General features: G+C 35.4%; 1 protein-coding gene across 1 annotated transcript; it reads right to left on the bottom strand.

The window, feature by feature from the left end:
- Window positions 1-26,040: 26,040 nt before the first annotated feature.
- Window positions 26,041-55,127, bottom strand: LOC145677416 (circadian clock-controlled protein daywake-like; the record flags this gene model as incomplete). The annotated part of the gene is made up of 4 exons (XM_081747913.1): window positions 26,041-26,195; window positions 32,414-32,563; window positions 49,668-49,801; window positions 54,980-55,127. Coding segments are annotated over 4 exons (587 nt in total), but the record flags the coding sequence as incomplete, so codon positions are not given.
- Between the last annotated feature and the right edge of the window lie 13,611 nt (window positions 55,128-68,738).

Below are 68,738 nucleotides of genomic sequence, written 5' to 3' on the forward strand. Positions count from 1 at the left end.
CTGCTCTTACCAAACTATCTCCATCAAATTGCAATAGCGCTTCGAGTCAACCTCCAGCAGAGTAATTCTGCTTTGTTTGGAAAAAGAGAACAAGTACATAAAAGCAATTATCATACAAGGATGTAAGAAGATTTGTATACATTTAGTTAGTGACTTATGCTTACAGTAGAATGCTGTACTTTATTATTCACATATTTCAGATATTAATGGACAACATTCTATTGTCAGTACAAACCAATAACAAAATGGGTAAATTCTTTAAATTTATATTTAAAAATTAAGTTGTTGGACCTTTACACTTATCAAAAATAAATTACTTTCGTGAACAATTCACTCGATGGAGTCTATACACCACTTACTCCTTATTTGGATTGGAGGACTCTATTTCATCAGTACCTGGAATCAATCCAGTCAAAATATACATTTCCTACAAAAAGGAATAGAGGAAAAAGATTGGTTTTGATAAAACCAATATATCTTGTTATACAGACTAAATTGTATTCAATTTCGGAAATTATGTTCTTAAATATATTAAAATGCTGTAATTAAAGTTTGCAATGGAGAATTATATTCCTCCGTAAGCATCGTTAGTCCAACTGGCGACCCTTAAAACTCACCTGTGGGCACTCCTGCTTTCGACACTGGCCAACAAAATATTAACGGTAGACTTTGTTTTACAAAGATATTTATATATACACACTTTTCCAGCGGCAATTAAAGATGTCTAGCAATGTCTCGCCCGTATACAAACTTATCTATTCATGAGGATATTCAAAGTCTGATCCTCTGCATGCTTTGTTGTTTCGCGCTAATTTTTGACGTCTGTGATGTAGCAATAGATACTTGGACTTTTTGATTGGTTCACACAGTTTTAGCACCTTTCCCATGCAAATACAAATGTAATCGTTTCGCATTTACTGCTTAAGTTTTCTCCCATATCTGGAGTTGTTACTTTTGTTTTTTGTTGTTATGTTTTACGCTCAGCCTATAAGCAGCAAACCACTTACTTAAAGGATGGTTGTAAAGAATATTTGATAATGAAAATGTAAACAAAAAACCAATAAAACTAGTAGTACTAACGGTAATAGAACTACTAATATTTTAAACACTATTTTCCTCTTATTATTAATATTAATGCTAATTTTTTCTAATATTAATAATAATAATAGAAATAATAACAATAGAAATATTCTGAATTCGGCAAAGGAATACGTCCTACCGAACGAGCTGCAAGCAAAATATGATGTGAAATTAATTTGTATAGAAAAGTTATATGACATACATTCATTATAGGAAAGCATTTCCTTTATAAAAATTATTAATAAGTTGAATTTGCTTTCCTCGGCAGGATAAACCGTAATAACAAATTACATTTTTATTATTATAATACTTTATTTTTCAACCAATATTCGTAATCTGAAACTTGTCACGAGAAACCCTAAGTTCCTTTGAGTAATAGAAGATAACAACAACGATTGTCATTATATACAAGGAAAATATTTCATTCAATTATTGTCATTCTTTTCCGAAACTTTATAAATAATTCATGGTGTTGCTTAATACTCGTAACAATAGCTAACAATCCACAATAGTGTGAATAGAGAACAAAGGAAATACACTTCTCAGAATGGCCAAGCCTATTCTAGTACATGTAACTCTGTTGAATAAGTAATCTACATACTAATCTACATCTTACTTTTTCTCTTTGTAATTATATGTACTGAAATTTAATGTATTAATTTTTCTGATTTTTTCTCTAGAAAACTATTTAAATGTATTTTTACTCTGAAATTTAAATTTCAAACTAGCAAATTAAAGTCTTGAAGAGCCAATGAATTTGTATAATTAAAATTCCAGATTAATTGAAAGAAAACAGCACAAGAATTTAAGGAATGATAAAAAAATGGATCAAAAGTTTCCAATCTTGGCCAATAAATAATTTGTAAATCAGGGGCCACCAAAGTTTTGAACGGTCCCTAAATCGGGTTTTCGCATTTTCTACGGAATAAGCACATCATACTGAGCTAACTGATAGTTTGGGTTTGTCCATAGTATGTGTAGGTATCCAGATATAAGGCCTACAAGAAAATTTCTGATTGATATATCTCGGAAGGTTTGACCCAAAAGTCAATGAGCAGTGTCACGTGTATACCAGGCAAAATATTTGGTTAGTACGCTGATATTTTTCTAATTAGTACTCAAACCTGAAAAGGAGACTGGACATAAAAATGTATTCTTGAAATACATACTTGATTCAAGAAAACACTTTCAAGGCTATTTCTTCTTATTTTCTTTTTGTTCTTCTAGGAAAATACTGATACCAAAAGTTATAGGGGACATCTACCTTTTTCTCTGTTATTCGAATGAAAATGAGATGTATTCTTCAGATATTTAGTTTAGAGCATGAAACTGCTTCTCGCTATCTATTACCGTTTGTCTCTATACTGGTTAACGCTGATAGCAAAGATGTATTTTTCGTCATTTCCGGTGCGTATATCAACCTCACGAAAACCTAAACTCCTAATTTTTAAACTTATACATCCAGCCTAAATTCATGGTGAGTCAGCAAGTAATTGTTGAGAATTTTTATCACCTGGAGAGACATACCTACGAAAAAGTAGGGTAAATATGTAAAGAAGTTTTGATATACCAAACACCTTATTAATCCCTAATGTAAAACAACGTACTAAAAGTCAAAGATTTCGTAAGTGTATAAAGCATTTAAGCTTCGTGCGAAGAACAGAAAATGTAACGGGGATTTAAATTTAGAAAATACAGAACGCTGTACACCACGTTCCTATATTAAAACAAAGCACGAAGAAATATATGTTTTAATGCAATTCTGAATCAACATACAGGGGATAGACAAAGAGCTCTAAAAACACTTCATACAGGACAAGTAAGCTTGACCTTCCACTGTACAACACGTGTTGCGGTTGCCGATCTTTTTTGTTTTGAATGTGTCATCTGGACCTTCCTCTTCAGTCAGCAGTAACCAGTTCAACTGTGAGTATCGTGGTGTGAAAGTGGTGTGGTGAAATGGGCGATCTGACAGACTTCCAAAGAGGCATGATCGTTGGTGCCCCTCTGGTTGGAGCTTCAGTGGCAACAGTGGCGAACATTGTGGGGGTATCGAAAGATACTTTGTCCAATGTCACGAGGGCATACACAATTCATGGACACACGACGTCTGAAAAGCACAACAGTGATCGAAAGACATCCTGCCAGATACATACCGGAGGGCATTAAAACGGATTGTAGCAGCTAAAAAGAAGACCACTGACGCTATCGCCAAGCCCCTGGACACAGCAGTAAATGCGAAGAGGAGTATCCAGTGGTGCAAGGAGCACAAGGCGTGGATGCATGAGCAGTGGAAACACGTAATGTGGACCGATTAATCGACCTTCACCTCGTTTCCAATAACCGGTCGTGTTTACGTATGGAGAACACCGTCGCGGGCCTAAGATACAGACTGTCTGCTCCCAACTGCAAAATATGGGGTCTGTTACAGTATGGGCAGTGATATCATGGTTTTCTGCAGGTCCCATCATAGCCCTGCATAGAATCATGAATGCTAAGTCGTATGAGGCCATTTTGGCGACCAGGTTCTACCCATGGCCCAAATATTGTTCCCTGATGGTGATGTCATCTACCAAGATGATTTGACACCCTGTCACGCTGCAAAAGCGGTGAAATCATGGTTTGAGGAGCATGACCAGGAGATATCAGAGACCAGGAGCTTCCACAATCACCAGATCTGAACATCATTGAGCCATTGTGGTCTGAGTTAGAAAGGCGTATTTGGTCTTATTACCTTCCACCAGCATCCCTTAAGGAACTGGAGCATGTTTTGGAGGAACAATGGTACAAAATTCAACACACCACAATTTAGGAGCTGTATACCTCCATTCCACGTCGGATGCAAGCTGGTTTGGAAGCAAAAAAGGCCCCTCACCATACTAGATATGATTTTCACACTTTTGCAAACGTTTTAGATTTTTTGTCTTACCCCTGTATATTATTCCATTGCGATTCACCAATCTAGCATACGTGTATGATAAATGAGTTTAAGTAGAAGTAAAACTCCCCATTTTTATAACTTATTATGTTTTGTGTTATGTTTTTATAACTTAAATTTGAACGACATTCATTTCCAAAAAAATCTACGCCAGAGGCTCAAAATTCAGATAGTTACTACTTATCAAGTTCTCCATGAAACCAACTTGTGTCAAATAGTTATTACTTTGTATATATTTGCTATTTACAACTCCTCATGACAAGAAATCCAGAAAAGCGGAAATCTACTTGTATGCAGCCGTGAATGAGTTTCGACTTCCGTCACATGTGTGAGTCTTTGTAATTTTTTTTTTTTTTAAATATAAAACAGGATAAATTCTTACCTTCCTTTACATCAGCGCTCCGGGATTCGACGACACAGCGACACGACGCAAAATTGTCAAGTAACAATTTATATATATAAATGTGTGCGCATGCAAGTTCTTCGATGTAAATATACTATAATGTTATAGGGCTTTTGCCCTTGAGAAACCAGGCTTTGTACTCTAAGAATAGGTATTCTGTGGTCGGTTGAGGCAGAGAGCGGACGAGCAGCACAAGAAAATAAAGAGAAAGAAAATATCAGGGCTGTAATGTCTTTTTTTATTAGAACAGCTAGGTTAAATTCTGCTTCCAACCCTGTGTTGCCACACTTGGTACAATTGTACCAGATTAAGCCCTTTTCGTCATTCATCGGCCCGTTGGTACCACGCTGGTATTTTCAGCCCCTTTTGTGAAGAAGTTGGTACAATTCTACCCAATTCAGCACTATTTAACAAATATTGTCACATTTTCAAAAAATCACGTTACCCATACTGTATTGGACTCTTAAGAAATACTGGTGAACATTCATTCTGTGAAGTTGGACCGCATAACGTTACAAACTTCATGTGGAAAATTCGAACTATACCGGGAAACAAATGACGCTAGATGGGCGCATCCGCGCCTCGCAGGAAGGAGACGAGAAAGAAGCAGTGTGGTGGACGTTTTACCTTGAAATCCATTCTTTCTTTCTTTTTTTTTTAAGTACACACACGTTCAATCAAGTGTTGCATATTCTGATGAAGATAAGCTGGTGCTGAAGTAAGTCTATAATTTATGTGTCGTTGAAAAGATTCTACATCAAAACAATAATAGCACCAGTGCCGTGCCATGGAAAATCAGCGCCTGGACGAAAATATATGACGGCGTCCCCGTACATATGACTGAGGTCGATAGACCAGCCACTATGATTGGCGCGAAGCGTAATAAAATTTTTAAAAGTAAATCCAGGTTTTCCTTGATTTTGAGCACTTTTTCTTACTTTTTCCTTCAATTTTACATATATTGTAATGCACCAACCCTATAATTGGGCTTTGCCTGTTGTGCTGTTGTTCACACACACACACACACACACATATATATATATATATATATATATATATATATATATATATATATATATATATATATATATATATATATATAATATTCTTTTTTCCTTTCGAATTTTGCGCCCCCTTACTTCGGCGCCCGGGACCGTCCCCCCCACAAAGGAATGGTATAGCCCAAAAAAATACATTGACGTAGTTGCCGGCTTACCGGGCTAAGTTGTTTACTAGTGACGCCATATTGACGAATATAAAAATACCCAAACATTAGAGATCTATATCGACGCTTTGTAACAAACTTTATGTATAGGCCTAAAGTTAGATCAGGGATGATCAAACGTGGGCAAAAATATTTTACATTTAGACAAAAATGAATTCAGCCCTTTTTGTTTAAATTTGGTACTATTTTTCAGCCCACTACAGAGCTAGGACTGTGGCAACACTGTCCCAGCCTTTTGATGGCTTTTCTGAACCGCAGGGGTGAGAGGGAAGGCAAATATAAAAAAAAGCTCGGAAATGTGATTTTACGCTAAAGAGTGATGGTAGAGCAAGAAAATGATAGGAAAATGAAGAAAAGTAAAACTATAATTAAGAGCCGACTTCTCGGCGTGGTAAGCAATTTGAAGAATAGGTTGGAATCATTCTTGTGCACCAAGTGTGACCTTGGGGCTAGTGTCGAGCAGCTATTCAGCTCCACCTTCCACCTCATTTCCTCGGCTACCTTGTGCCTTCAAGACCAAGGGTACATTGAAAACTATATAAGGAGCTAATATGGTCATGAAATCGTCTGTCTTCAGTCCATCCCATGCCTGCAAGATGTTACCAGCGTATTAGTAGTTAAAGCAGTGGCGTAGCCAGCAACCCAATTCCAGACATTAAACAACTTTGAATTAGATTTTTGCAAGGTTCAATACCAGCAACACACAACCACCAAATAAGGTAAAAAAAAAATAAGAGCACTACTTCGTATCGATATGGAGCTTGACGCCATGTGGAATAAATAATAGAACTTAATCAATAATATATATCATTCGTGTTATGATTCTAAGTAACGTATACCGCAAACAAAAATCACTTATAGACATTACGTCAAGGCGAAATAGGCTTAAACTTCAGACAATACACAATTCATTGTCTCCTGTAATAAAAGGTGCTACTCAGAAAACGTTTGATACGGGTGTAAACTGTTGCCCTAGCGTAGTCTAAGCCGTTCGACTGTAGATTGTTTGTTCGAATCCCACTAGAGTAGAATGATTTTTCATACCTGTTTTCGAAGTTTCTGTTTTTGATCCTATCAGATATGATTAAATAGAATTTGAAATAGGGACCTAAAGAAAGAATATACAGTATACAGAAACCATACGTAGAAGTTTCTTTCGTTTAAACATATTTATTGACTGTTCTCGATATTTTGTTATAAAGATACGACTTTGATTTTATTACTATTATCGTTATTATTATTATTAGTTAAACTATGAGGTTCAAGATGAACAGATCTAGCATTTACATAAACTAAACGTTAATATATTTAAGGATATTCACTAGTCGTTTAAGGGTATACATTAGTATAAGGATATATATTTGCAATATTTTTATTTTGAAACGAAGCATATGTTGAATAGTAAAATAATAAAATAAAATTAATTACAAATATTAATTAATTAATTAATTGGAGTTTAACCTGCTTTCCAGTCAGGATTATTTACTTTAAAATGCAAATCGGAAAATATTCTAGTAGTAATCCGAACAGAGATTAGTAACTTACAAGAAAATATTTACCATTACCATAACCAATATTAGTGTTATGATTCTTTATCTCTTTATTATAATTCTTTATAACCTATGATTTTATCATTTCAAAGTGTAGACAGACAAACAAATGAATGTCCTATTTCTTAAGAAAACCTTATCTATAGTGATGATTCTAGTGGTATAATGGGAGATTTTTACATCCCTTCGCGCTAAAAAGTTCCTCTTATGGGGACATATCTTCGATCGATCTCAATGTGAACTACAAGTATCTTTGAAGTATTTCCTTCCCCCTCGTATTGAAAATCCCTTCGGAGAAAAAAAGTTCAAATCACCAATGCTTATAAGCAGTTTCTCGTTACTAATAACAGGATAATAACGGAAGAGTGAACATATTTAATATTCTTTTCAGATATTAATGTTATATTTGCAATTCATGTAATATTTCTTTCTGGACTACTATGAAAGGACAGGAGTTGCCGAAGAGTTATTCAAACAAATATTTAGTCTCCAGATAAAATTACGAACAATCTTTAAAGAAAAACTTGTCTTTCTACAGAGTTTGAACACACAAACATCTGATTGATAGACTATTGGCCCAAATCGTTTAACATTTCCTATGTTATCACATATCTTTTGACTTTTGTGTAAAGCAGCTTTTTGCATTACACTGGCTTTTGTTAGTCCAATATGACGATGAGCTTGTGCTGAATATTTTGAAGTATGTATAAAAGTATTATTTGAGTAAATTACTTCTAATTTAAGTATTTATATCTTACATAAAACAGGTTGAATTCGTGAAACTACTGGTGTTGGAGTGACCAGGAATGTTTTCATTCTTAGTAGCCTGCATATTGAAATCCGTTTAACGGGACAATTTATTATATTGCAATGTGGTGAGAGAGTGCATATTGATGGGACAACCTTATTTTCGTTTTGACCATGCTGAGCTGCTAATAACGCTTGTAATAACGGGTGCAAATAAGCTTAGGTAACTTTGTTAGGGTCGTATAGTCTTGAAGTGATAATTGTAAATCAAATGCTACCAAAATCATTCAGCAACATTGTACGTAAATATAAACTATTATTGATTTAGGTGCGGTTCATTACAAGCACTATAACCTACTTGAGACAGTAATAAAATACATTGAAAGTAAAATCCAGAGTTGAAAGGTAGAAGAATAGAAATGCGTAGAAGAGCATTACTCCTATGTTCAATTTTTGTAAAATGTTCCATTTAATTTACATTTTGCAAAATCGAATATAATCCTAGTGCTTTTTTTTTATGTATTTCTACGGATTTAAGTTATGAAGCTAATTAAACGTATAAGACTATTGCATAATGTGCTATTACTTCATATGTGGATGAAAATAGTTTAGTTCTATGAGTTTCATTCGTAAAATACTTTGCCAATCGTCAAAACTTGATAAAGAATTTTACCTGATATACATATGACGTGCTCTTGTATTAACTCTAACTTCGTCGAGGACCGCTAGCTATATTTTCAGCTAGGATGCACGTCACCAGGATAAGTGTATCTATTAAGATTCAGAATTTCTAAACCATTAAATTATCCCAATTAAATTACTTACGAAATGTAGATATTAATGAAGAAGTCCTGCCGAGTGAGATACAAGCAAGAATTAATGTAAAGTTACATTGCATAGACTAGTTATTTGATATGGATTTATTATCGGAAAGCATTTCTTTATAAAAATATTAACAAGCTGAAAGTTTGTTCCTCGGCAAAATATAATAGCAAATTACATTTTTATTCTTATGATACTTTATTTTTCACACAATATTCGTAATCTGAAATGTGTCACGAAAACCTCCGATTTCCTTTGAGTAATAGATAACAATAACGATTGTTATTGAATACAATAAAAATATTTTATTCAGTTATTGTCATTATTTGGGAAGCTCTATGAATAATTAATGGTATTGTTAAATAACATATGTTTGTCTTTCTACATATTCCGTACGTAATCAATCATGGACATTATTTAAGGTGGAAACGTGCTCGTAACAATAGCTAACACCCCAGAATAATCTAAATACTGAATAAAGGTAATAACAATTCTCAGAATGGCCACATTTTTGTTCTCGAAGTATGGTATAAGGCTATTGAATACAATTTAGATATGGAATTACTTTTCTTTTTTCTTTATTTGTACTCGAAATTGGATGTTTTAATTTTACTGATTGTTTGTAGAAATCTATTTAAATGCATTTTTCGAAACGGAATTTAAATTTCAAGTAGCAACTTAAATAATCTAGGAGAAGAGTCAGAGAAACAGTATGATTAAAATTCCAGTTCAATTAATAGAAACCAGAAAAATCAGTAGGTAGTGTCACGTGTAAATCAGGCAAAATGATTGGTTTCTACGCTGCGTTATTTTCTCAATTAACGTTGAAACCTGAAATGGCAGAGTATCTCTAACACTTCTCATTTTAGGGAAGAGATTTGACTAGACACAGAATGTCCTCTTGAAACATTTAGTTGATACCATAAAACTGTACCTGGTTATCTTTTATTGTTTTTTCTATGAAGATAAATGCTGATACCGAAAATTATAGCGAATATCTACCTCTCCCTGTTTTTGTAGAGTTAAAAATGAGAATGAAATGCACCCTTGAAATTTTTAGTCAAGTGAATGAAAATGATTCTCGCTATCTATTACCGTTTTTTCTATAGGGATTAACGGTGATATGAAACACGTATTCCTTCACCATTTCCTGCCCAAGTATCAACACCAAGGAAAAACTAAATTCCTAATATTCGTCCCTCTACACCCTGCTTAAAATTCATGGTTAGCCATGAGGTAATTATTGAGATTATTTTGTCACCCCCACTGAGATACGTACGAATAAGTAGACTAATGATATAAAGGAGTATTAGTACACCAAGCACCTTATTAATATCTAATATAAAACAATGTACTAAAATCAAAGATTTGAAAAGTGCACTAAGCTTTTAGCTTCCTAAGAAGAGCAGAGAAATTGTAGTGAGGAACAAATTTTAAAAAATTCAGAACGATGTACTGTCATGTCCAAAATGATTGTTTCATGTCTATAAATATGTTCTTGTAGGAATATAATTTGATAACGAATTCGCCCGGTATTTCTTATAATGTTAGTATGTATATAATCGGCAAAGACATGTATGTGGCAAATTTCATGTCAAAAGAGTAGTAAATAATGACAATAAAACGAAAATAAAACTTTTTGTCCATTTAGCAACAGTGTTTTACTCCTTCTAATTTTCGTATTTATAATTCTTTTCTTATGAAATTTACCACAAATATACATTTTCCGATTATACACATAGTATCAGTATTAAAAGTACCCTGCAAAATCTATACCAAATTATGAAATGAAATTAAATCTTTGAGTTTTACGTCCCACGGTTATGCCGGTTAGGCTAAAGGAGACGGTGATGATGAGTGATGAATGAAATGGTGGAATGAAGAAAGTGGGAGGAAACGGGAGAACCCCGAGAAAACCCACGCACATGGTGTTTGTCCACCACAAAGTTCACTTGGCGGGGGCTGGGATCGAACCCGGGACCCCAAGCACCAGAGGTGAACGCTCTACCACTGAGCCACCGCGACCCCAGTATACCAAATTATATTCTTAGAAGAAGACAGTTATAGATATGCGACAATCATTTTGGACATGATTGTACACCACCATCTAATATAAATATTAAAATATTAAACTACGGAACAATATAGTTCTAATGCAATTCTCAAACAGTATATATTATTCCAATATCACTCTCCAAACTAACATACGTGTATGATAAATGGGTATTAGTTACAACTCTTCATTCTCTTGACTTATTTTGTTTTGGATCCTTACGAAATACGTAAGTTTTATGACGTGACTACTATTTACATGAGATCAAAACCACAAGCAGGACTTGAAAACGGTGCAATTTTGTTATTGCATAACACCATACTGGGCGATGAAATGCCATCGTACTCTGTATGTCAGGTATGACATTAAAAATAGCAAACATTGCCACGTTTTCACATTATTATATGAAGCATTAATAAACAACTTGTAAGCTTTTGTTTTACGCAAAGTAGGGGCAGGGAGTTCTATTTCCGATTTACCACTTTTACTCTAAAAGAGGGATACGGAACAATGACTTGTCACCTTTCCTGAATATGGTTCAAATTATGGTGTTTCTTCGAAAACATCGGATAAGAAAAATAAAAAGAAAAGGAAACCTTTAAAAAAGGAAATAAAACAAGATGGTTCAAATATGGGGGAATGTATAGCAGCTGTGCAAAAGACCTCTCAGGATTTAATAAAGAAAAATGAAAGGTTTTCAGTTACTGATATTAATGTGATTTCGAACGTCTATTCAGACAATAAAAATAAAAGTAATTTAGGGAATTCGGAGGATTTAGATTGTTGTCATGATCCAGAAGTTTTGGAGTTTATCAGTGAATTGCATTCCGACTTTTCGGATGTTATCAATGATAAAGTGGTTTGTATTAATAACTTTGAAGCGAAATTATATCTTAAAGAACAAAAGCCATTTAAAGAACCCCCCTTTACGGTTGCTAAAAGTAAAGAAAAATTTCTTTATAATTGCATAGAATATCTTGTGTCACAATATTAGTGGAGGTGAATCACTTTAATTATGAAAGTAGTCGTTTTCTAGTTAGAAATAAAAACGGTACCCATCGTATCGTGGGAAATTTTTGTAATGCTAATAAGCTGATATGTGACGATGTTTATCCTTCGCCTAATTTCAGTTTAAATTGAACATAAGTTTCAGTTTAAATTGAACATAAAATAGGACACATAAATACATTTCATTATTCACGTAGTTTGCAGTGTTGCCACATAATAACTAAAAGAATCGCGAGAAGGGACTTTTTAGGGGAAATTTTCTTAAATATCCCTCAATTTTTTCTCCTTTGTACGCAGAAATGTCTCGTTCGTTACGTAAACTGAAAGCCTGCACTCTTCCAAATCGATCGAGGTATAACTTGTTCCAGTGTTGCACTGACGGTCGGAACATTGACATAAAGTCATACTCGTACTTTTATGAAAATCTATTATTATGAACTCTGTGGAAACTATATAAAACAAATTTCCTTTGCTGCTGTTTGATGGATCAAGATGAAATTTTCAGTGTAAGTTGAATATGAAATGGACACATAAATACATTTTATAATTCACGTAGTTTACAGTGTTGCCACATAATAACTAAAATAATCGCGAGAAGGGACGTTTTAACCGTTTCAGCCCTGATTTTTGTTTATTCACCGATTTTATTTTTATTTTGTGTTATTATTTTTTTTGACCAAACAAAATAGAACCGTCATTTTGTTTGCGGGAGTCACATTTAGAGAATGACGGACGTAAAAGTTTCGTCCGTAAAATTTAAAATACGTATGTAAAATACAAAAGTGGCATTAATTGAAAACGTCATTATGATCTACATAGTTTAGAAACTCAACTCACATCACTAAAACAGAAGAAGGATTTTTTTGCAAATAGCTTGTTTTTTGAAGAATAAAACTGCCTAAGTAGCTGAGCTTCGTCTCTCCTGATAGCCCCTGCGAGTACTCTACAAAAAAAGAGCGTAGCTTCCTGCTAACAGACGGAAGCCCCAGGGAAATAGCAGAAAGTGATTAAGAATGGTTCAAAGAATACTGACACGAAACCCCAGCCATTTTGAAACCTCCAGAGTAATTATATTGATCTCTAAATATAATGTACACATATGTTACCGCCAGGGCCGAAAGGGTTAAGAGGAAATTTTCTTAAGTATCCCTCAATTAGTTTTCCTTTGTACACAGAAATGTTCAGTTCATAACGCAAACTGAAATCCTACAGTCTTACAAATCGTTTGAGGTCTGACTTGTTCCACTGTTGCACTAACGGTCTGATTTATGGTCATTTAAAGAGATCCCATAGATGCCTGTAAATATACACGGGTGCTAAAGGGTTAAAGGCTCCAGAACCCAGGTGTTGCACTTATATGTTGACCAACAACTAGTTTTTGATTCTAGGAACCTTAAGAAATATAGTGTCAAAAGTTCTCTAGGGGGAGTTATCACCCCTTGGCCCTTGGTCTAGTTTATTTTGGCAATATAAATCTAGATTTCTCCTTGAAAACTGGATGTACTGTTGACAAGTGTTGTTTCAATCGAAAGGAGGGGCTAGCATCATTGCTAAGGACAGCATGGTACACAACACACTGTAGTATACCCTTATTATCACTGCTACCAGGTACTGATCAATATCAGTCAGGTCCTCTGAACGACCGAACATCACTTATGCTATATAATCTTCTTTCTTTAAAAATGAACGATTTGATTTGTGTTTTTTAATTTGCTGAGGTCCAAGTATATTTATGAAGTCGCAATCTAAGAATTTTATACTCTTCACGATAATGTTTTTAATTATTTAATAAAAGAGTTGGCAACTTTATTTTCCTATTGTTACTAGAAGTTGGAGAAATTCACTACCACCTTCGGTTTCAGAATTGGTTTCCATAGACCAAGAATGGAAAAAATGCGAGGAATGGCCTTTCGACATGGATTGAACATCTCAAGACTAACTTTTATATTGACCGTTATGCCTGTATTCAAGCCGGAAGTAGTAGAAATGTACGGTGTTCTGTTTCAAGGTTGATTGCCGTACCGAGAAAACGTTAGTATTTGGCTAGAAGCGATTCTTGGGATAGATTCAAGTTTTTTAGTTCAGTAGTTTGATTAGTCTATAGAGATTTAATAATAGCTTTGATAATCGAGAGAGTTCAGAAAAAATAATTTGAATAGTATTCATAATATAATATGCATGCAAATAAAAAGACATTAATGAAAAACGTGTGAGAACGAAGTAGATATTAAGTCTCAGGGATGAACAAACTCGGTTATTTTTCTTTATATCTATTCTGCAATAACTTTCATCCAACTTATCTTAAGCAAATGCACGTGTCCTTTTCTTAAGAATTAGGAGATAAGTTTATTTTTGGAGTTGAGACCTATCAAAAATAATGGAGAGTAAAAGTGGTCAAACAATCGATTTAGAGGTTTGCAGTTCGTGATAACAAAATAGTTTCACGTAATGACTTTTGTAAAAATTAGCACGATCTGGATGCAATACGTTGCATTGCGTTTTGGACAGGCTTCCTAATAATTAGCGTTGTTTAGGGTTGTAGTTAATTAAGAATAAAGGAATAAAACAGTAACTCTGCCCAGTTTAGAACTTATGTATAGGTCTATCTACAAAATGTCCTCATCCTCATATCTTCGGAAACCGAAAAGGCTTAGTCTGACTGAAACAAGTATCTACCCCATAAGCATTCAGCCAGACGGTCACCGTAGGCCCATCGACGTGCGAATGGAGGGCCGGTGGCGGACGCCACCGCAGAGCCATCTGCTCGATTACACTAATTACACCATCGTCTCACCGAGATTGCGAACCGCGGCGGTACTATTACGAAATTACACGAACGTGGCATCCGATAAGGAGGCATCCGCCGTTTCTCCTCTTGTGAACCGCTAGTGCTGCATTTAAACCGCCACATGACCGCTTCGTAACCGTCAGTACTGCGCCGCCACTAACCCATCACAGGGACTCTTCCCTGCCGCATTTAAACATCTACTCTCAACTTTGGTAACAACATAGTGATACGTAAGCGCTAAAACCTCTATACCAATACGTGGTTAAAATACAAAATAACTAACACTTCAGCGCGATACTTGTATGTGAATATAAGAAAGAAATTTTTTATGCAAAATCCTTAGAAGGGAATATCTTCTCTTTAGAGTGAAGTTAAGTGTATAGGAGAATTAAAGATACAGTGGATGGAATAAGAAGTTTTATTTCATTTATTCCAATCTTTATTCATGCATTATATGGGGATCTTTATTCATCAATTGATTTGTAGTTGTTATCCATCGTATGTTCATTATTTGTCATGATATGTGTATGATGGGATTAAAGAGTCAAAGCAAATTAGACGCCACAACACAGTGATATTGGTTAGTAAGACAGATGAAGGGTTATCATCTTGTGCCAGGGCGACTTGGCACATAATGAGATACAACATGATGCCCTTGTTAGTGCGAATTAAGGTGTAAAAGATGGATAGATGTTGGGTGATAAATCTGGTGGTTGATATGCTAACAGAAAGTCGTCTATGTGTTTGTCAGGATGTGTAAGTACTTACATTGTAATTAAGTGCTGATGGGGTGTAGGTTGTAGGCAAGATGGACCGTCTTGTTCATCATCGATACGTATACTACTGCGAAGGATGGGATGGCCATGCCTCCAACCAGTAGTGATGTACCTGGTGCGCAGTTTTTCCAAATGAAGGAGGAGGTGTAGAAATTGAATACGATCATAGAGTAGCCCGGTAGGACGAGGCAATTTGATGCGATATGCCAGGCGTAATGCATGTCTTTCAATTATCTAGAGAATTTGCTACTGGAAATAAGCCATGCGATGTGTCCATGGACTATAGGTGGTCGTAAGAAGACTTTGTAAATGTTTAACACAGTCTCTTGATGAAGGCCCCATGAAGTAATCTCTTCAGAAGATTTACTTTATTTTGCGTCAGAGCTATGAGATGCTGAAGATGTCCACGCCATGAAAGATGGTCATGAAAGATAACACCCAAATATCTTTCTCTACGTGTGACGGAAATGCGTGTGCCTGCTATAGTAAGATGTAAAATAGAGCTATTGCGTCGGACCAGACTGGTACGCGTACGTCCTGATGGTATGATGAGAAGTGTCTGTGTTTTAGTGGAGTTGATTCAGAGTCGCCAAGTATTTCACCAGTCACAGAACATATTTATTGCCTCTTGAAGTATAGTATTGATATGCTGAATAGATTTTTCACAGGCGAGGTAAGCAGTATCATCTACAAAGGTAAAGGCGTGAACAGGGTCAGAGGGAACAGGCAAATCTCGAACATACCATATATATATATATATATATATATATATATATATATATATATATATGAGTGGCGATAGCGCTGAGACTTGGGGTACACCAGTACGTGGGGAAAATAGGAAAAGATAAAGGTGAATTCATGCAGATATACGCTATGCGATTGGTAAGGTAGTGATAAGTCAGTTTGATATATGAAAATGGTAGTTGTAGATGATGAAGTTTGTAAACTAATCGATCGTGCCAAACTGAATCAAAGGCCTTTTCCAAGTAAAATAATAATAGACATGAAGGTTGGATGCTATTGAAGTGGTTGGTAAGAATGGTGGTAAGTTTGAGTAGATTATCATTGAGACTGTAGTTAGGGCGAAAACTAGTTTGGTGTAGAGGAATGTGATTGTGGAAGAAATGAGTATGTAGGTGACGAACTAAGATGCGTCCAAGTATCTTTTCCAGTAGACGTAAGTTGTATTGGGCGGTAAGACTAAATTGGTGTTATCCTTATGCGATTTTAAAAACATTAAAACTTTTGAAGTTTTCTAAGAAGCAGGATAATCACCAGTTCGGAGTATAAGAATATGAAAAGCAGAGAGTAGGAGCGGAACCACCAGTAAAGCCTCTGTAATATACCAGTAAGTTACACCATCAAAACGAGGAGTTGTATTCTTCTTATTGGCTAAGACTGCGGTGATCTCCAAAGGTGTAATCAGACTAGTAAGAAGAATATCCGAATCTAATTCATGACTAGCACTAATGCGAAGATGAGTTTGCTGTAGATCTGTTACGTTGATGATTCTAATGTGTATAAGTTGAGGGATGTAGGAAATGACTAGTGGCATAAAAATGCTTTGACGTGATTGAGCGAACATATTCTCTGTGTCAGTTTGTAACGAGGTCTGATTGACGATGAGAGGGTAAGAGAGAGAGAAGAGCGTGTCCGAAGAGCCTGTAAAAGGCATTCCAGAATTTGGTAGGATTATGTTGCTCATCAAGATGGTTAATTGTTTGGACCACTTACGTCTTTTATAGGTAATGATATAATGGTGAACTTGGCGTAAATATTGGCGCTGTAGATATTCATGGTATGCCTGTGTAATGTACCATTGCAGTTAATGGTATTTTGTTTGGAGAGTTAAATAATTTTTCAACACACTGTACTATGTGATTTTTCAAAATATAACGTCGGTCCATGTAGTATATTCATTCATCGTTCATTCAAACCAAAATTAACGTGGAACTTTTAATTAATTTAGTAGTACTGCTATTTTATGGAAGAATATCTTTACTTATACATTACTTTATTATTATTCTCATATATGGACATTTCAGATGCATGAGTATTGAAGAAATTCTCATCTTAGTGCTATACGAAAACATGGGCCCAAAATTGGACAGACATTCTTAAAATTATCTACCAATCTGATTTTTGGTAGATTCCCAATGATTCTGATTGAACTATTTTCTGACGCTCTGATATCAAGGCGCAAGAATGATTATTCTGGAATCTGCAACAAACCAAGCCACACCTCGCTACAGCTGCTCTACAAATTTCAGAATTTAGCCAGGAAAATGCAGCATTATTAATGTAAACCTAGTTTTAATCAATATTTAAACTCACAAGAAGCTGAAGGGAGCCCGAAGCAGTAAAATTCTGCAGTGAGAACAGACACAAATCTAGTGAAATGTAGACCTTCAACTCAGGGACGCCATGTTACTGCATACTAATGGTGATGGGCAGGATCATAGTGCTGTGTGTTAATTCTCAGTTCTAAATGGAGTTTCAATTATCTAAATATTCAAATCTTCTTTTCACCTCTCCCAGCCTTCAGTTTTAGGGTTCGTTAGACCTGCCTAATAGATCTTTTATTTGTGTATGTAGTAAGTGTGACTTATTTTTAAATAGCCAGTTACATGGCGGTATACGATTTTATAGTAGTTAGGCTAAATTTCATTATGGCAGTGTAAACGTAATAAGGGGATCTCATTTACTCCTAAATTGATCACATCTTCCAGCAGAAAAATTGGTTGAACAAAAATTTCATAGGATTCTTTTCCCTCTAGGAAAGGGCTCCTTACCATTAGCATAGTACTTTAAAAACATGAAGACATGATTTAGTTTGCAGAAGGGCTACTCGGACCTGATGTTTTCGTCTTCCCTTCTTCAGTTCGTGGTACCGATTACTGAAATTAAAAAATCTTGTTTGGTTCGGATATAGTTGAGTGGTTATAATATATGTGTTAATATGTATAGTTATATGTGTGTCAGTATTTACTATCTTGTGTATATATGGAATGTGATGTGCATGTGTTGAAGTGAGAAGCATAGATTTTAGTAGTAAGTGTGAGAGAATGTATGAAATATGTATCGGTGGACAGTGTATTGTTGTTTGTTCATTTATCTTCGTTCAGTCATAATTAGTACGTTATTCGTTGTTAAAGAGTTTTATAGAAATACCATACCGTAATTATATAGTTCATTACTTATGATTAATAATAATAGTACAAACATGCTTAGTAGTGCAAAGATCATTCAGTTGTGCGCAGGCTCTTTGAGACTACTAGCGCCATCGCGTCTAAATTTAGTATTGTTTGTTGCTAATGTCGTATTATTTAAAACTTAGTGATCTGGTTTATACGAAATTGACCCTTCTATTATAATAAATTGCGAGTAAACATTAGCTTAGGCTTACACAAATAAGTAATTAGACCAATTAATTCGTAATTGAACATTCCTGAAAAGCACGATCGTTTATATATCCTAGTAATCAAAATATTAATAATAATCTTCGCGTAACAACTCAATTTAAAAATTGCCTATATGGTGTTATTTCTATCTTCAGGCTGCATTTACAAATTTTCTGGTTTCGTTGCATGCTGCGAGCAATGGCATTGTTGACATTTTTCTGATATGTAGTTGGATATTATTCATAACGTTGGACTTTCATTGGATACACAATGAAATTTTAAAGCCGTGAATGAATTATATGATAGTTTGTTATGACAGAAATTTATATTTGGTTCATGTAGGATCATACGTGCAAATTGATGGATTTTATTATAGTAGTTTAGACTGCTTTAAACAGTCTCGGGCTTAGTGGTGAAGTATAGGGTGTCTATAAAGAAATCGACGTCGTAAAGAAAAGTGAATGAATAAATAAATACTTAACGATAGTATTATTAGTATATAAATGAGTATGGTAATGAATATGAGTAAATAGCATGACGCCCATGTGTATACCGCTAAGTGGTTAAGTTACTATGAAGTATGTATAATATATATATATATATATATATATATATCCAGTAATGTCCTTAGTGGATGAATTTGCACGTCAGATCTTATATGAGAATAGTGTATTACGAACAATGACGGATGGTATTTTTCACTTAGCGGCTCGAATCTACTAAAGTAAATACACCTCTTAAATAGTCAACCGGCCCGGCGATACAAATAATAGCCATATTTCTAATGATCCAGGATACTTTACAGTAAACTACCTAATAGAATAGCTGTTTGGCAGAATTAATACAGTTTAGATATATAAGTTTAACTTGTATTTATGATAATACCCGGCAACTTCGAATTTTTTTTCACGTCCTCCGAACAAGCCAAGTTCATTATTGTTCGTAGAGGTGGCAGATGTGGATAGGATCAAATAATCTAGTAAACCGATTACCGTAAACTCTAGTAATAACGTACTCAAGTGTTGATCCTGCCTGCCCTTCAAATATTTTCATTTTTCCTTAGTTTTAAACTAGGTAGCTATTGAAATTACCCGACAATTCAAGGTTGGCACAGTTGTGGATGTGGGAGCTACTAGTAAGATTTGGCAAATAACTTACTAGTACAATTTTTTTTTTATTTTTTGGCAAATCTCGGTTAGATCTTTTCTACTTTTGACTTTAGTTTTCCACACTTTCCTCAGAACTCTTCTCAGTTTGAGAGGGGTAGGATATTTGTTTATTTTATGAAATTCTAAATTAGAGAGCATACCATTCTTCCGGTAGTGCCGGAGTCTCCAAGGTTTCAGTTGGATTACAGCGAGGAGTGGAATTTCCCTAAGGCTTTTGTCTTTATGAAAATCCCATTGCAGGCACGGACTTACTGTGGGTTTGGGGACATTTATTTTAGGCTACGCATTTTAGTAGGCGAACCATTTTCGGCATATGAAAGTATATTTGCTGTGGATTGTTGTATGTTGAAATTCGACCACTTATCTTTGTAGTTTTAGTGTCTTAGCTTATTCCTTTGGCACAGCTTTTTTCTCTCTTCCTTTTCTATTACTCTACTCTCTGCTTCAAGATTTTTCAAACTTTAACATTTTCTCCCGAGTTTTGAACTTTACAAATATCGACTATTTAATATAAAGCTTTTGAACTTAAATTACCAGCTGAGACGTCGCAAGACACGATTCGTAGAGGTATTCATTGGTGTGAAGTATAAAGTAAACGTTTCCCGCCCTATTGACGGATTGCAGTGGCGATGGCCCGATCTATCATTAATTTTTTCTTGCGTTTCCTTAAATCATTATCCGCTTTTAACCTTGCGACAAGTTATTACCTAATCACACTTGAGTTTCCACTTGTAACCCTCAATGTAAAGTGTTGTTACCTGAAAATTCGATATGTCGGTGTTAATAATTTCAAAGATTGAATAATTAATGAGTATATCTATATGTCGAGATATGAATATGAATATATATTGAATGTGAATATATTATTGAAGTAAAATGCATAATATTGAATTGAGTAAATAAATATAAGTGTAGATGGTCTTGGTACCTTATCCCGAACGGTTCTTGGTTGCCAACGGTTCTTGGGTGAAATATCCGATAAATGTGAAGTGTGACCATTGAAAATACAGCCGCATGTAATATATTCTTTTCAATCTGTGTCTTATTCTCTAACAACATATGTAAAAACTAATATTAATAGTACTACACTAAACGCATGTAGCATGGGTTTAATGCTGGTCGGCGTAATCCCAATTTATTACCAAATCGATCCTCAGACTAGTAAACTGAAATCCTATCATAGGATTACATTTAATCCCATTCTTCCTGTGCAAATCCTGAAATTCAACCAGTGTCGTCACCTTGATAAATCGTGCTCTCATCGACGGAGATAATTCTGAACTTAAGAAATTCTCGTTGTTAGTTTTTTCTTGAGTTGTGCGAATCTAAAGATAAATGTGCTTATTTAATGATATACGACGATAATGGTTTCAACCTGGTCAAGGAACTAATCAATTGAGTGAAATGACCAAAGAAGGGAAACAGTCGCCGTAAAGGTAGAGACGAAATTTGTCCTTCTTATTCAAAGATGGGAGAAACGTACTCCTAAGTATACTGTATCTGCAAACAGTATATGTATCGGTTACAATCAGTAACCTAGTTATATGTGTGTATACAAAAGTAGAGTTAAGTGAAATGTTTGGACACCAGAAAAGTGTGCTTTGATATTTAGTGTGATATTAACGCTTATTGATAGTTACGAGACAGCACTCATAAATTTACTCAAAATCTTCATATATGAGAAAAGACATTTAAATCTTCACATAAAGTTTTTTCTTCATTCAGTTATGATCTTGTAAATTATAAATTATTTTTTAAATTCGTACTATATATTCCAAAAATTTAAGTGAATATATATATCATCAAAACGCTATTGTTCGATGTAATAAATATTTACAAAATTGTAGTTAGATGGTTTCTATTACATTATTTTTATCCATGTCGATACGCTGTCCTGTATGTATGTGAGTGTGCATGAATGAATGATAGACTTATTTTTTAAGTGATAGCATTAATAGTGTGATTTACGATGATAGTGTCTGTAATATATATGTAACAATATACTGATGCATGACAGAGGTTATAAAAGATAGCTAATCCAAAGGTACTCAAAATCGGCTCTATGAGGAAATCCAAAACAAAAGGATGAGCCAAAATAATGATAGTCCTTTCAGGAATCTCAAAACTTCTACCTGTGGAAGGTATATACGTGACTAATTTTTTTTCTTGGCCGATTCAAGGGTGTGATAACAAATAAACAAACAAATTAAAATTTTCCCATCACTCGGCCTGGGTCGGGGCAACTCCCACTTGCGTAGTTGCCTGGATCCAAGTTTGGGTTGTATGAGTGAGCATGTGTCTCTTCCGGGTCACTTCAGAATCGACCCTCAAGTAATATCATTTGGAAATGAATTACTTTTTCAATAGCTATTCGAATTCCTTCATCATATTCCTATATTTATCCAGTAATTTCCTTCTCCCCTAAGTTCCTCTACCTTTTTTACTTTTTCTTCTCTCCTACCTTCTTCATCTTTCTCACTCTTTCTTTTCCTATTTCTAACAAAACTGAAGAAGGGTCGTGACTGGGAGCTGTTGCTATTGACATGGTCACTAAATTGTTTTGATGTTTCATCGGAAGTCCGATATGAGCTAATTAATCCTGAAACAAGCATCTAAAGTTAGAATATCCTAAAAGTTCATTTATTTTAATTTTACACATTTTGCCTGAATTATAAAAATTACAAAAGATTTCAATATTAATTCAAAAGTATAACGACTACAACTTACCCAATCACGACATTCTCTCTCTTTTCACCTGCCGTGCAAGAGCAATTACTGTGCAATATTGAGGAGGAAGTGGTGCGAGAGCAATTAGTGTGCAATATTGAGGAGGAAGTGCAGGTCGAGCATGATTAGATTTAATCGTAGGTTATGCTGATGACTACTATGTTGTATAGCAGTAGTGTGCATATCAAGCGTGGTATGAAAGTCTGAGTGATGTACTGCAGTGGGCATCATAGATAAAGTAGTATTGAAATCTTCTCGATATTTGTTCCATATGTCAGGAGCTTGACGGTGGTTTGGAAAATGTAATGTCACTTTAACTGGGTCGTGATCACTGCCGATGGAAGATAGAACATGACCGTTTACGAATGGTTGCAATATCGAGGAGACAATGACTGCGTCAAGTGTTGTATTCTAGGAAGGTCTAGTATGTCTTGGTAATGTACATAGTTCAGCATTTATGTGGAGCCTTACAAATTGATGGAAGTTCCGTTGTTGCTCGAGAGTGCGACTGGATGGATTGAGATCTGTCATAATAATATATTGACGAAAAGTGGTGTCCATATATTGGAATAATAACAAGGGAATTTGAACATTAGGTCTAACATAAAAAGTAGCAAAGGCAATTGTACGTGAAGAAAAATATACCAGGTTGATGTGCTCCGGAAGAGCTGCCTGAAAGTCATGCGTGATCGTGCGTTGAGGTAGTCTACTTCTTATTCCTACAAGAGTTCCGCCATTTGCTCGATCTCCAGATGGACCATCGCAACGAGAAATAGTATATGGCTGATAATGTACATGTTGGTGCGGCAGAAGATATGTTTCATTCAACGCAAAGTCGTGAATATTTTCTTCCAATAGTATAGCATACAGTAGTACCTTTCAAATGTTGAAAGAACGGATGTTTAAAAATAGAAATGATAAATCCATGATTATAAGTATAATTTTACACAGGTATTCAAACAGGATGAAGTTGAAAGTGAACATGTTGACCAGAACATGTAGCATAAAGTTGAATGTTATATAGTTGCTTAACTGTTAGCATGACTTGGTTAAGAATATGAGTACGCAGAAAGGGAGGAATGTTCTGGGTAGTAACTGTAAAGAAATGAATCATATCATCAATTGTGACAGGATGAGTTAAATAATTATTTGGAGCCGTTGAGCGGTGAGACGTTCTGATTGGAACAGTAAGTTCTTGTTGAGTAGGATCAACTGATGGTTTGGCCTTATGTTTAGAACTGTAAGTAGGATGCTGAGCAGAGCTTGTGTTGCATTTAGGATTAGCATTTCCATTAGAACAATTCCGGGTAGCATGAGCTTAGGTAAAGTAACCACAAATCAAAGAATGTTTACAATCCTTGGTCACATGTTGGTTGTATATTTCGCACCGTTCACAACGTATAGGCTGCGGTGCTGGAGTTCTTGAAGGTTCAACCTTGTGTCTCCGTCTGTAAATGTATGCTCCTGTAAGAAGTAGGTGATCGACTACAGATTGTTCAGGAGTTAATACACGTACTAGGTAGGTGTTTCCCTGGTTATTCCGGATTCGAATGCACTTATGTACTTGAACTTGTTCTGCTTTGAGTTCTTCCTCGATTTTAGTGTCTGTATACTCAGCCCTTGATGACTACTGATAAAATAGGTGGCTTTCGAGGAGGCGCAGGTTGTTTGTTTTGTCTGGGTTGGAGTTATGTTATATTGGCGTTTTTATCAAAAGTTTCAAAAGTTTCTTTGTTCCGCTTATGGTGATGGAAATCTGGGTTAAAGGATCTCAAATAACTCCATTATTTCGGAAGATAGCCTCACTGATTTCGACACGCGAAACATATTTTATACGTTGCTGAAAGATGTATTTTGGAGTCTTGAATTTACTGTCGAAATTAGTTAGTAGAAAGTTGTAAAGAATTGGCTGTTGAAAATTGACAGAGGAAGACGGAGTAGCAGAAGTTTTTCTGAAGTGTAATTCATAGATGTGTCATGAAGATTAGTTTCAGATGGAATTCGTACTGGCGAGCGTGAGCGAGAACGTGCAGGATTAGGAGTAGTAGTCTCTATGGTACTAGATGTTCGAGATCGTTTTGGTGAGCGAGAATGAGATGGAGGTGAAGAGACATTTTTAGAAGATTTGGAAGAAGTAGATGGACGTGGTGAAACTGTGAGGAAGTCTGCTATGCATAGCCTAAGTCGTATGCGAAGTTTGAAGTCCAAAAGAGCAACCTGTGTCGCAAAGCGACAAAGAATTCGCCAGAGTATGAATACAATGATCTTCAAAATCGTAAGTTAAGACCCTCCAGAAGATGAAAACCTTCTCTCAGACTCCTACGTAGGGTACCTGTACTGATGTCACAAGAACGTTTGCTATACTTAATCACAGCATAGTATAGTAATTGACTACAAGAGGAGTTAGGTTCGAGGAAAGATGCAAAGACAGACAGCGCCTTCCAAGCATATCAGAAGTAACTTGTAATTTTCTTGAAAAGTGAGAATTTTAATTTTGGAGTTTATTGTTTGCAATGTGGTATATTAGTTTACAAGTTTTAGGCAGTAAATTTGACATTTTTGCCAACTAACAAATAACGTAACATGTTCTGCTGTAATCGGTCACGAAAATAGTTTTGTAAGCCTACAAACTGTCTGACAATAGTTACATGAGTACAGTCCTGCCACCTGTTGGTCATATTCTAGGTCAGCGGGCGTTACCGAGTTTTCAGAATCATTCACTGGGCACTCGTCGAAAAGTCTCTATAACACTTGCTAGCAAAAAAACGACAAACAATAGTTTAAACACATGAAAGTAATCTTAATTTTACTTAATATATAAATTTGTACCCACTTGTTTCTCGCTTCTGTTCACATGAAGACCAGAAGAAATTACATTCCCCACGCGAAAAATGAAGAATTCTTGGTAATACAAAGCCGATCCTTTCCCGCCACACGACCATAAGCAAGGAAAACCGCCACGATCAGCGTATGGTCCGAAGGCCACATCCGTCACAGTACCGCGACAAAACCATCATCGATCCATCTGTGGTTGAAGTTAGTTAACCGACTCTGTCTCACGCCTCGTTCCCGCTTGAAATCTGATTATATATCGCCATAGTAGTGATCGGCCCGACGATGTGCGGCGGACAATTGATCATGGGGGATAGAACGATATCTAAAATTAAACTTGTATAGATACAATTTTAAGGGCCAGTGGGCAAAAATAGAATTAAGGAAACAATTCTAATATTTTTAGCTTTCAATTTTCTATATGAAAAAGAGAGACATTTAATAAAATATATGTATTTGAGGTTTTTAAAAAAATACTTCCTTAAACAATATACAGTATATTCTTGAGGGTACATCTATTAATTAGGTGGAAACAATTCATTATACGGAACACGATGTAATATTTCATTGGCCAAATCTGTCATAAGAGAGGTTATTGCATCCTCCATTGCAGGTCGTAGTTCTTCGAAAAATGCTCTCCAGTTGGAGTTTATGATCTGGTTGGTTGCATCACCTAAAAGAGGAAAGAAAATAAATGATTGAAACTTTTTTCCGCAGTATAATGTTTGTTGAGAAACTGTAAAGAAAGTGTAAAAAATAATTATAAATGTAGATAAATATAACGAATAAATGAACAAAATTATGAAAGGCATTTTCGGAAATCATTTTATCAAAGTAAAGTCACCCAAAGAATAAACTATCCCTTGGTGACTTTTTCACGCAAAATAATCCATTCCGTAGTATAGGATTGTTAAGGAGATATTTACCATTGCTTTTTACCGTCTATAATAAAGGTTATGAAAAATCTTTGAAAGTGAAGAAATACGTCAAATACTTATTCTTTCGGCAGTGCCCCTATCCTTTTTTGAACCAGCTGAGATGCCCTTTTTGCAATGGAAAAATAATATTAATTTTTTAAAAAAATAATTTAAAGATATTGAACGTATGCAGCTTGAATCACAGGAAATGGTTAGTTTAATTACCTAACAGGGTCTATGGTTTCACTGTATAATTCTTGCATATAAATATTGGCCCTCCAATCCCCGATGGAGTTGAAAATGAAAAAAGAGGCTTCGTATGTGGTTAGCTGTAGGGAAGATTTTTCTGCATACAAAATGTGGTGTATCTCCTTAACTCCTTTCTACGTGAAAGAATGATGACACATGCACTACTATTTTATCACATTTTGAGATCATTGTTTTAGAAAACTCAAGAGTAAATTGCATCTTGAAAATATTTTAATTAAAAAATGTTTACACTATATTGAGTTACGTTCTGATAATGTTTGTTACATATATGCATGAATTGCTGAATTGGCAGTACATTTGATAGATAACAGTTGTATACGGTTGAACCGAAGAGACAACAAGCTTTTATTTGTTTAACTTGATTCTGATTAAATGATAAAAAGTAGTTTTTATTTACATTTCATTTTTCAGTTTCAATGTGAAAACCTTCAGAAACCCGAATTTTCTGAAATCCAAAAGTAATAGGAGTTAGCCAAAGTGTTTTACTAGTGAGAATTAAGAAATTATTCGTTTGCTGAATTAACTGTACAATAGCTATTCTGTAATATTGTTTTTGATTGCTATACTAGGGGTATATCTTATATATTTGAGGAATGCAAATGATACTCTTTGATGTGCATTTAACTATCGAATATAGATGACTTTAAAGCCCTCTGTGTCAATATTATAGAGACATCTTAAATAGTCCGAATAAATTCCGACAAACACGTGAATTTGCTTAACTCTTTCAGAGTGTAGGTAACATAGCATTATATCCAAATATGTTATTGAGGAAAAATTTCCCTCCAAATTTCTGAAGATATGCATATGGCATGTATGCAATGAATGCGGCCTCGCTCTCCTCTAGAGCTTTAAATTCTCTTCGAAATCGAGTAGACTGGATAAAGCACTGGATCGAATGGAACGATTCATAAAATATAATATGTATTTGCTGAATTGGCAAGAAATTGACGAATAAAACTTCTACCGAAATGACAACTTGAATTATTCTTGATTATTACAAACTCGACTATGATGAACGTAAAAGGTATTGTTTGTTTGCATTCCATTTTTCTAAGTTTGAATATGAAATACCTCAGAAATCCGAATTTGCTTAGTAAAGCTGGAATGGAAACGTTACATGCTCACACAGTAAGTACCGGACCCTATAATTGAGATTGTGCTAAAATACTTGAAGATTACAAGTAAATAATCTCTATATATAAAGTCTTGAGTTATTGTGTTTAGCCTTCAATTTGACATAGGTATATTTCTACATCCACAAATTCCATAATCCGAAGTATATGGACGAGGTCTGTCCCAACGTTTACCCCTGCTGTTCTGTTCGGGTCTATTTGACCCGAAATGGATTTTGTTTCCTCATAAAATTTATGATAATTTTCGTGGTGTGGATCAAGTTTGCGACTTTGTTTTATTCAAAATTATATTTTCTGAAATTCACAAACTTTTAATATTAACGGTTTTCGAAATTTCCCTATGTATTACTAATGTACTGTTCGGGTCAATATGACCCGAAGAAACTTTTCTGTACTGTGTAAGTGAATTTTCAACTGCTGTCTTATATTTATCGCAAAACATATGTTTCTACTTTCGTGTTGTGTGGGAAAAGTGGATGGAAGTTCTTCTTAAGCTATATTATTCTGATGAAAACGTCACTGTTGATGAACAATTATTAGGATTTAGAGGGCGTTGCCCTTTCAAGCAATATATGCTCAGTAAACTGGCAAAATACGGTATAAAAATCTGTACTGTATATGATAGCGAACAATACAACCGTTATAAATTATATCCCTAAGAAAATTTAAAACGTTATGCTCAGACGAGTACTCTTCACACGAGAGAAGAAATCAGAAACATGTAAACGCAAAACCGACGGATGGCCCACGAAATTGTTGCATAATATGATTCATGTATCATCTTACAATGGATTTCTTTTATGGACTTTAATCAATCCAAGCTGACAACCAGGAATGTTCATCAACAGAAGACTGTATTTGGAAGAACTTGGAAAATCTCTCATTTTACCTGAGATACAATCTAAACAATATACGCTGACAAGTGACAAGTCTAGAAGGATTAAAACTAGAGCATAAGGAAGTGGCGAATCAGAAGTTACAGTGATAACACCCGAAACAAGCTCCTACCAAGCGTGCAAGGTGCAGATATTGTCCATCATCTAACGACAACAAGAGAAATTTGGTGTGTTTTATTTGCAAGGAACATATCTGTAAATCTCATGGTGCTTATCACTATCTGCGCCGTAAATAGTGGTATGATAGCGTCTAACGCTTACCAAATTGTTTTATGTAAGCTTGTCAGTAGTAACACTTACCAAATTTACCAACAAGTATTATGCGTGTCCAATGTGTTATATTCTCTTTACTAGTTACCAATCTTGTGAAGACTAAAAAGAGTAAAGCAATGCAGTGACATGTGGGTTTTACAAATATGAAGAGCTGCATAGTAATAAAATTCTTACTACCATAAGTCATCTTGTTTTAGGTGAAAATTACTCATGTTCCAAGTCAAATTACAGCAAACCATTAGCAAATGTCCAATATTTATATCTAATTCAAAATGTCCTACATTTTGGTTTCATCAAGAAAATGTACATATGATAATGATGAATAAGAAGTTTTCTGCCCGAAAGCAGGTCTTGACCCGAAGGTCCCTGTACAAGGTAGACTCACGGCAGTTTGCTATTGCCTTTCATAGGATGATGATGACATCCAAAGGACGGAACCTACAGTCCAAAGTGGGATCCAAACCACTTGTGTCCCCATCGGGAATTGAACCGAAACACCTTGATTATAAGCAACGAGTGTAACCACTCATCCACCGGGGAAAGTATGTACATGTAATGCATTGTAAAATATTTAAAGACAATTAAAATATTTTCTTAGCACTAGACTATTAAATAAATTAGTCATTGTTTGAAAACCTGGTCCTTTTACAATAAAATTTAATTATGGGTCATATTGACCAAAACAATATATGTGTATAGTAGATGGGAACAGAGCATCAGGGTTAAGGGTACGCGTACTTCGGCGTACGGTGTACGTACTCCGTATACATCAGTTCTCTATACAGAAAAGACCGTAACAAGACGTTCTAACGCGGACATCACACGTTAGAACCAGAAAAGCATCACTTCTAATTTGCTGCTTTTCAGTACATAAATAATCCCTCCAGACCACACAATGAAACATTACCAAAGGAATTACCTATCTTAGAGCCTGAAGATGCATAGTTTAACACATGTGACTTCAAACAACTAATCAGTGATTTACCTATAATGTCATGTCACCGGAATCATGTAAGTATGGCAACCATGAGTCATTCGTAACTGATCCTCAATAACTTTGAAACAGAGCGAGATATTCTTTATAGGTCCACAAGTACTCATACATAAGCATACTACTACATATACCAATCTTAAAACATGAGGGGTATAAATTGGCCCATCCCAAAACCATTCAAAGGCACCATGCGTGTACCTAACTGGTCCTTAATAGCCATAAAAAATTGCGCTACTCGACAATAGCCATAAAAGACAGAGATTTCCCTTTAAAACACTTAAATAACGTTGAAAACTAAGAAAGCTTCAGATTTTGCAATTTTTCCCCCATCCAAGGGAACGAGCTAGGACATATAGAGATACTTGTATTTAGGACCCATAGATCGTCCCAATTGCATAACCACGTTACATGAAAAGCATATGGTAGGAACCAATAATCCGGAAATCATATGACCTCGTGCCACACCACGTGACGTGATCATAGCCTAAGTCTGGAAGAAAGTTTCAGCTAATTTAAGCTAATCAGAGAAAAGTGTTCTCTAAGTTTTCTCGTATTAATAGTGCCAAAGATGTGTCCTCTTTGGAAATCAGAGAAGTTGTCCATTTTACATTATCACCATCTGCTCATTTCATTGCACACTGTGGCTCCACTGCTTCTCACCTAGTCCGGAGTCTGTCCTAACACAACACTAAAAACAGCCCGGCACTGCTTTCGCCGCCTGACTATTCCCAACCGAAACTGAGGTAGTTTTAACTCCAGCTGTTTCTCGTAAATTATATATATATATATATATATATATATATATATATATATATATATATATATATATATATATATATATATATATATATATATATACACAATTAACGTTTAATTTTTGTTTTCTACATACAATTGGAAATATGTCATATTACGCCACCTTTAATTTTAAAAGAACAGAAGCTTCACTTCGAGCATTTAGAACATTAATGTTATATCAACTATCGTGAGTGGTCGTAATGGAAAGCTGGTATATATCTGCGCTTCAAGATTTCAACTATACCATCCAATACAACTTAGAAAATTACTATTAAAAGTAAATAATAATAATAATAATAATAATAATAATAATAATAATAATAATAATAATAATAATAATAATAATAGTGCATAAATGATCCACTAACAATTAACAGCATTTTGCAACCAATCGGCAGAGGTGTGGGAGGGTTGTTAGGTTTTAACAAATTATGTTTTGAATATCTTATATATACCTTGTTAAAAAACAGTTTCTCAATATCTTACATATAACTAGTTAAACATACCTTGTTAAACAAATTGGGTTTTGAATATCTTAAAATTGCACTGTACACAAACGCCAGTTTTGCGTGCACAACCGTGTTCAAACAATGCTCAAGCATTTGAGACTAGATCGACGAAATTTAGAAAAGATCGGGGGTCTAAATTGTATGTACGTTGAAATGTCAACCACTAATAATAGCCATAAATATTCAAGTAGTAAGTATGTAAGACCCTAATAGGTATGGTCTTGGTGTTGGACCTCTAGGTCTTCGTCCTCGACTTCGGTTGGGATTTCGGGACTCAGTCTTGGTTTTGGTTTTGCATGCAAGACCAAGATCATTACACCAGCTTGCTGCAATCCCAGCCAACGGTAGGAACTGTTCTATAAGACCATGCTTAAGCATATCATAATTCGGAAATTTATTAATTGTTTACACAAAATAGGCTGATGCAATTCTTTCTTAAAATCGGAGACCAATAGGCACGATGTATAGAGAAAAAATTTGGAACCACATAGAGATTTGGTTTATATGTCATTATAGTGCAAAACACTTGTTCAAGAAACATGAAGCTGCCTGTTCCTAACACTTCTGCCTCCAGTCCGAAGCATTGGATGTTCATTGTTGTCAAGGCTTATCTCCTGCCTACTATGGACCCTCCTTGAAATCAGGGTATATCTGAAAACTCTATTGAGAGTATCTCAGAGAACTAAACCCTGTAGGAAATACTCTGTACACCTATTGAAAATTGATGAAATATGCATTTTGGATTGTGTATGTGGCTTCCTTTACTCTGATAATGACCACCATATACAGTTTCTGGAATTCGAAATAGAGCCTGTTGAGAAAAGCTTTTTCTCGATTTTGGTTAGACCTAACTCTAAAACAATGTACTTTTTTGCCATAGATCCATATGAACTTCTCTTATTTTGATGTGAAGTATCACCTCTTACAGTTTGTCGGTATAATTCATTAACACCCTATATATATATATATATATATATATATATATATATATATATATATATATATATATATATATATATATATTTATATGTGTGTGTGTGTGTGTGTGTGTATGTGTGTGTGTAAAGAGAGAGAGAAAGAGAGTTAATAAGTACTTACCTAACGCTCTGTTTCCATTAAACAAGTTGTCAAGTTGTAAATGAGCATCCACAACATCAAAGTTTATCCTCATTCTGGAAATTCTTAAGAATTCTTCTCCACCATGTTGAATAACTTCTGCCTTTATGAGAGCGTTTCCTTTACAATTACCTGTGTAATTCAGAAAAATAAACTTAGAAGCAGCTTTAAAAACGAAATTTTCTGTAATTTATTCATATAGAATATAGGAATGCGCACAGACGAAAACAGGCAAATACCCTGTTTGAGTTTACATAGCTACACTTGCTAATAACAGACGATTTCAAACGGCTTCTGACATGGTATAATGGCTCAGTTATAGGCAATCCTCTTAGACAATTCGGAACTCTATAGGAAGAAAGGGACATATCGTCTTAGCGGTAGATCGCACACATGTTGGGCGAGCGGTACCATGTCGACCTCGAGTCACACGAGTTTTGTGATAAACGATATTTTGTTTGTGGACGTTTTATGTTTTTTGCCGTTTTTCCAACATTTTCATTTAACTATTTTTTTTTAGATAACCATGTAGTTGTATTAACCATTCGAATCATTTGGCCTAAAGGTATAAAACAGCTCTGCACGTATACTATGATCAAAAATGAATTTCAAGCGATGCAGTTTGTTATTCTTTATGAAAAATTTGAACCCCCTCTCCTCCATTTGGATGAACATTTAACTCCAAATTTAATGATAAAATCCTCGATATGCCCAAGTTGCTAACAACTTTCAAAAGTTGATTTTAACTGTTTCCATCGTTTTCTTATATTTTTCCATTTTATGAATACAACATGGAAAATTAAAAATACTTTAGAAGTTTCTCTATTCTCCAGTACAGGTGGAATGTTCATAAACGTTGGGATACATGTACAATGATGCTTAATAAAATATTTATACACCAAATTTCATTTACCTAATACGAGATATTATGTTTTTGGCGTAAAAATCGAATTTCTGGATCCTATTCATCATATGCATTTAGTTCAAGTGGCATGACAAAAAAAAAAAAAAAAAAAAAAAAAACAGTCGACTGAATTGTGTGTTTAAAAAATCATTTCAAACCAAGACATAGTATGATTTAGTATTGCAGAGAACTATCACATATACAAACAAATATACAAACGTACGTGTCGCATTGTAGAAAGAAAAGGAGCATCGACAAACGGCCTTTATATCTGGTCCCAGCAGTAGAATTGATATCCGTATCTTCGACCTCAACAGTAATGATTACATAGGATTTTTAAGTAGAAAGCTTCAAGAATGGAGACTCAGGTGGTTAGGGCATATAGAGCGACGACTATGTGAAAAAGAGAATTGGATAGCTAGTGGTAACAGGTAAAAGTGAGAAAGGAAGACTCAAGATGGAAAGACAAGATACTAGATGATCTGAGGAAAAGGGAATGGAGAATAGAGAATTCCAAAAATGGAGAAGTGGAAGAAAACAATTGAAGATGGTAAGACCAACCCCACATAAATATGGGACAGGCGGAGACAAAAAATCCTTGACCTCAACCGTAACTTGCCCAAAGTTAGACTCTATTAAATACTATAAATACACATATTATTTTAGGTTCTATTAATAAAAAGAAAAAAGTCAAACTAGCGAGAAATGTAGAAGCAAATCTTAAAATCATAACACAAAATAAAGAATATTAAAAAAAACTTTCTCCAACAAAACATGACGTATGATTTAATTCTGTATCAGTATTATGTCATTTATTAAGGCTATGTTGTGGCTATGTTGTTCTTTGGTGTTTCCGAAACAAATAAATGATGTTTATTCTTCTGAGGAAGGATGCTTTAGGAGGAAGAAAAGCATTATGAGTGAGAATCTAAAATGTGAATTTGAAAACGGAAGAAGGATAGGAAAGACTAAAGAAGAAAAGTATGTAGTCCTGAAGACCTGGAACATGAAATAAATATAGAAACGAGAATTGAAATGTTGAAAGAAGAAATGCATTATTAATAAACATTTGACATATGGAAATAAAATAAGGAAAAGGAATGTCATAAGCAGTCTTTAACAAGAAGAAAATTCGGTTTGTGGGTTGGGGACTAAAGAATTGGAACAAATGCGCACAACATACACTAGATTAAACCAAATTTATAACTGCATTTTAAACGAGGAATAGCTTGTACTTATGTTAGAATCCATTCAATGTTCTACTTTTTCCCTAGAAGTAAGAACATATTATTTTCCTTTACGAATACTTTTAGTACTAGTTTTGTAATTTTCTTTGTACTTTAGTAAATTTTAGTAGTAGTTCTAGTAGTACTTTCAAATTATAGGAGAAAAGCCTGACAGAAAATCCTGGTTCTCCAGATTGGGGGTTGATTTCACGTTGGCAGTCAGTTGTAAGAAAAATCGCAAAATCAAATATGGCTCAAGAAAGAAATACGGGTAAGGAAAAGCAAGGCTGTGCCCCAGGACCGGCGCATGGGCCGATAACTTTAACGCCGTGAGACATGAACAACTGTTAGCACTTAACAACGAACGCAAGGATTAAGGAAGTGAGTTTAGAAGCAGCAGATCAGAATAGGAACGTGGAACATCAGAACATTGAAATATAGGAGCTACTCGTACGTGTTATCGAAAACGCTTGCTAAAAATAGACTAACCAAAGCATACATCCAGGATACTATATGGAAGGGTTCTAGATCAATGGAAATAGGTAATAGTTACAATCTTATATAGACAGGTAACAACAACAGAATCCATGGCGTTAATTTGTCTTGAATAAATAATATGAAGGAGACATTGGTGGAAAAAGAGAAAATTATAGTAGTCAAATTCGTGATATTAGAAAGAGAGACTTTTAACCCTTATCCGGGCAAGCTATTTTTGTAACGTAGACTGCAACTGGGGCCTTACCAACTCTATTAGCCTTACCAACTCAATATGTTCATAACTTTAACTTCGTCTAAAGATAGAAAAATTCAGAATTTTATGGCATCGAAATAGTTATGGTTATTAAGAAATTCGAAGAAAAATATGAAGCTACTGGGCCTGGGAGGCCCCGGTTGCCCGGATAAGGGTTAATATAGTCTGCGCCTATATCCCTACAAATTGCTTGTGATATGGAGACAAAGTAAGAAATTTGGATGGGAATAGATAGTAGTCTGCAGAGTTGTTCGTTGTATTAGAATCTTATCTTAGCAGGAAACCCAAATGGTGATGTAGGATGATCAAGAGAAAGATATGAAAAATAGATAGACATAGATATGGAGTAAATGACAGAAACAAGGAAGGTGAGAATATGATACAGATGGTGAAAGCATACGATCATGCTATATAATTATCTTCTATAAAAATGGACACCTTATTACATACAAGAGATCTGCTGAGGTCTGGATCTGCGCAAGGTGTGAGATCTGCTTCATCTTATGGAGGAGAGGAAACTTACCTGATTCAAAAGATTGTAAAGTAATACCAGGTGAGAATCTAACGGAACAACACAAACTAGTAGTAGACCATATTTACATCAAGGGAAAAGTAGGAAGAGTACGTCAAAATGTTCCCGTTCGAATTAAGTGATGGAAACTAGATGGGACGATTGCTGAAACGATTCGAAAGGAAATTACAACATCTCAAGTACTTCTAATGGCAGAAGAAGAGGTACACGTGAAAGAGGAGTGGATCAGAGTATCAGTAGAACTCAGGGAAATGGCAAGAAAAGTTTTGAAAGAAACAAAAGAAAGTAAAATATTGACAAAGAAATGTGGTGGTGGAATAAAGGCGTACAAACAGCTGTAAAGGAGAAGACAGGACGAACACCAAATAGCAAAAGTCTGTCAACTAACAATGCCTGAAGGAGGCTTGCAAGGAACCGAAGAAAAATCAAGGAGGCAGTTAGTGTAGCAAAAGAGAAGACCTGTGATGAGATGTATAATACAATAACCTGGAAACGAAAGAGGGAGAAAAATGTTATACAAGCTTTCGAAGGAAGAAGAAGGCAAAACGAAATAATATAATATTTACAGTACATCAAGGATGAAACTAACGAGGCTGTGACAAGTGAAAAGACCATGAAGAAGAAGTGAAAGAAGTGTTTCCATTGACTTCTTAATGAAGTAAACCAGAGGGAAGTTTACGAAAATCTACCCACGAATCAGAGACTTGTTCGGCCTGAGTCTACGGTAGAGGTAAGAATATCATAAAAAGATTACAACTGATAACGCTCAATGACCAAACATCTCTATCAAAACATAGAAAGGTTTAGATAAAGAAGAAATGGAGCAGTTTACTCGAATTTTTAATAGTACATTGGAAACAGGAAATATAGCAAGAGAATGGAAAAGCTCCTACGTTCTGCTGACTTTTAAAAGAAAAGGAGAATACAGGGGCATAAAACTTACGAACTATGCAATTAAGCTCTGGAAAGCAGTAGTAGAAACAGGATTGAGGAAAAATTCGAAATAACATAAAACCAATTACATTTTGTACAAGGACGGTCGACAACTGATGTAGTACTTGTACCTAGGAAGTTAATGGAAAAGTACGGAGAATATGCGAGTGACCTTCACATGGTTTTCATCAACCTAGAAAAAGCGTATGGTAGAGTGTCGAAGGAACTTATTTAGTTGACATTGAAGAACAACGGTGTCCCAAACACCTATCTGTATAATTCAAGATGTGTGTGATAAATGTCGGACAAGTGTGCGCTTGTGTAATAACAGGTGGGATCACACTGATAGTGGTACTTCATTAGGGATCTAGTCTTAGTCTATTTCTTTTTGCAGTTATGATGCACGAGCTCACAAAGTATATTCAAGAGTTAGCACCTTGGAATATGCTATTTGGGGCCGACATCGTGCTGATTGATCAGGCAGTACTAAAAGAGAAATGAGGTACCCTCATGCGCAAAAAATATTGCGCGTATACTGTAACTCACGATTGTGAGCAATTTTTCCATTTTCCTTATGTTTATGGGTAAAATTCGGTTATTAATATGTGAAGATAATAGAAAGCAATCCATCTAAGGAGATATTTCCAAACAATATAATAAAATAATAAAAATATTAGCGAAAAACCAAATTATGTTCGGTTTTGTGTATACTGGCAATAATGTTTTCCAGGGATTTTTTTGCAGTAGCACAGCACGATTGCAGAGGGAACAGCACGATTGGTAGGGGGAGAGTTGAATCAAGGAACTGGAAAGTGGACTAAAATATTGCATTTATTGGCTTAAATCTAGGTTGTAAATTGTCTGCCAAATATAAATTAGCTTCTGTAACCAAGATGATGTACCAAAATATAGAAACGAAGAGAAAAACTGTTGTCTTAAGTTTGGAAGTGACATGCTCTATAGCCATGAGCATTTATTTGTTAAGAAAAAGACAGGCAGCTAAAGATAGTCTGTGTGGTCAAGTGGGTAGAGTGGTGGACTAGTAATTCTTATACTGTTTTGACACCAGATCGAATCCCATCCGATCCCGTTCAATTTTTTTCTTTACAAAACATTGTAGAAAGTGTATAATTTTTATGTTAATAAGAACCGAAACAATATATAATAATGAAATAACTTTTTCTTTTTCTGATGGCGTATTTATTCAGAATTAGCTTACTATTACTAATAGCTATTGTTTTAAGTTTATGGTATGGTATGCTCAATCATTGCCTCTCCGTTTTTGCACAGTAGAAGTAACTTCAACTCACTGCGAGTGTGTCTGTGAGTCTGGAACAGTAAAAAACAAAACATGCGCGACCTGCAGCCTTACACAGCGTGACGAACACAGTCACTGCGATAGCTCGTTGTCATGAAGGAAAAAAGCTGATGTTAAATTACTGTGCTAGTGTTTCTGTGTGTGTGTTTCTTTTTAGAGTATTGACTCTCTCTCTCTCCCCTTTTGTTTCATATTCACAAGTGCAACAAATGCAAGTCTGTGTAAGAAACAAACGATGCTTTCTTTAAACAAAACTAAATTTTACAGCTCTATTTGTGAGGAACTCGAATGCTTCCAAAAGATGCCATGGATATTAACTATAATCATACCGAATTATACAGTAGCGTGAAGAACTGATAATAAAATGATGTAACATGCATAAGCTTTTTCCTATGCGTGACAACACATTAAGCATAACAAATTAATTTTCTGGGATTACAAATTATTACATTAGGTGTCGGTGTAGGCCTATTCGTTTTCACATTCGAGCGACGAAAGAAGAAAGTGTGGTGCTAGTTATAAAAACCGAATACCAGATTTCAATGAATTCAAGTTACATGGCTCCTACATATCTAAAAAATTATTTTTCGATGTCTGTCCATCTATTCGTCTCTCGGTTCGTCACGCTTTTACACGCACTCAAATAGAGGCCATACTGTTCAACGTATCTGGACCGAATTCTAGACATAAAGTTTTAATAACATACTATCTTTCGAATTTTATGTCCTTCGACACCTGAAAGTAAGGGTAACCTACTGAAGGATTAAATTGTAAAATAATTCAATTTTCTCAAGATAAAAAAGCTGTGACGATTTTATTTACTTTATATAAATATATATTTTATTAACAAATCTCCACCGTATATGAATATTTTTTCTGAAAAAATATATATGGTGCAATTTACTGTATGGTATGCGTTCTTTTTGCACAATTTTCTCAACCACATTTCATAAATAAACGTATCATTAATAACCTAAGAATATGACAACTCGTTTGAAGGAGTAGTTTACTGTTAGGGCGAGCTTTCCACCGATGGTTTTTTCATTAACGCCTCAGGCAATTTTGTTCATATTTCGTAAAGAAATGTTTCATTAATAAACTAACATACAGCATAAATCGTTTATTCCGATAACATACAGAAGAAGTGGTTTTCTCAAGGGTTGAATTTTTTTGACAATTTTCTCAGTAATAACTGAGACAAATTTGTTCTAATTTCAGTAAAAATATTTTCTGTAATAATCTTACAATATGGTATAACTCGCTTGTTCCGAAAAGAAAAATCCAAAAGAGAGAGTTTACATTGACAGTGAACTTTTTCCCGACGATTTGCTTAAAAATTACTAGATGTACTGTCAAAATTACAGATAGAAGTGTTTACCTTTGGGGGTAAGCTTTTCCCGATGACGTTCCTAAAAACAACTCAGGAGACATTTGTTGTTCATATTTTATAAATACATGTTACATAAATAACCTAGCTATATGGTATAATTCCCTCATCCGGAAAATCTACAGTAGAAGTGGTATATTACTTTTGACAGTAAGTTTTACTCTGCGATTTTCTCAAGAACGACTCAGGCGATTGTGTTTGTATTTCATAAATAAATGTTTTATGAAAACACTAACAATATGGCATAGCTCGCTTGTCCTGAAAAGATCCACAAGGGATACTCAGACGCTTTTCCTTATAGTTCACATACAATTATATCCTTAATAATTCTAATATATGGATCAAGTTATTTGCAACAGAAATATAACCAATAGGTAATTTACGTTTGGACCTGAAGTTTCTTCTAGGAAAGTTTTCCAAAACATTATTTTATTCGCAATTTCCCAAATAAATGTTTCAATAATTGTTGCAGCCTAACATAAGTCAGTGTAAAAAATTCGAGCGAGAGAGTACAGTGCGTTTGCTCCGCACCCTTTCTTAAATATATTTTTAAATGTTACACCTAATCACAATTTTCCGAACAAAATGGAAACTTCTTTTTAAAGGTGCCTTGTTGTGGTCAAATGGTTCAAGTGCATTGGTTCTGGATCTGATTTCCAGTGAGAGCTAGTGTATTTTCATCCAAGAGATGTGACACGTCGGTGCAAAGAAAAAAGTGTTTAAATAAGCCTAACCAAGCTAATCAACAAAGAAATAATACAATGTTACGAAATTATCGTAGAAACGTTGTTAATATTAGGTAGGTGCGACTGAAATGTCCAAACGATGATTGTCAATTCCAGAGGTAAAAAGTGAAAAATACAATGCCAGGTTAATCAGTGGCCTCTAGATAAAGCTATCCTACTAACATAAGAAGTGATTGAGATGCCAAAAAATGTTGTAATCGCTGGGAGGCATGTTAGGAGAATACAGAGGGTGAGAGAGAGTTTAATACTGCACCTTCGTTTGAGGGCGAATATTGAAGTCTGTAGGCCTACATAGGTTTGCATTGAAATGAACATTAGAACACAATATCTGTTTAATATTGATAGAGACTTGCTGACAGATTTGCAGTGGTGTATTTGACGGGCTTTGATATTGTAACGATCCTAGCAAACTCCTGAGCCTTCCGCACTGTACACTGTAAGTTAAATTTGTGCTTAATTAAAACTATATTTGTTTAAATTTAAAACTATTGACCGTTATCACCTGTGCATTACGGACAGCAATCCGCCAGTAATTCTTTTGTTTTCGTCCGGCGGGAGCTCATGTGGTTCGGATTCCACGTTAATCAGTAGGTCCACGTCTCATATAGCCTCGCTGCTGAAAGGGACGATAAACTCAAAATCACATCACACATCTTTGTTTTCGCCTTTGTTTTAGCCCCTAAATCTTTCTGTTCATGAGCTCCTTAGTGGCTAAGCGGTTAGCGTACGCGCCTTTGGCGTGGAAGACCCGGCTTCGATTCCGGGCGAGAGCTCACCTGGTTCGGATTCTACGTTAATCAGTAGGTCCACGTCTCATATAGCCTCGCTGCTGAAAGGGACGATAAACTCAAAATCACATCACACATCTTTGTTTTCGCCTTTCTTTTAGCCCATAAATGTTTCTGTTCATGAGCTCCTTAGTGGCTAAGCGGTTAGCGTACGCACCTTTGGCGTGGAAGACCCGGCTTCGATTCCCGGCGAGAGCTCACGTGGTTCGGAGTCCACGTTAATCAATAGGCCGACGTCTCATATAGCTTCGTTGCTGAACGAGACATTAAACTCAAACTCAATGGTTTTGTTCATAAATTTCTTTGTGTATGGTTTTGGACATTAAATGTTGATTTCTACGCCATATGTATCTAATTACATACACACCTATAGAACGAACGCAACAAACTTGGAATGTCTACATTGTTTGCGTATGGAAAATCATCACGCTCTGCTGCACAGGAGAGCCGTGTATATGGAATTCCATACACATGGCAATAAACGTATTAAGAAATGCATATTATTATTATTATTATTATTATTATTATTATTATTATTATTATTATTATTATTATTATTATTATTAATAATAATAATAATAATAATAATAATAATAATAATAATAATAATAATAATAATAAGTAACAAACTCTACAAATTCTTGCAAATAATAGAAAAAAGTTTCCGTCACACTGTTCACTTTGCTGGACACACCACTTTGCCGCGTTATACCGATTGTGGCACACTGGAATATAGGGTATGGCTTTTTAATTTTTTCCAAATCTTCCAACTGCTTCAATTGAAATGGATATATATTAATAAGAGAGTGAATTTAGTCTTCTTACCCTTCGATTTAGAAATAAGGTTGGCGAGAATTTTATAAAAGAGTAATATACTCAGAATTGTATATAGTAGTTTGTTTTATTCGAAATTACATACTACCTGCAACTGTTTTTTGATTGAAATGATTTGAAATGAAATCTTTAAGTTTGACGTCCCACGTTTAGGCTAAAGGAGACAGTGATGATAAGAAATGAATGAAATGGTCGAATGAAGAAAGTGGGATAAAACGGGAGAACCTCGAGAAAACCCACGCACACAGTATTTGTCCAGCACAAGGTTCACCTGGCGCGAGCATAGATCGAACCAAGGACTCCATGCGCCAGAGGTGAACGCTCTACCACTGAAACACCGTGGCCTCTGAAATTACTTAAAGGAGAAAGGGACTACTTTATGAAAACTTGATGACGAACACATTTGTTAAAAAATGCCAGCTTTTCGTGAAATATTGCTTATAGACAAAGGCGGATTAAGGCTTTTGGGGACTTAGAGCCGACTATTTTAAGGGGGCTCTATGTTAAGAATAGTTCCAGTGCATACATTTTCTTCGCTGAATTCCACAGCCTCATAGGCTTATGGAACTACGAGAACTATGCTGTAATATTTGAATGTACTCCAAGTTTACAATAATTAGTTTAGTTAAATTCATTATTAACAATTAAATAATTGCACTCATTATTAACAGTCAAATGCTGGTGATGGAAAGACTTAAATCTAGCGTAACGAGCGGGAAAAAAATTAGCATCGGTCTGAAGCCTATAATATAATAAGTTGATTACTATATTTTAGTATTAAACAGAGGAATTTTAAAGGGCCTCCTTAGCTTGGGGCCCCGAAGCCTGGGCTCCATTGGCTCTGCCCTTAATCCGCAAATGCCTATAAATTATAAATTAAAGGGGACAAGCCGGGTCCGTTCTAAAAATTCCGGCCCGTGCAGACCTCTAGCCCCTGTGTATATGCTATCTTTGGAAATACAGTAGAGTTTCGCTTATCCGACATAAAACAGGCAGGCAGAACGCTGGGTAATATGAATGTCTTAAGGAAAGACCTATTAAAACTCAAACTATGATATAATTTTACATATTACGCATCTAATAATCATGTTTTGCAAGAAACAAATATAATGCATTGACTCAGGGACGTATCCAGCGTGAGTCCTGGAAGCTGTCTCTTTCAAACCTCAAGCACTTTTTAATAAACCTATTTTTTTCCCTTTTGAGGTTCTTTTATATCAGATTACTTTGAGTCAGTGTCCAAACTGTGGGCAATGAGTTGTTGTTATAATTCTAACAAGTAACACTTCCCAAGTGTAACACTCCGATTTTGATAAAATTTGGCAGGCAGATACTACACATAAAGTAAACAAATCAGTGCTTTTTTATTTTTTGCGGAAAAACGGCTTTAGGGGCAAAAGCCCTCATCCAAAATTTTGAAAGTTGACGCCCGAAAGGCAAAAACAAGTGGACCAAAGTGAACGAAATTGTACACAGATATTGCAGACGTGAAATTAGGGAATACGTGTTTTGTATTTTCCTGGAAAAAACGGTTAGGTGGGGCACAGATCCCTCCAAACCTTTGATCATGAAATATCAAAAGTGCTAGTAAGAACATGTCAGATGAGTGCAAAAGACATGAAGAATTGCTACGACACTTTGTGTATAAACAATACGCAAAAAAATAAACGAATATGGGTTCATTAAACACGTTACCCTGCCCTAATTACTAGTGTGTGTGGCACATGATTTTCAATATCAATAAAATAAATGCGAACGTGAATTCAAATATAATTACTATACAGTGTATATATCCAAATTGGAAACAAAAAATGAAATGGAATAGTTACAAGAAAATGATCTCTCACACAAAGATTATTACTTCATATCAAATGCCTTATTCTTTATTAAGTCTTTTATCCTTTGTGGCATACTATGTACGAGTTTAGCATATTTTATCTTCAATTCAGCATCATGATACCACAAATTGTTGATCTCCTCGATCAATTAATGTTTGGTTGTAAGGTGCTTCTTCTTTAGCTTTTACTTCATAAAGCTCCAAAGGTTTTCAATCGGGTTAATATCAGGATTATTGCCCGGCCACTGAAGAACACAGATTTAATTGTCCTCAAAAGAATTTTGTCACAGCTTTGGAACGGTAACATGGGGATCCATCTATATTATAAAAGAGAACGCACAAATCCTTTGTTAGCTCATCACGCTAATACGGCTGAACCAATTTCTTTCATTTTTGGGGGGTTATTAGGATTTGGACCCTAGATGGTTTTTATCATATCACTTTAATTTTTAATTACCAGTGTCTTGAGATAATTGACCATTCAAGTGTCCATACGTAGAAATCCTTTGTTATTAGTTCATCATAGGTATAAAAATAAACGTATTTATATGCAACCCGCATGACCGTGTCACTCGGCGGGTTAACATAAATGACAGGCGCTATAATGTTAACATTTACTGCAATTTGAAAGCGAAAAAGTAAAAATTATCTAAGTAACAAAGTTTATTGCGTTCCGGGGTGACCGCAGCGAAGCGGGGTGAACGCTGCTAGTCATTCATAAAGATGAAGTGTGCGTCATCAAACCAGACTGCAGTCTGGGGAAGCAGTTCTCCTTGAAGAACTTGTAAGTATTGGTCGTGCTTCATTGTTACCTCTACTATGTACAGTTTCCCAGGCATGAAGACAGACATCGCACCCAATACCATGACTGAAGTAGGATGCCTCACGGTTTGTTGGACACATTCCAACTTGAATTCCTCCCCAGGCCGACGTCGCACATATTGTGAATATTCATCTGACACGAAGACACATGATTTCTCACTGAAACACGTTATTCTTCAATTATCAGCAGTCCAATTCTAGGCCTCGTGCCCATTCGAGGCGCTTCTTTGCCATGATTGGAATAACTTTTGTTGTCTTTCTTGGACTGCGTGCTTCTATTCATTCAGCACAAAGAATCCTTCGAATACTTCCAGACGAAATGTCTGCACCATGCGCAGGCATTTTTATGCTAGTCTCTAGAAGTTGCGTTTCTGTTTCCCACAGCCAATTTTTGTTAGTTTTCTACCTCTTGGCGACAGCTTTGCTTTCTGCCCACACTTCCCAACGGTATTTTGCTTATACATTTGCTTCTTGTTTATTGCAACAGAGGTTCTACTCACAGATTTCGCTCTACCCCAACTCTACTAACAATTGTCGTTGTCAATCTTCCTTCCACCAAAATGTTTTGATAATTTCCACCACTGGCGTATTTACCATTTTGTTTCGGGGAACTTTGCTAACTTTCAGGGGGTGGGCTTTGCCTGAAAATGTGAAAATTTTGCAAGATATTTCATATACATTAAATTATTATAGTAAGTAAAATTTCGGGGAGGGGGGCTTAAGCCCGGAAGCACCCTAAATACGCCACTGACTTCCACTATACGCGGAGAAATTGCTCTGTCTTTTCCCATTATGCCGCGATTACAGGACTTCAGAGAATTAAAAAAAATAATACACAAAACACGTCACGATCACTTTAAACTGGCCTATTCGAGCTGTTGTTGATGGAAACCACAATAGCTGTCTGCTACTAAAACACAACTTTAGAACTCTCCCCGCCACACTAATGCCATCTGGTGTCCAACGGTGATATTACCACTTCAACTGTAGAGTAAACAAATGAAGGGTTTAACCATTAATATATTGGGGGTTTAACCATTAAATTACGTGTTCTATAACTCCAAAATTAGGACTGCAATATCAACTTTGCATTTTTTTGAACGTGAGTCTAATAATTTCAATACGTCGGTAGTGATAAAAGTTCTTGAGACGGAAACATACGGACGCAAATAGATTATTGGAGAAACTTCTATAACGATGAAACTTCAGAATGTTTTTCATTACACGCATCAGTTTATCAGTACTGTACGTAGTGGTTTTACAAAAGAATGTGATGTAGGTGGTGTCGCTTTGAATGAAATCAAGTTTCTATTCGATATTTTTAACTAGCCGAATCATTTACAGGTAGAGAAGATGACACTGCGAGATTTGTGGAGATGGTGTAAAAAATTTAGGCACTTTATGGGTCTTCGTATATTTGGTTCTCATGTGAATTCTTATACTTGACGACCGCGCGATACGTAATAAAAGATGAGTAAATGCATTCCTATATTACAACTAATAGGACAGGTGGGGCTGTGCAATACACGAAAAGTTTTGTGATATGCTATTAGATCAAATTTTTTTCTTTAAAAAATGTGGTTGCAGAAAGCAAATGAAATTATCAAGATTTATTACCAACTGAATATAAATATATTTGTGCTTAAGGATCACCTACAAAATACTTCTTTTTCTGATTGGGTAATGTGCCTTACCTTCAGAACAAAGATTTTAATTTTGAAGCAGCAAAGTACTTAGGAAATACAGAAAGACGCAAAGACGTAATAAATGTTATGTTATAAGCTAAGAATACTTTATCTATACAGTACTTTAAATTGGGATTAAAAATAAAATATTCATAAAAATATTTTTCCAGTGTTTCAGTTTGATACTTACGACTCTTGTTTTCTTTAAAAAATATAGCATATCTAACAGTTTTTACATTATTTTGAATTGTAATTTTATATTCAAATGAAGAAAAAGGTATACATCAAATTTATGTGTTTGAATTATTTAAGACAAATCACCGTTAAAATATGAAAATGATAAATAAATAATAATTATGTAAAAGTGGTAAGAAAAATAATTATATTAATTTGATACATTACGACAAATATTAGAGGTCACAAGATTGCGATTAATGTAGGGTTAATTAGCAAAAGTAGTTTCACAATTGGCTGATTTCATTTCCTCTTTGGAGAGTGAGTCCCATCATGTTTCAATAGCTAATAATCGCTCCTTTGTCACATAACTTGTGCTTGATTTACTATGAGATGATGTGTTTCGAATCCTACGTTAAACTGTGTGTCTATGTCTTATATAGCCTCGGTCCCGAAGCGACCATTAAGCAGAGAATCGCATGAATGCTTTAAACAAGTCTATACGTATATGGAAAAAGTGCTAGAATAAAAGTTATATAACACTATATACAATGTCAGAGATGCGCAATGAAGCTTGAAACGTGATCGGACTCCGCAGAATTTCTGTAGAAACATATGAATGAATCATTTAACATAAAGAATAAGATATATAGTGATTTCAGACGGCTTTTCATTGCAGTTCCTGATAAGTATCAACAGGTTTCAAAGTTCGGATAGTTTAATAAATAGTTCGTAAACAGTGGCGTCGGCAGGGGGTGCACAAGAACCCTAAAAGTAAATTTTCGTACTATATTTCTGTATGTAAGCCTATGTGTCCATTGAAATATATTTAAAAAAAGATTAAACCTCTTAGAATATGTTATATATATATATATATATATATATATATATATATATATATATATATAAAATGCTAAAACAGTCCCAAAACTCTAGTTGTTGGTTTTCCATAACAGGATGTGATAGTATTTGCTGTAAATCGGATATAAAATGCATCTCAAATAATTCCAGTAAGTATATTTTTATTAATTTTTAATAATTAATCCCTTGTTTAAATCAGCACTTTTATTTTTTCCTAAATTTATATTTTCAAGCACTAATAGATAAAACTTTGAGGTACACTGAACTTTTGGTAACGCCAACGCGGAAAAAGTGATCACTTATTATATAACCTATAATACTAGAAGTATAATAAAGAAAAAATGATACTTTTACGTTTATTGGCTTAAGTGCCATAAGGCAAAAACTACGTGCTGGGGAAAATTTCAAGGTGGCGTACTGCTTATTTAAAATGGCAGGAAACCACCAACTAGAGCTCTTTTAGTATAATGCCAATACATATAATATTTTCTAACAGGTTTAATCTTTTTTAAAAAAAAAAAACATCTTAAGTTTGATCGATTTTTGTCGTATTGCACTGGACTAGAGCTTTGTATTCCAAAAGGCGGGAAACACGCAACTGGATATTTTGCGGGATAACAACATTAGTCCAAAATATTTCAATAGTTTTATCCTCTTTTTGAAAAGTTTATCTCAAATACTAATTTCAATTGATACATAGACTTACATACAAAAACATAATGCGAAAATCTATTTTCAGGGTTCTTGTGCACCCCCTGCTGACGCCACTGTTTACAAACTATTTATTAAACTAGCCGAACTTTCAACCTGTTGATACTCATTGAAAATTGCAATGAAAAGCCGTCTGAAATCATTAATATCTTTTTTCTTTATGTTAAATGATTCATTCATATGTTTCTACACAAATTATGCAGAGTCCGATAACGTTTGAAGCTTTATTGCTCATCTCTGACATTGTATATAGTGACAATATAAACGTCATTGTAAAGCTTATAAAATTTCCAACAACTTTTATTCGAGCACTTTTTTCATACGTCTACTGTGTTAAGTTGTATGAGGCAATGAAAAGAATATATCCCCTAATGCAGATCCCAATTTTTCACTTTATCCTAAAGTTATGCAAAATGGTTACTCGGAGAAAAGTGATAATAACTTGTTGCATTGCCTATAATATTAGAAGTATAATAAAGAAAGAATGCTCCTTGTACGTTAATTCGTTTAGAAGTTTGTGGCATGTGAGAAATCCAAGATGGCAGACTATTTATTCAAAATGGCGGAAAACCCACAACTGGACTTTTTGGATTTTCTGGAGGCTAATGAGGAAAAGATCAGGAACAAATTCCAGAAGGTTCTATCTTTTTATTCTAAATGTCTTCCTCAAACCTTATTTTGACTGCACTATATAGAGTGTTCGGAATGGAATACAACACATTTTACACATCCATTGATCACATCAGAACAAGACGAACTTTTCAATGTTGTATTATATATAATAACACTGTGGAAGATCGAAAGTTATTTAGTCCGAATCCATCATCTGATTAGAAAGTAATTGGCATAGAAACAAGAAGGAACTTTATGTGGCATTTTGCTGAAACAAAGATATGCGCGGGCGATAGTTACGTTCACCAGATTTCGTGATAGTGACTTGCTTAGCGCGAACATAACTATGCAACTGCGTATATTAGAGAAGTGGAACATTAGCTTGGTATGAAAAACTCGCAAGGTTTACCGATTTCTCTCTTGTTAACTTTTGAGGCATTGTGTTTGTCCGTTATAACTTGCACATTTAGGTCCCATGAGAAAACATCTTTCAGCATAGCTACGTAAACGTTTCATGTATTTCGATCAAATTCAGATGTGTGCAACGTTTGTTGAATTATTTACTGATATTTCAAAGTTACTACGAGATATACATGTTCATACCTTTACAAACGCAACATATACAAAGTGCAAGATGAACTTTCTTATTGTTTTCATGAAGCATATAAACAAGATCTGTTAGTTTACTCTGGGAAATTAACTCCTCGATTACTTACAATCTTATTCAAAATAAACCTGGCCACACATTTCTGTTTGAAAAGCTCTACACTTTTACACACAGTTTAAATTAAATTAAGCAAATTTGAATTTTCTTTAGCCAATGAAGATATTTATTTAGAGCCAAAGTAATAAGACGTTCTTACGTACGGTTGTCAGAATATGATCTTTTAAAACTTGGTGGATAGCCAAGATTTTGAAAACAGATTTTGTTCTTCTAGAGGTACAAGATAAACACAGGCATATTGAAGGATTTTATTTTTAATTGAAGTGTTTCCTTAAAACACGTATGTTAAGTGTTCTGTTAAACATATACATGTTAAATGCAGAAAAACTGTAATTAATTATAAGGAAGAAAGAGATTTTGTAAGAAATAATGAAATTTTAATAATACTCACTAAAGTTTCCGAATATATTTCCTTGACCCTGAATAGGAACCAATAAAAGATTGATGTTTATATTATAATCAGCACTTAACACAATGTGTGGGATAGTTAGCTCCAATTGCATCACCAATTTCCGAGGATCGAAACTGGAAGAAATAAGAATACATTTCAGACATATTTAAAAAATGTGATGTAACGTAACCATAGTGAGGATACGGCTTAAGGCAGTGTTGGACTGGGACGCTCACGGGCCCTCGGGTACCACCTACCATGCTTTTTCCTTTAAGGGAACTCCTGGAAAATCCATAACACACTAAACAATAATTCCTATGGCAAATACATATAAAGTTTATACATAAATATACATCTAGTTTAAGGCTAACAATTTAACAAATCACAATAATAAAACTTACATACTACAAGGAGTAAATAATAAGCAAAGTGAATAACAAAGAAGAGTCATAAGGCTTCCACAAGCAAACACCAGACGCGTGTGTACTCTGTGAGTAAATAAGTAACTATGTAAATACAAAGTCAAATTGTCCCCAGAGATATCTTGACAAGCGGAGTATTTAATAAGGAGGATGCTACTCTATCAGTATGTTCAGCGAGTTTTTGGTGGCAGTGTAAATACAGTCAACTTCAATATTTACTTATTCTCTTGAGAGAAATTAATGAACATCTGCTAAAATCTTACATTTTTGGTATAATCTCTAAAAAAAAATGTCTTAATTTCTCATTTCTTTCATTTGTTTTAGTAAGGTGCATGGCTTTGAGTAGTCTATATTTTTACTCTGGAGAAAGATGGACGCAACAGAAATGACTAGGAAAAGATCTAGAATGATTGTACTATAAACAAATCACCAAATTTACACCATTACATTTATATCGTTCTATAATTATTGGTTGAAATAATTTATATCTCCAGTAAAAAATGAATTTTAAGTTACGTATATTAAAATTAGAAAATTGTTAGACCATCGAGTCATTTAAGATTTCTTTATACATTGCACAACACATGATTTATTGCTTACATACTTTATGTTTTAAGCTTTTCATTTCATATTATTGTTCATGACGAAACAATAATTTAAAACATAACCTCAATTGAAAATAGTTAACTAATGTTATTATGCAGAAGAAAGTGGGGGATATGGAATTACAAATCTTCCTTGAACAAAATATCATTTTTCCTCTTAGACTCTGGCTAGTCGAGAAAGCGTTTATAATGCGTTACCCCCCACAGCGAACGCGACCTAAGTGGCTACTCGGTAATTTTACTTTCACCAGAGTTGTAAATCATACTATGAGCCAGTCAGGGTTTCCAGGTCTTTTCATTTCCCTCGCCAGAAGTGTAGAATGAGAATGACCTGCTTCAGTTGGTTTCTTATGAGAAGACATGAAGGTTATCGAAGAATTATTGGTTTTAGCTGCAGTTTCTTATATAAAGAAGAAAAGACGCAGAGGCAAACGCCGATTTAAAGTGCACCCAATTAATAATTACAAAATCGCATTTTATATAGAGGTCTGGAGGGGCCACGAAAAGTTTAGGGGGCCCTAGCCGACCCTCTGATTGCGGGCCTGAGCGCCTAGCAACATTTAGCTGTTTCGTCAGGTATGTGCTAATCTTCAGTGTAATAGGAGCCGATATATCCGTAATAAAATTATTGTGACAAACTACACCAAAATCAAGTTGTGGCAAACGACACGCCATCGTTTCAGAGTAGCTTTCGAAAATAGACTTTAATGAAAGGAAGCGTGTGTGTGTTTTCTTGGAGGATGAATTGCCACTTTTTTTCCCATTGATTTATATGAGGAAGTATTTTTCTTTTAAATGGGCAGGATTTTGGTTGTATGATTTTACTCCTCCTCCTTGCCTACTCAAGTATCACTTGCTTTAAAAATGTTCTTATATCATTATAATTCTTATATTAATCTCTAACATTAATGTAATATTGCTTTAGTTTTTATTTATATATATTAAAATTACATAATATAGTAGTTAAATTTCGCATAGAATACATTTAAAGATCAGAAAAAAATAAATCAGTACCATAAAATAAACTTGTTAAAATTCTCGTTTATTTCAAAGAATAAATAGAATATTTTCCACAAGTAGAAGCTTTGCTTTGTATATACTTAAACACAAAACAAACTATTTGTTGAGTAAAACAATATATTCACTTAAAAAACTACATACGTGTTAGTTGGCGAAACAGTAACACGTATGTAGCTTTTATGTGAACATATTGTTTCGCTCAGCAAATAGTTTGTTTTGTGTTTAAATAAATAGAATGTTTCTTCACATAAATTAAAGGGCTGAGAAACCATGATGGTGTCGATATTCAACACTCTTAACTGCTACTCTTTTTGGGATTTATCAAACCTAAATTAAAATAACACATATTTCGCTCGACTTTTCTATGAACGCACAGTTTCATTAGTTGTCAGTATATAAATTTCCTACCTGGAAAGGACAAGAAGTTTCCTTACTCTATGATCGTAATCTTTAAAAAAAAAAAGGAGGCATGGAATTTGTTACTAAAACAACAAAAATAAATGTCAGCCTCAAACACCACTCAAAAAAGAATTTAAAAAAAAATTATATTTCCAAAGATGTTTGAACAATGAAATCACAGCATCAAATATCAGACATTCGTCAAGTGGATAAATATAACATTACAAATATTACAGAATGCACTTCTTCATCTTCGTTTTGCAAAGTTTTTGAGAACTTTGTGCTGAACATGTCATGTGTTTGTATTTCTTATGCGTGTTAGGTCTCTCCTTTCCTGGTTATTAAATAATAAGTAATGTGAGATGTTACAAAGCTTATCTTTCTTACTTTACCCTTTAATTCGAAACTTCATACATCACATTTCACAGCATTTCTCACATAACTATCCTAAATCTATTAACAACTTCAAAACTATTGCAGGTTTTGGAAAAATAACCTTACCGTTGAGTTTCTCTCCAAACGAGGATGTTGTATAATATACCACACGACCATGTCGCTACTTAAAATAAAGAAGTTGATTCCGAGATGGCGGACGACAACCTTAAACACGTCATAATGTTTCTCCCCTCCCACCAGCATTGGTCTCAATTGACTTCGGGTCGATTGCATTGACAGTATCTCAAATATTTAGCCCAGTCGAGATTTTGTATTTCACTTTAATAAATATTATCTTTCAATTACTTCGAACATTTGGACATTTTCCAATATGACGAACGAAGAAGTTGTGGGATTTTAGTATGTCATTTAAATAATCTTGACCAACATCTATGTCAAATTTTAATTGTTAATAATTACTTCCAAAGTTCAATAAAATTGTAAGTCAGTTTGACGGTAAATATCAGAATTTTAGAATTTAGAGCTAAATATTTCTAAACGTGTTCATTTTATGAAAACTTTTTTCTCCGTAAAACTATTTTCTTATCTATGTTCTATAAAACGACACTAAGTTTATCTCTTTATGTTCAACCATAGCGAAGATATTACTATTTTTATCTGGGTATTGTTCATTTGACACTTCCGGCGGCCATTTTCAAATATGGCGGCGAAGATCACGTAGGATTTCAGGGCACTTTTAGTATGTTGTTTAGAATATCATTACCAACATCTGTACTAACTTTCAGCTTGTTACTAATTTATTCGTTATTTTTTGGTAATTTGACTGCACTATAAAGACTTTATTATTTAAACTGTATGTTGCACTGATTGAAAGAATTGAATCGTCAGCTAGTGTCAGTTCACTAAATTATTTAACTAGAAGTGTAAGAATTACTTATAGTGATTAAGCAGAAAAATAAATTATTACTAATTTCTGTATCTCGTTCAGTAACATAGCCAGGAAGTCTTACGGTGATCAAAGCTCCTCCCAAGCGGAAGAGATATGTATAGTTTGTAATTATTAAATTTAATTTTGGTAGTTGAAAAGGAAATTGTAATCGTTTAAGTTATCGCGTCATTACTCGAAAATAGCTTTTTTTTAAAAAAAAAAACCTTAAACAATCAATAAGTTCGTAGAATGACTAATAAAACAAGAACTTTCAGGCAAAATTCCACTATATTCATTAACATACTGTCCTTCAAGAGTCATACATTCATTCCAACGCTTGCCTGATATTTCAATGCATTTTTTGTATCTTGGGTCTCAAAATAGGCTTCACTTGCAGCAATCACTTCTTTACTGAAGCTAAATCTCTTTTTCTGGAGCATTTGGTTTAGGTCTGCAAAACGGGTAGTCTGGGAGCCAGATTTGGAGAGTATGGTAGATGTTAAAGCAATTCAAAGTGCAATTCGTGTAATTTTTGCCATTGTTACGATCGACTTGTGGTTCAATGCATGTATTGGTGACAGAGCACATTTTCTTCTTTATTTGGGGTCGTTTCTTCAGAAGTGGTGCCGTCAAACGCACAAATAACGCCATATAATATTCACTATTGATGGTTCTTCCTTTCTCAAGGTAATCAATGAATATAATCCCGTGAACTTTCCCAAACACACAGGCTCAAACCTTACTAGTTGAGATTCTCCCTTATGGTTGCTTTGGGCTGCTTTATCCTGTTACTGTCCACGCAGTTGACTGCCGATTTGACTCTGGAGTGTACTGATGTATCCAACTTTCATCTATTGTCATATACCGCATGAAACGTTCTTTTTATTCGCGCTCAAACAACTCCAAACAGCTCCTTAAAATGTCAACGAGTTGTTGTGCTTAGTCGACTGTGGGCAAACGCTGTACCACTTCGAACAGACCTTTCTCATGATCAAATGTTTCTGCAAATTGCTGAACACACTGACTTCTGATATCTTTAAGGTGTCAGCTATCTCATGCAACTTTAATTTACGATTGACCAAAACTATTTTCTGGATTTTTCTATGTTTTCTGGAACAACTGTCGAATTTGGCGATCAGAACCTTTATCATAATCGATGTTCGTATGGCCACGTTTAAAAACAAATAAACTACTCCTATGCCATTTATCTCGAATGAAATGGAGCCCAAATAATACTTGTGAGGTCATTCCTTTGCTTGAACGGTAATTTCTTCCGATGAAACAGCAATGCTTTATCAACACACGAAATTCAGATTTTTCCATTGTTTTGAAAAGCACCAATGTAGCGTCACTAAAACCATTGCAACTTGTGAACTAAACAGATTGTTATGAAATTTGACACTTATCATTTGAATGTTAGTAATTCCTAAACATCATATAGATTTGTGTATAGTTGCGACATAGGCTATATATGTCATCCTACGAACTTATTGAGTAGTGTGTTAAATTAATTAATTAATTAATTAATTAATGCATACTTACTTTAAAAACTTTATTTGAAAGTCCCCAAGGCCAGAGAGCCAAATATTTCTGATTATCATGTTGTATCCTTTGTTACTTCCTGATGAAGTCAGTTGAACTTGTGGAACTTGAAAAGGTTCCAATGGTGGCATTTTCAACTCTGGAATACCTATAAATAATCGTCAGAATAACACATCAACTAAACTCAAAATACGTAGCCATTGAATTTATTTTAGTCATAACAGGGAATCGAGTTTCATTTCCAATTAGCGACTATGATCAGGGGTAAAAGTGGATCTGAAAAGGTAGGGGGACGCACGGCGGCACACCATCACCCATGTGTATCTTTGCCCATTGTACTTTTCTTTAGAAAGTGAGGGACGCCAGAAATATCTACTGGATATAGGGGGACGATAGCCTCCCGCGTTCCCACTCACTTTTACCCCTGATTATGATTGAAATCAAATTAAATATTAGGATAATATAAGTGAGATCAATATTCTAGAAGTCAACGATATTATATATTTAATTGCGCGTTTATATACTACCAAGGGATTTAGGGATTTAGGATTTAGATTTCTGGGCTTTCGGCATCTAAGGCCAGTTAGCCCTTCACGATTTGAGGGATGACGTCCCTCGGCGAGCACACGATCCGGAGAAAGGGAAGGAAGAAAGGATTGGGGAAGGAAGGAAGCGGCCTGGGACCTATAAGTTAGGTACCACCCCCGAATTTACCTGGTGTGAATGAGGAAAACCCAGGAAAACCTCATTCAGGGTGGCTGGCCTGAAAAAGTGTGTTACACTTTTTCGACCGAGTGACACCACCGAGAATCGAACCCGGGACCGCTCGCACTATCTTCTACCAAGGTAACAGATGATCTCTTTTAGATTTGACCTTGAGATGATTGTATTTTCTAAATATGTATCTTCAATAGTTATAATGCTGAATCAGTGTTGAACCACATTTGTCTCTATGTGTTTAGGCACACACATAACCTTTTTTCTGTCATGTTTACGTATCACTCGATTTTTCCTTCAATTGAGCTCTCTCATACAGAGTCACCTGTAAGGAGTTTCAGAACAACGCTTCTATATTCCAGAAACTCACGCATATAAATTTAAGTGAGACTTGATTAGAATTTTCTTATCAAAACATCAGATCTATCGATCGTCATCAGACAGAAGGGATAACACTCTACAAGGTGGGAAAACAGAACAAATCAATCTATATGTGTTTTCATAAGATGAGAGAATTACATAAGACTCCTTCAGCACCAGTGAAAGCTAGTCTTAAGACACAGGATCCAAAGAAGTGAAACAATAATTTGGAGCTTGCATACACGAATATCCATGTAAGTACAGCTCTACAACCTAGACTAAGTCATAAGGATATGCTTACTGAGCTGATGGTCCTAATCATACAACGTTTGACCTTTATCTAGAAAAATAGTACAGACAATCACTTTCTCATTCAAGGTTTTCCTCGTATCTAAAATGCACTTTCTTATCGTTTATTTCTCTCCTATAGCTCTACTCTACTCCAGTATATAAGTTGTAATTGGGACTCTTTAGATTCTGACAGATTGAAGTATTATAGAGAGGAAATTATTTATTTAATAACACATTGAAAACAACGAAATGAATTAAAAGCACATTGATAGTAGCAAAACGAAAATCGAGTTTTCTAACTGAATTCTGGAATACACTTCATTTATTTGTCATTTGTAATCTTAAATGAAAACGAAATAGTTGCCATTTCTTCCAATTATTACCGAATTATATTATCATTTTCTTCAAAACAGAATACATTACATTAAAGAAAACTTACTCTATTCGATTCATTAAAGAAAACTTACTCTAGATCATGTATGGGGTCATACATTGTAATGAGACATTGCAAAGTAATTATAAAGGTAACAAGGAAAGTTCTATCGCTTTCTCACCACCATCTTCGAACATCGATATGTCACCTAAGACGTACCTTGGAAGATCTTAAATAGTCCCCATCAGCATCGACAACCTTCTGATAACGTTCGGGAATACAAAGCATGCCATCGCGGTAGAACCGAAGCCGTGAAGCGAAGAAGGTATCAAGTGCATTTTGCACCTCCACTAGGGATTTGAACTGGCGTCCTCTAAGGTGATTGTCCAAGGAATGGAACAGGTGATAATCGGATGGTGCAATGTTCGGGGAGATAACGGATGTTATAATGTTTCCCATCCAAGACGCAGAATGGTGTCCCGGATTCTCCTAGCAACGTGGGGCGTTGTCCTGTAACAGGAGGACCCATTTGCGATTCACAAGTGCTGGCTCCAGAGTTTAGAGTTTTTCCTGAACACGGCTCAACTGCTCATAGTACACAGTTGTATTGATGCTCTGACCAGATGGTAGCAGTTTCCGATGCACGATGCTGCGAGCAGTTCACCAAATACACAGGAGGACCTTCTTTTGGTGCAGAGCTAGTTTGGTCTGTTTTGGAACCGGTTCATAGGATGTCGACCAATGACACAGCAGAGAAACACAAGTGCCTGATCGCGTTGCCTTCTGGCCCGGAGTCAAATCATGTTCGACCCATCGACCCAACTTTTAGTGCTTCCCAAGTTGAAGATGCTGCCGAATAGTTTCTCCACTCATACTGAATTATAGTCTCATTTCTCACATGTCGCCACTGTTCACCTCAATTGTTGATTGAAGATTTCCATTTTGCACGTTGGTCTTCCGTCACGTGGTACGTCTTCGAGTTTTTGGTCATCGTCCTAAAACTTGTTAAACCACTGCTGTACTGTCCGCGTAGTCATGACACCCTCACCAAAGTCCTAGGATATCTTCCGACACTCTGCAGCGGCGTTTAACTCCAACTCGTACAGCATACACGCCCTTATGACGCTTTGTGGAGGTCCCATGTTCACTCTGCCCATACGCAAGTTCACAGTGTAACTGGACTGCCACAACCAGGTAGGTAGTATGTTGGATATATCTACACTAGTGCTCTCAACGGGTCGGGTCGGGTCGGGTTGAAGACCGATCCGACCCGATCCGTGACCCGAATTGACTGACCCGAACCGATGACCCGACCCGACCCGACTGACAAGAACCGTGATCCGATCTGATTGACCTGACCCGATAACCCGACCCGAGCTGACCCGGTTGACCCGACCCGAGCTAACCCGAATAATCCGACCCGACCTAACCCGAATAACCCGACCCGACAACCCGACCCGAGCTGACCCGACTGACCCGACCCGACAACCCGACCCGAGTAGCCTGACCCGACAACCCGACCCGAACTGACCCGACTCACCCGACCCGACAACCCGACCCGAGTTGACCCGACCCGAACTAACCCGATCCGAGTCGGGTCGGGTCGGGTCGGGTACCCGACCCGTTTGAGAGCACTATGGTCACGACACTGGGTGAACGCCAAAATGCACTCACATTGGGAAACTAGTTTTAAAAGCATAATTGTAGAAAATAAAGCATAAAGCATAATTTAAAATATATAGCATAATTCTTGGAAAATTCTCTTTAACTGAAAGTTTAACATACTGTGTTAATATTTTTTAAAGCCAATATTTACAATGCAAAATCATTGAGAACATAACAATGCAACAATGAAAAGCTTATTTTCATTTCTGTAAACTTTTCGGTGTAATCCTTTGATGTGGAGAAAAGAAAGTAAAAGAAGAATTTTTTCCGCCAACAATGAATAGTATGCAAGAACACCATACTATATTGTTACAGTGACGACGCCAGCTTTAAGTTATTAGGGGGGCAAAGGAGGGGCAGATACATTTTCGGGGGGCGGCTATTTGCCATACCAAAAATGACATATTTATTACGTTTGACTTATTTTACATTGCATTGTGTATTTCGTTGCTGTTTTTATGTTAGATCTATATGATTATAAATCAAACTTATTTCAAATAAAATTTGTAACTAACAAATAAGTAACGTCTGCACATGAAATATTTTTCAATGAAACTTTTGAAGCCTAAACATAAATTGAACTACTTTCGCGTATGCTACAAGTAACACATTCGTCTATATGCTATGTATCTCTCGCTCTCTCTCGCTATATATATATATATATATACACACACATATATATATATACACACACACACACACACACACATATATATATATATATATATATATATATATATATATATATATATATATATATATATATATATATATATATATGTAGAGAGAGAGAGAGAGCCAGAGAGAGAATTTACGAGGAGCTGCTGAAAACGTCGTAGTCCAATCCAGAAGGAGTGTAGGTACTAGGTAGAGAAATGAAACCGTAGTTTACAAAAACATATCTCTGTATGTACAAATATAAATTTTCATATTAATAATGAAATTCTTATTGTTTCTCAGGCCTCTGAAGTGATTATGTGTGCCCAAACAGATAATTTCACGAACATCCAGATCCTTACTGTTATAACATTTTTGTTCCACCAAGGAAAGTCACCGAAGTAAATTAATTAGGAAATCAGTGAAACACCACGGGACTCTCCTCCGTCATATATAGTGGTGAAGAAGTAAGTGGCTTAGTATAAACGTAGCAATTTCTCAACAAATTATGCTTTACATCCAGGATGATAAAAAGCAATGACTCTTCCTGGAATCATGGATGCAATTTGTGACATTATTCTTGAAAATTGCAGCATTTCAGTCAGTGGTGGATATAGCCCGGGGCCGGAGGGCCTAGGTCACCCCAGTTTTTGTGTGACAAAAATAATTTAAGCTATTTATATTTATTATAGTCTGAGGTCTGCACCACGCTTTCTCAGTTTTTACCTTCTCAGCAAAACTTGTGTCAGGGATTCTGGGCATTTCTTTGGAACTCGTCGGTAGCATAATTCAGAATGGCTTGGGTATGCGCAAGTTCTCGGCATAATGGGTTCCCAAAATATATGTCAGGAGAATAAAAGGGTAACGGCATTAAGAGAAGTATTCTTCCAATTTGACCATAATGCTGATCAATTTCGCTGACGAATAGTAACCATAGATGAAATATGGTTGTACCACTATGATCCTGAATCGGAACCACAGTCAATGAAGTAGTAGCACTCATTTCTCCATCACCCCAAGAAGTTCAAGACACAGAAATAGGTTGAGAAACTGTTTGGAACATTCTTCTGGTATAAGAATGGAGTGGTAGACTACCTCCTCAATGGACAGATATTTAATCCAGAATCTCTACATTACTTACAAAACTGAAAGAAAAATTCAAAGTTCATCGCTGCGGAAAATGAAAAGAAAGGAATTCTGTTCCTTCAGGAGAATACACCTGTCCATTAAGCCCCTGCGAACATAACTGACATTACATAATCTAGAATTTCAATGTCTAGATCATCATTCTTATTCCGCAGATTTAGCTCCGTCTAACTATTACGTGTACTTATTTCCCAAACTTAAATAACACTTGAAAGACGCCATTTTAGCTCTGATAGGGGTAGTGCTACGAACAGTGGTGCGAGGAAATCTAGAATTTTTTAACTTTTCTGCAAAAGCTGGAGCACTGTACAAGGTAGTATATTGACTCTCGGGGGAAGGGAAGAAGAAGTAAAACTTCACCAATCCACGTGCACTCCTGGGTTGGGTTACGAATTTTTCAGCAGTTCCTAGTCAATATGGTAGACGTCACGTCAGTACTTTGAAACAAAATAAGTAAAGGAGCACTAGTATAAACCAATTACTATCTAAAGATCAGCACTCTGACAATACGTTTCATTGGGGATCAATTTAATTCCATAAATTTATTATTATCATTTGCAGGAAGGGAAAACACAACTTTTTTTATCTCCTTCAAAAAATTAAGCCCTGGTAGTTGCAAACTAAGCTGTTATAAGCACATCCTCTGAATATTGGAAGCCGAGAATAATGTTTCAGAAAAAAAAAGTTTTAAATAAAACAAAATATGAAACTGAAAACTTCAAACCTGGACAAATACAAACAAGTTACGTAACTGGTTTTACCTTTCTTTTGTTTCCAATCGAAGTTGATCCAATGAGAAGAAAACAAGTCGACCAAATCTACTATTGTTCGCTAGGCACAATTATTAAAAACCATAAGAAAGAAGTATAACTAAAATTTACCTAAAAAGGGGCTAAATTAGAAAACAGAAATATGCGTGCATACCCAGACGCTCAAAGAAGAAAGCTTGGGGATTAATCTGCCACATAGTAAATTCATGGAAAGTAGACTACAATTTGTCAATGAGATTGGTTATGATACTGATATATAATACTACATGAAGAATGTTTAAAGATTGTACGAGTCTGGGGGGGGGAGTCTAGGTGGCAGTCAGGGGGGCAGAAGTAGCTACTAGGGGGCGCTCGCCCCCTTGCCTCCCTCTGGTGTCATCACTGTATTGTTATGTTTACTTTTTGAACTTAAGCACTTTCTGTACTTTTTGGTGGCATCTTTTATTTTCCCTTTCTGTATATATGTACCTGTAAGGCGCACACAAATGATAGAAAAAATTTATTCGAGCAAAGCACATCTCTTTACAATGAATTAAGTAGAAAGTTCATTAAATATGAGAGAAACTAGTTGCAAAAAAATATCAATAAATAGATCAAGATATTTAGAATATTTGATGTATAATAAATATACATTATACACCATTAATGTAAAATAATCATTGAAATTAACAATAAAGCATAATTTTAAAAAAGCATAATTAAACAAGAAATAAAGCATAATGTGGATTGCTCTAACAATTAAGTTGTATGAAGACGAGAAGAAAACGAAAGCTGATTCCTTAACGAATTTCGTTGATCTTCTTTGTGTCTACAAAAACGCATTCCTAGAAACCTACAAGCTAGGTATCATCTCTGTGATTATATCAGTTTCTAGTGCTGCATGTGAAAGGTCATTCTCTTCTTTGAAAAGATTAAAGACTTGTATACGCAAGTCAATGACTCATGATAGGTTGAAAAACTTAGTGTTACTTTATATTGAGAAGAAAATTGCGAAATCGTCAGATCTTTAACAAGTTGTGGATATGTTTGCTGCTGCCCACACGAATAGAAAGATCCTCTTCAAGTAGAGGCATGAACCTATAAGTTATTTTCTTTATCTGTAAAAGTGTATTTGCTTCCACTTAAGTCAACCAGCTACACATATTTTAAACGCCATGATTAAATAACTATTTACTTATATTAGAAATCAATTGCATTAATGAATCCTAGTTGTTTGAGGTACTAAATTCTTATATTTTCACTGTTTTCCAAAGAAAAGATGGAAACATTCACCTTGAATACACACACACACACACACACACACACATATATATATATATATATATATATATATATATATATTGGAGATGTCCCCCTCAAAATCCTCTTGGGCCCTTCATTGCCCCCCTCTGAAAAAAACAGTAGCTACGCTACTGGACACCATGCACCAGGGATGAATTCTCTACCACTGAGCAACCGCGGCCTTGTTTGGGCTTGGTCGTCCATATCCAATCTCTCTTTTGGTGTTACTTAAACAACTTCTAGTTTTGTTCTAAATCCAGACTCCATATTGGCGTAGATATTAATATTACAGTCGATTGGTAAAATCAATCTTCCACATTTAAAAATTAAAGTACACACAAGTAGAAAAATAAGCATTTATCATAAAAACACTAGCTGCAAGTGTTCAAAATAGATTTATGGTTTCTATAAAATCAATTAAAAATTGCTATTTTTAATTAGGCAGCTAGTGAAAAACAGCAGCTTTCGACTCCAGCCGAGTTTAAACTCAACCTAAACTCAGTTGACCAAAGTGAACTGACCCGACTGACCCGACCCGACAACCTGACCCGATAACCCGACTGACCCGACCCGACAACCCGACCCGATAACCCGACCCGAGCTGACCCAATTGACCCGACCCGACAACCCGACCCGAGCTGACCCGATTGACCCGACCCGAGTTGACCCGATTGACCCGACCCGAATAACCCGACCCGACAACTCGACCCGAGCTGACGCGACTGACCCGACCCGACAACCCGACCCGATTAGCCTGAAATAGGGATGGTATCGAGACGAGACGAGACGAGACTTTGTACAGTCTCGGTCTCGTCTCGGTTGATAAATAACGGTCTCGGTCTTGGTCTCGTCTCGAGTAAAAAATCACCGTCTCGGTCTCGGTCTCGCCTCGGTCAACCGATGCTTGTCTCGATCTCGGTCTCGGTCTCGAGTACCAAGTCTCGGTCTCGTCTCGAAAGTCTCGAAAGTCTCGAAATAAATAGTGTGAAATTAAAATAGTGAAAGTATTATTCTCGTACAGTCTGTCGTTTACGCTTATTTTTTCCTTTCATTTTTGACTTAGAATTATGGTATGGCGTACCTCTTCATAGCTAATTTGCTAGTGCTAAAGTTTTCCATGCGTGTATTCCAGGTTCAATGATCAGTGGGTATATCACCCTAAAACCCTAATAGTAACCCATATTTCACTTTCAGCAATAGACATTGTCTCAGATAGCCTCAGTACTGCCTATATAATTAAACTCTATTAATAACTCAAGTACTATACAGTAGTTTATTTCCTTCCTTTGAATTAGAATTGTTCAATACCTCCTAACGGATAACGCAACACATACCAGCACGAATGTATTTAATCGTACCGAAATTGAAACTTTACAATTTCTCATTTATTATTCAATACATTCTGCTTTGACTGTAATTTTAAAAACGTTCATTATCTTAACAAATAGGGTATAGTATTACTACAATATACGTATTTTGTTTGAAATTGATGAAATGCTCTATTACCGTTTCACATCTCCGTGTTTAGTTGACACTTTATAACACGAATGTCCTGAACCTTGTGGTGGGAGCTACTACACTCATCATTGCTATGTGAGGTCTCGAGTTGGATCACAAAACAAGTTAGATTCAAAGTCCGATGTTCGCGTCTCATTTTAAGTGCATTCTGTTCTTATACAAGTTCATAAGATCGTAATGCATTACGTAAGCACATAACCATAGATTAATCTTATTCCTGAGCAGCGGTGCATGCAATCTTTATTCGAGAAAACTAATCGTGTGTTCATTATGTTGAAATTTTATATTAATTGAAAATTACTTGCGAAACATGGACATACATCTTATATAAGTATTCGAGTTACCTGTATCTATTTTTTTTTCTCACTCGCCAAAACAAGTTATTCTTAACTTTCTAGTTTTATTTTGCATTAATTTTCGTAGTTTTGCTGCAACATTGTGGATTGAATAGTCAAAAAAATATTTTCGCTCTACGACTTTCATTAAATTTTGGATCCATTTTTACCCTACCTTACCTAGTAAAAGTTATACAGACTGTTCCATAATTCGTGTTATTTTCTACAGCGCTGGGAGAAGATGAAGTTTATACACTATTAATGTAAAATTTGGCACTCTTATTGAGAAATATCAGAATTTTTCGAATTTCTAAAAAAAAAATAAGAGAAAATTGCTGTTTAGCCCCCCCTTTTGGGGTGTAAACACGAAAGTTCATTTTCCTTATGGGAGACTCAATGTTAAATTTTAGAAGCAGTTTTCTCCAATAATTATTTGTGAAGATTTTGGGGCAAATGAGTTGTATTTGTTACAAAATGCAAAAACACTCATTCACAAAGCTAGTAAAGCCGTCTCAAACATTCTTTTACGAAGGTCCCCCTTTTGGGGGGCAAGGTGCGTAAAAAGGTGGTGGGTGATATGTTACCAAAATCCCAAAATGTATTTTCGGAATGCCAGTAAGCGTGAGATTAATCACAAATGTCACAGAATGAATGCCCCAATGTCCTTACATGTAAGAGTGACTGATAATGGGGCTACAGCCCCCTTTCAAAAATAAAAAAATCACCATAAATATCCTTAGTAGGGACATACGAGAAGAAGGTATTTTTGTTAATTAATGTGAAATTTGGCGTCATTGTATCAAAAGAGTATGCGTTTTTCAAATCTGGAATGTTATTTTGATAACGCACCGCCTTAGGGGGGCACAGGAGGCGAAGCACTCAATGATGGATCTTTATAAAAATTCAAAATTTTGTTCCGGAAATACCAGTAAGCGTCAGATTTTTCACCACTGTCACACAATTAATATTCTAATGCTCCTTGCATGTGCCAGTGACTAATATGGGGCTATAGCCCCCTTTCAAAAATAAAAAAAATCACTATAAATATCCTTAGTAGGGACATACGAGAAGAAGGTATTTTTTTAATTAATGTAAAATTAGGTATCAAAAGAGTATGCGTTTTTCAAATCTGGAATGTTATTTTGATAACGCACCGCCTTAGGGAGGCACAGGGGGCGAAACATAAAATGATGGATGTTTATAAAACTTCCAAATTTTATTCTGGAAGTGTGAATGAGTATTAGATTAATCACAAATGACACAGAATTAATATTCCGATGCTCCTTGCATGTGCCAGTGATTGATGTGGTGCTACAGCCACCTCCACAATCACGATAAATATCCTTAACAGGGACATACCAGAAGAAGCTTTTTTTCTATTGGTCGATTAATGTGAAATTTGGCGTTATTGTAATAAAAAGTTATGTATTTTCCAAATCTGAAATGTTATTTTGATAACAGGGGACAAAGGGCGCGGTTGGTAATTTTTGGCTTTGGAGGGCACAGGGGCCGAAGTATAAAAATTCCAAATTTTATTTTGGTAGTGCCAATGAGCATGAAATTAATTGCAAGGCGCACAGAATTAATGCTCCTATGCTATTTCCATGTGCAATCCGCAGCAAATAACCTACAACATGAGCATTTAAGTTTATTGTGAAACTACGACTAACAGCACAGGGAATCAACATAACGTCTAAGTGGCATGAACCACGCCAGGAGAAACCTCGGCGTCCTCCCCTGCACACTTATTTTGGAGCAAAAGACTTCGTCGTTTCACAATAAACATATATGCTCATGCTGGAGGTTTTTTGCTGCGGACTGTACCAGTGACTGGTATTAGGCTACAATCCTCTTTCATAAAACAATAGAAATTCATTATGAATGTCCTTATACGCAAGGACCTACTGGCAGAAGGTAAATATTTTTCATTATTAAAATGAAATTTGGCATTATTGTCGAAAAATGTTTGTTTAGAAAAAGAGCTAAAGCGACAATATGATATTGGTCATGTGTTGATCTCTTTTAGTGGCGTCAACTCAAAATTTGATTGGCCTAACTGGAGTTTCAATGTAAAATGCGGAAAGCAGTTTGCTCTATATGTATACGAATTTTGCTGTGAATTAGCAGTTTTAGGTAGAAAATACGATACCATTCCTCTTCTCCCTCCCCTTTCATCTATGATGGTACATGCGTTTCTAGTTTTATTACGCCAAACCTCTAAATTGGGGAAGATAGGCAGTAAGAAAAATTCAAACTTTTCGTTATTTCCCGTGAGCGTCAAAATATTTGGAAATATACCAAAATTAATGCTTAGAAGCTATCTCCATATGCCAGCGACCACTTTAGTGATTTAATTCCCCCTTCCCGGTCCCAAAATCATTTAAAGAACCACACCACTTTGTTTTATTATCTTCCATGCTTCTCTCTGGCCTATTCAGAATGCATGCTAAGAGATGTGTGTTTAAGAAGCACTGGAACACGTCCGAATCATTTGTTGGCGTCCCACTGTAAGCTGATTTTAAGCAATGTCAACAAACTTTTGTTTATAAAACACCCTCTAATTCCTGACTCAACTTCTTGTTCATGTGTGCTAACAACAGTTTCAGACCTTTTCTTATCGCAATATACCAACGATTTACGAGTTAACGTGTTGACAGTTCAATAGGATTTCGTGTCTGTAATCAACACCTGGGTTAGATTGACTTCTTCGGAAATGGACATTACATAGTAGGCGAATCTCGGGGATAGACTGGCTTAATCATTTGATAATTACTTGTCGTTACCAGTATACTTTAAGACTGCATTCATACTGTAGTGTCCTTCGATCATTCAATCTTCAACTCAGGATCAGCGTGCTAATGTAATTGAATGCAGGGACGTACGGAAGGGGGGGGACACAGGGGTCCGGACCCCCCCGAAATTTCGAATTTTTAAAAATTTAGCCTAATTTTAGGGGCAATTTTAGCAATTTTAATATAAAATAGCTTCATATTTAGTTTGAACCCCCCCCGAAATAAATTCCTGGGTACGCTACTGATTGAATGGTACATTTTATCAGAAAAATCTGCAAGAGCGACAAGATCCCGTATAGTTAAAGAACTCGGATTAAAAGTACACGATATGCAAATTCGCCATTTGTACAAACAGTTCCGCAGCAATTGTTTTTACATTGCCCATCTTGCATCTAGAAAAAGTGCAGGAAGATCTCCAAGTGTATCTACAGAAGAAATAAAAAGACAGGTGTTGTTATCTGTTACTAGTTCACCGCGGAAATCCCTTGCTCGTCGAAGCTTAGGCTTAAATATTAAGAAAACTACGCTACAAAGAATTTTAAGAAACTTGAAGGTAAAACCATACAAGGTCCGAATGGTTTCTGATTTGTGTGCAAGTGATTATGGTGATCGTGTTTATTTCTGTAACTGGTATATCGAGAAGTTAAATGAAAACCCTATGTTCTTATTTCAAGTGATGTTTTCCGATGAAGCGTGTCCTCATCACATGAAAGATATTGGTCATCGATACAGCCGAACGTGAGATCAGAAGTGTCGATGGACAAACGAGGAATAATGGTTTGGTGTGGTATAACTGCGACTGAGGTGATATGACCTTTCTTTTTTGATGAAAATGTAACAACGTCATCATACCAAAAGCTACTAAGATAAAAAGTATTTGCTGAACTTGATCGTTTAAATTTAGGTCAAAGTGATGAATTATGGTTTATGCAAGATGGAGCGCCAGTGCATCGCTCAAATACGACTATAAATCTTTTGAGAGAGAAATTTGGGGAACGGATTATTTCTATGGGGTCAAGTGTCGAATGGCCACCAAGAAGTCCGGATCTTACACCATGCGATTTTTTTCTTGTGTGCCTAAAATATACTTGTACTAAGAGAGTATTCTTGCAAGTGTTAATTTCTGAACGCATTCCAAAAGAAACTTCTATTCGCAAAAAAATACCACTGTACAATATGGAAAAGGTTATGGTTTCTCAGTTCACAGTATTTTTCTCACAAAAGACTTGAAAAATCAGTTTTTCATAGTGTATAAAGGTGCTCGGGTACCCTCTGTGAGAGCATCTCCATAAAGTATACTCATAATTGTAATTTGTGGAATTACTGAAACACCACGTTAAATTTAAGTTACAAATATGCATAATTGCAATTATTATGAATATTTATTCAAAGTAGTTTACCTAAAGCAAAAAAGAGACTTACTAAAAATTAGGTACAAAGTTGAATAACACAAATAAGCCATTAGTAATACAAGTATACATATTCCATAACTCGTAATTTTCCTCCTTAAAACAAATCTGAAATCGGGTTTATTTCCTGTTGGTAACTTTTTCTTGGTAAATCATCTGTAGCGGAATGATGTCCATCCTTCAGCCAAGAAATAACTAGCTTGTCTACTTTGAGCTTGTCTAGCGGTGGGCCATTAACATTGATGAACAACAAGTTAGACAATGTTTGAGCACTTAGTCTATTTCTAATTGCAGTCATCTGTAAATTCATAAGGGGAAATCCTCATTCGCACTCTGTCGTGGAAATTGATAATACTTCTACCCGATTTCTGCAACTTCTCATCGACAATCTACTTGTTAGACTTAAGTCTGATAACGAATTTTCTTGGTCAGTTTTAAAATACTC

The sequence above is a fragment of the Thermobia domestica genome, unplaced genomic scaffold (assembly GCF_964235325.1).
Source record: "Thermobia domestica unplaced genomic scaffold, izTheDome1.hap1.1 HAP1_SCAFFOLD_855, whole genome shotgun sequence".
Classification (NCBI taxonomy): Eukaryota; Metazoa; Arthropoda; class Insecta; order Zygentoma; family Lepismatidae; genus Thermobia; species Thermobia domestica.